At 36.9% G+C, this 64593-nt stretch overlaps 2 protein-coding genes across 5 annotated transcripts; one reads left to right on the forward strand and one right to left on the reverse strand.

Annotated features, from left to right (window-relative positions):
- Positions 1–10449: 10449 nt before the first annotated feature.
- LOC134533865 (uncharacterized) lies at positions 10450–29652 on the forward strand. Its single transcript, XM_063371569.1, has 7 exons — positions 10450–10795; positions 12434–12674; positions 14954–15212; positions 18615–18829; positions 21228–21497; positions 22527–22691; positions 23228–29652. The coding sequence occupies exons 1-7, from the start codon at positions 10791–10793 to the stop codon at positions 23498–23500; spliced, it is 1428 nt and encodes a 475-aa protein (XP_063227639.1). The 5' UTR covers positions 10450–10790; the 3' UTR covers positions 23501–29652.
- Positions 29653–30427: 775 nt separating this feature from the next.
- On the reverse strand, positions 30428–60204 carry LOC134533866 (tetraspanin-31). 4 transcript variants are annotated; one of them, XM_063371571.1, is made up of 7 exons: positions 60146–60204; positions 59982–60061; positions 59139–59306; positions 56537–56635; positions 44413–44532; positions 42406–42501; positions 30428–36792 (listed from the first exon to the last, which is right to left on the reverse strand). In XM_063371571.1, the coding sequence occupies exons 2-7, from the start codon at positions 60039–60041 to the stop codon at positions 36694–36696; spliced, it is 642 nt and encodes a 213-aa protein (XP_063227641.1). In that variant the 5' UTR covers positions 60042–60061; positions 60146–60204; the 3' UTR covers positions 30428–36693. The 4 variants fall into 4 exon arrangements, 3 of the variants coding, with proteins under 3 accessions (XP_063227641.1, XP_063227640.1, XP_063227642.1); XM_063371572.1 differs by adding an exon at positions 39223–39343 and having other exon boundaries at positions 36703–36792; positions 59982–60187; XR_010075401.1 differs by adding an exon at positions 39219–39343 and having other exon boundaries at positions 36704–36792; positions 59982–60187.
- Positions 60205–64593: the final 4389 nt, after the last annotated feature.

The raw sequence follows: 64593 nt of genomic DNA on the forward strand, positions 1-64593 counted from the left end.
TAATCAACTGCAAGTAATACTTCCTGGAAAGTGCGGCTCGGGCTATTCTTTGCACACAGCATGTTTTTGTGGAAAAAATGTCCGGGTTTCTGCACGAAAATCACAGCCTCAAGTTGTTCATTACCTCCTCTCAACAGGGCTAGCTGGGTGTCAAGTCGCGAAGCCTTTATCTTCATGGAACACATTTTCGTCAGCCGGGGCTTCGCCCCATGAGCCTGATCATCCTCTGTTCCCTTTCCCACCACCTTTCCTACCCGGCATTTGTATCGTGACGTATGTAGCAGTGTGAGATTTAAACTGCGCGCCACGAACTACAGCAAGAGGGCGCTTAGCTGCAGTGCGTCGCACCCCTATATGTATTAATAATTATTGTAACCTTTTTATTTTCACCCCAAAATAGTGTCACGACGGCTATGTATGTGAGTGCCTTTTGTTTCATTTAATTTGTGATGTGCAAGCACGGACACGGACGCTCCCTAGCGGGCAACGAAGGAACTAGCATATAACTTGATTTAAACTATTTTTTACCACATAAGTAATAATTACAGACGGTCTGGTCATGGATGTGATGTGCTAATTTTTATAAAGAGTTTATGTTATTTTCCATAATAAACCGGGGCATGCAATAGCTAAGATGTTAACGGTAATTGTGTTCGGCGCGATGGGCGCCATGTTGCCTGCCGCAAGCCCTTGTCTCAGCCCAGTCTCCTTCAGCCGGCCGAGAGCGGACGTCTCTTCAGACACCCCGAGGACATCACCGTTGTTTCACCGATAAGTAGTTCTGTTAAGTACCGTAAAACGGGGTGAATAGCAACAATTTTAAACTTTGTAATCTCAAAGTTCATTGGTATATAATGATGTTGCCAACATATATATTTTTTATAGTCTTATCTTGGGTGGTAGTTTCTAAATCTATAATGTATATGCGGCAATTAAAATTATTAGTATTATAAATTAATAAATTTTTTGCTGTTGCAATTCACCTCCCGAATGGGGTGAATTGCAACAACAGTGTTTTTGTTATGAATGTTGCTAGTAAGACATCTGGAAGGGTGAAATGCAACAGTACATTCATGAATAGATTTTTATTAAATTATTTTCAAGTCATTACCATCATTAAAACTTAAGAGAATTAAAAAAAAAAGCAAAACATTAGGGCCTAATTTACACAAGTTAACATATTATTTCAAAATAAATGCGCATTGCACTTGTTTACATTTATATATAGCTGCAAATTTTGTGATCTAAATTAACACAGATTTCAAGCCACATCTTATTGATTCCACTTTTCTGATGATGTTGAAAATTTCAACACTCCTCTTCTTAAGACAGAAGGAGGTTTCACTCTGCCTATAATTTGAGAAAAAGAAAATGCACAAATATCTAAGACTAGAGGGTACACAAAAAGACCACCACCAATGAGATCTTTAGAATGAACTTTTTTCTCTCTCAAAAAACTCCCCTGAAACATGCCATCTTTTTGTTCTGGTGATTTTTGCACCACACCAATATAAAACTGGCTAAGAAATTGTACTAGCAACCAGTCTCCTTCTTTCACACAATCAATCTGTACACTAGAAACATTTTTAAATGTCTTGCCATTTCGCATCACGTGAGGTTGTGCCAATGTCTCTAGGGATGTGGATGGTGACTCCGATATCAACTCTTCTATTCTATCAGTGATTGGTTCTGATATATCACGCACAACACACTCCTCGGGATCATCAGTTTCTTCCGAATCACCACAAAAATCCATTCCTTTGACACTTCGACCTGGCACGACTTGAACTTTTTTCCTTTGTTGACGTTGTTTTGGTAGGTCATTGTACCGCATTGACTGCAATATGTTTACTACAACGTCATCAACAACAGCACCATTGGTTTCTCTAGAATGTAGACTGTGGTTAGGCAAACGAGAAAGAACTGCCTCAGCATCTATCGGAATAATTCCACATTTCCTGAAGCCTGATACTACATTCTTCTTCTGGTTAGGTTCGATCTTGGACATCAGTGTTTTCAACAGATGTGGAAAAGTGGTTTTTGGAACTGATGATTCCTTCCTACCTGGACCTTTTTTCCATTCTGTTAGTATTGTACGCCAAGCCATCTTCAGTGGTCTAAAACATGCCACATCTAAAGGTTGTGTCAAGTGAGTTGAATTGGCTGGAAGAAAGACAAATGAAATATCATGTTCGGTACATTTCTGAATGGTGTCAAGAGAGAGATGTGATGACAAATTGTCCCCTATTAGGACTTTTTTCCCAGGTCCTAATTTGTTACAATATTTTATTGCAATTTCCGACACCCAATCCTCAAAGCAAGAGGCATCAAACCAGCCAGAGATGGTTCTGTTGTAACGTGCTCCTTTTGGTCCACCTACTGTCCAAGACTCATATAAATGTTGTGCCTTGTAAACAACATAGGGTGGTAGGCCATCACCATTACCTGCTGCTGCAAACATGACAGATGTTGCAGATTTGCTGTGATTGACAACACGTTCTGGATATTTAATTCCTCGTTTTGCGATGATTTTCTTTCTACCAGGGTCATCTTGTAGGTTAGATTCATCATAATTTATGATGTGGGATGGTGGAACATCACATAGTGATATATCAAGATGGGAAAAATACAGCTTCAATTCATCATAGGAAACGCCTGCCCTGCTGCGTTTGATGTTCTGACACATGCGCTCTGAAAGTCTACCCTTATGTCGTTTCAAAAATAACCTAGCAAATTCTTTCCCAGGCATGTTGTTTGCAAACTTGCTCACACGACGACCACTTTTGTCTAAATAATGTTTTACTATCATTCGTAAATCATAGCCATCCATTGGATAACCCCACTCGCTCACCTGTACTAACCTGTCGACAATAAGGGTCTCCACTTCAGGAGGTAAAACCTGTTGTCCTCCAATCTGTCGTATTGTCTCACCTTTTTTCTTCTTTTTTATGAATCGCGAAAGCACTGTATGGTCAAGGTTGTATTTCAAAGCAGCTTTCCTGACACTGCATACTAGGCCTTTTTCAATGTCACTCATTGCACATTGCAACACTTCCTGTGAATGTTTTCTATATTGTCTGCTGCATGAATCACGAATATAAACGCGCGGCATTTTAACAATAATTACACTAGAGAAACGAGTTACACTGATTTACTATTGTTATGATGTCAATACACATCAAATTACTAACATTGTATACCCTGTGACATAACCTCTAGCCAAACACACACAACAAACAGCTGTTGCAATTCACCCCACTTTTAGACAGCTTGATTAACTTTACAGAAAAAAATTCTCAACTATTTAAATAGCCTCCAACGTTGTTTCCCTAAGTTAAATATCATGACAAGATACCACTAAGAATAATTTTTTACCATTGAATATATAACTTAACACGAGGAATATATTTTTCTAGATAAAGTTATTTCCTCTTTGAAAAGTAATATATTTTTACTTATTTATTCTGTTAATGCCACGCCAAGGAATATTCGGGTGCCATATTGGAAATTATTTTTTTAGGTACCCTGTTTTATGTATATTATGAAAATGAATTCGAGAAACCACATAAGATATATGTTTTTTCGTCATGAAGGATATTATTACACTCCGATGTTTTGTTGCAATTCACACTCCTGTTGCAATTCACCCCGTTTTACGGTAATTTATTCAAATCGTTTTCATTCTATCCTCGGGGCCTCTCTCGGTCGGAGAGACTGTTTAATTAACAGTTCTTTACTCTCCAGAGTTTTTGGTCATCCGTGTAAGAAGTAACGACTTGAGGCGACCACGTGTGTGGTTCGCCTCCTCACCTAAATCGATTCGTGCCTCGGGCGTTTTCTATCAGTATCAAGGAAGGATTGTATAAGGGCGTGTAACGCGAGTAAATAAAACCAACTTAATTGAGTCACGTGTCTTTGTGTTCGGGGGGGCCACGTGGGTCCTTAACCAGTCAGCGGCGTGTGGGACACCCTAAGAGCCCACTGCGGTTAATTAGAAGCGTGCACGACTCTGAGAGCGGGCTAGGTCAGGAACAGGTGCTGGATTAAACATCAGGAGGGCTAATATCTCGCCGCACACGGGCCACGTAACGCCCTGAGCAAGAGTATCGAGCCAGGTCCACGTGGTGGCCCCCACTATTTCCACCAGTAATTCGAACCTTAACACTGGTACGCCCTCAACATAGCTACAATAAAGTAAGTTTCTCCAAATAATTTTCTTACAGTCAGCCACGTTGACTAATCTTATGCGCCCTCGCAAGGGACATTTTTCGCTCTTCATAATTCTAAGTTTTGCATGGATGTTAGTTGCATCACTGGTTTCACGTAAAAACTTATATCGCCCAGACATCTTCCACTTTGCCCGCTCCGGGCCACCATGTTAAGCTGCAATAGCAGGAACCCTCTTTGTGATTAGACAGTCCGAGGACTTTCGGGCAGGGGCGTAGCCAGGGGGGGGTTTTAGGGGTTCAAACCCCCCACCCCCCCCCACCCCTTAGCGCCAAAATTTAATTAATTTCTTATTCATTACTCAAACAAATTTCATATTAATATTAATAAAAATTTTACCATTACAATATTTAAATTTAAGTACAGAAAACTGCTAAAATAGCACTATTTTACACCTTATCCAAATTTTCCTGGGGGAGGACCCCCGGACCCACCACTTTATTACGAAAGGGGGGGGGCGGGGCATGCTTCTTAACACCCCCCATACACAAACCCTGGCTACGCCACTGCTTTCAGGACTATCATTTTTCGCCCACGTGGCATTAATACCAGTTTATGGTCATGAGCCATTATAAGGCCTTGTTTACTTCATAAACTTTGCCCTTGCTGGAGTGGCTTTCATTGAGTTCCAACCATTATTAATAAAGGTTTTGTTTGCATATGTGGTGTGCTGCTGTGAAGGTCGCTATCGTCTTTATTTGTGATTGTAGTGTAAATGTACTGGTAACCATAACCAGTTTTAGATACGTCCATATGTAACTCCACCTGAATGTTCATTTCCAATCAAGGTAGGTCGTCACTAACTCCCGCGAACATAGTATTTTATGTGAAGGCCAGAGGGCCTTTAAGGATTCCATAACCGCATCCATTAGTTGCTAGCAGTTACATGGACGTAACACCAAATATGTGTCGTGTTAAGCCCCGGCCCTAGGCATAGAGCAATCCATGTTTAGTTAAGTGTGCAATAAATACATTCATACCAGAAACTGCCTCATAGTGATTCCATAAATGCCAGGTCTTAAGCTAGAATCTCAGATGGCTGAAACAGCCGGGGGAGCCTCTATATATCGTTCCTATTCTCTGCCAGCCATGTGGCGATGTCAGGACAAGTCTCCACTAATTGGTGGCCTCAGTGACCATTCAATACACTAAAACCACAGCAGGGATCAGCATGACGACATAATAATGATGTGACGCCACTCCCGCTGCCTGTCTAAGTTTTTTAAGGAATTATTAGGTTGGAAAAGATCTCAGGGGTTTTAACGGGGGTTCGGCCTTGTGGCTGCAGGCAGGAGCGCGTCGCGGTTCGAAACCTACCCGGGCTGTTCAGGCCACCCAGGACGCCTTATAAATAACTGGCAAACGAATTGACACGACACTGCATTTTATTCAGAACCGATACACTTATTGGTCCAGGTACTGGCCGCGTCTGTTGTCTGACCGCGTCTGTTGTCTGACCGCTGCGACACGCGTATCTCTACGCATGAACGGTGCGCGCGACCAGGATAGGTTGCAAAGGGGTATATACGGACTGATACAGTGGCCGACTGTCAACGTGAAAGATGCGGCAAATAGTCGCGGAGCAGACAGACATTTACGTTAACATGGAGAATGACACATGTTCCAAAGTTATTTGCACTCTAACCTGTGGCGAAATATTAAAGTCCCGAAAAGTATGTACACCTGGTAAGCTGGAGGCATACACGTTACAGTCACTTTCTATTTGGAAATTACTCAGTTAGATTGCTCATTACAAGTTACACATTTATAGACGATGAAAATTAAGAGGCGAAAGTTAGCGAGGAAGAACTCGACACACGTTGCTAAAAGTCTTCAATGATAACAATTAGGTGGCTGTGAAGCCGAAACTGTGTATCTCAATTACGCTGTCCTTAATCTCTGGACACGAAATTACGTAGAAAATGCAAAGTTCCCTGTTGGGATAAAATTAATTAGTTACGAGTCGCACGAAATATCGTGCGACTGGGTGGGGTCGGCGCAGAGCTGGTAAAAGGATTTTAAACACTTACACTATTGCTGATATGTGGAGGTAGCGCGAAAGTTGATGGCTCTGCGTTCGCGGAGCGCCCGACCCCTGCGAGCTCCCGACGGTAACTGAACTCGAGGTCGAGAGTCGAGACCGCCCTGCGGCCTCGCGCCTAAACACGTGGAGCGCGGGAAAACAGACCCGGCCAGTTTTGGGCTTAAAAGACATGTTACACAATATATGATTATAAAACAATTAGACATAATTTCCCTTGAATTAAATATCTTATAAATTGTTATTAAATTGGTTGTTTTGATTTGAACAGAATAATTACATATTTAATTAGGCGCATTGCCACACCCGGCCGGGCGCTGTCGTCGCTTTGGTGTTCGTCGCGGCGCACTTTTACACACTCAGTGGACATCACGCTCGGGCGTGTTCGATACACTTAAGAGTAAGTGTTGTTGTGACACAACGGCCTGTGCGAACCAGAGGGAGCGCCGGCGGTCGGCGTCAGATGTACCTTCCACGAGGCCTGAAAACCGGCCCCCACCCCACCACCAGTAGTTATCCCTGCCTGCGGAATGTACCCACTGACCGATGGCCTCGACCGACTCAAATAAGCAACATGCTTCTAGAAGTCCCAAACTGAATCCTTATGTGAAATAAATAATTATAAATTTATAATTTTGAAGGACTCAGATCATAACATAAATATCAATCTTTATATTAAGGCATATATGTGCCTAGTCATACTAATCAGTTTTTATATTTTTCTGTTTTCTTTTTTTGGGGGGAGGGAGGGTTTATGGCTAGATGTGATGCTTCTTTTCTCGCACCACTTACTTCCGGCAGTTTTCATCCTGTAGCAGCCTGGGGCGAATTTGCTGTTTCGTGGGGAGCCTACAACTTTACTTCAACTGATCATATTAATTCTGCTAATTATAAATCAACATCCTTGAACCTAGTTCTTTGGCCCCCTTATACATCACCGGGACACTTTATGGAGCCGGGCCTATCCCACCCATCTTAAACTTAATTCCGCCACGTGACCACACTGCAGAGTCAAACTTTTATGGGGCTGGCCGACTGCAGAAGAGAGTTTCAATTAATCAGCTGTGCATATGCTTGCCGGCATTAGACACATAGCAACCTTTATTCTATCTTAGATTCACGGCTCTAGTAGCTACACTTCGAGTCACAGTTACTCGAACAATTTTTGAGATTGGCGATTTCCAATTACAGCCATTTTCCCCTTAGCAAGACTGTCAATAGTGTTAGTTATCATATATTTTAACAAATGTGAAGTACACAGTGTTTAAATGCGAGTGTAGTTTGCCGGCGCAGCCACTTCAATGTAACAAGTGTAATGTGTGAATTTGCCGTCACCCGACCTATGTGAAAGGCCCGGGGGGTACCTGACGGGCGCTACGGGCGTCGCGGTGCTCTTGTTGTCCGGAGGGGCGCCAGGCTAGCGGACTGCTAGGCCGTTGATGTTGGGTCGTGGGTACTCTGCCCCCGCGTGCCCCGCCAGGTACACGGCTTGAATCTACCCTGAATGGTTCTCTCTTGACTGTGAAGGCCGCTCGGCCGTGTGGAGGACGGGAGACTCCGGAAAATTAGTATACACGAGTTGGTGAGAATTACCTTTAATCTAGTCCCGCTACAAAACACTCTCACCAACACTTGGCGACGTCTAGCCGTTACACGATTAACACAGAAAAAACATAACGCTACGCGACATTAATGGTTACCGCGGCAGTCTCGCGGGACGCGGGTCGATGCTCGCTGGAGACGGCCAGCGCCGAACATTAAAGGGTGCAGGGGGTGCTCTATGAGCGGGCTCCTAAATTCGGCGAAACACTTATGTGTGTGCAGCCGGCAGGCATATGCACGGCGTCCTTAAGTAAAAACACTTTCGCTGGAGTCGGCCAGTACCGTACGTTTTGTGCTACGATACGTATCGCGGTATCACACTGAAGACGGTCGGGATAGGCCCGGCTCCACAAAATACGCGCCGAGTCGACGTGGGCAGCGGTGAATTAACAAAAGGTTTTAAATTTAAAGATTTAGTACAGAATAAAAAGTAATAAAATGAAAGAAACTTGGATGCTGCCCACGGACACACGTCTGTTCCCGGCGCGGAGTGGTTCGAGACTGCCGGACATGGCCGCCTCGCAAGGAAGAGAAACTTTCTCTTCTTTGTAAGTCGGCGTCAAAAAACTTATATTAATTTAATTTACTATATTACCAGTTAAAACATGTTCCAGGTGCCCAATTAAAATGTAGCACCTGGTAATTGGGTGCTTAAGGCTTAACAATAGTTTTAATGTATTTAATTATTTAAAATGTGACATCAAGTTGGCGACTGTAAATTTACTACCATGTTGTCCCACTGTAAATTGTTTTAGAGGGACTTCTCCTATTCCGACATTCACAGGCATTTTAATTAAGGCCAGTGGCCGCGGTGACTGTTAATTTGGTTTGTTGTCTATTGGGGTCACGCCCGAGGCGCTCGCCTGACTCAATCCGGCTGGGCAAGGGGCGCGCTCCGAAAACGGGATACGGTACTGGCGGTGCGGAGCACGGGCTTAAAGGCCATGGTCGGTACGACGTCAAATTGAACAACATATTTTGGCAGAAGGTATTTCATTCGGTAGTTACAGTCTGATTTAGCCAGGCATCAGCCCTCTATACTGTCTAGGGAGTGTGACATGTTTCAATACTTAGTTATTTAATTCAGTAACATCCAGCAGCCTAGAGCCTAGTGGATCACACTGGGGATGATGACCCACGCAACATCAGTTGGTTAGTTTGCAAGCTAGCCTGGCACTCTCCTGGACACTTAATATCCCTCAATCTAATCCAGCAACCACTAAGCTTACCGCAGGTAACAGCCACAAGACCCCAGGTGATGGCAATAAAAATAAGTACGGTAGTCATATTAAGACTAGATTCTTGTAGTTGAAAAAAAATTAGCATATTTAGAACATTAACAAGCATAACTACTACCGCATCCAAATACTGGGTTTTAATTTGTTGCATTGAGTCATGTAAACGGAAGAACTCAGCATTGCCGAGTTAATCGGTAGAGGTCCGTGTCCGCATTCGTGCCTTTAAAGATGATGTGTTCCGTGAGATTCGTCTCCCTTTATGTGATCCAGTTATGCTTTCATATCATTGTAGAATGGTCTTTTACAAACCTAGTATTATTATTAACTATAGTTTGCTCTAGGTTTAGCTCTTGCATTTAGACTATTTTATTACTATAACCATTATTTATTTTCTTCCGATCACAAGCTCTGAATGGTCTACTATGTCGTAATTTGAGAACTTTTATTAATACCTAAATAAGTACATGCGTGTGCTTACTAGATGGAACCGATTATTTTCTTTCGTTAATTATGTGCGCATGATGGACTTGAACTATAAAAACCACAGTCCAATTTCCGAAGAAGAAAAAAATTCAATATTTTCCTTTAATTTTGCCATTCCTGTGCTATTATGGATTTAATTTGGTTGATTCTATTTTTCTTATACTTTCACACTAAAACTATAGCTACATTAATTTATCAAAAGAAAAACACCAATATAAACAAATTAATGTCATTAAGTTTACATTGGTTGTAGCAAATATTGTGCATTTGGTTGTAGCTAGGCCGCTGTGCTAGTTTGGTGTTTTGAAAGTGTTGTCAATGTGTTGATACTATTTTTATTGTGGCTGGGCATGGCCTTTACGGAGCGAGGTAGCGCTGTTTTACAATTAGACTCATATTCCAAAGGACCCGGGTTTGAATTCCAGTCTATCCATCCATCCTTATTTCGTTTTCACGAAATAACTCCAGGCAAACGATTGTATAACTGCATTTCTACTAGCATGACCATGATTGATTCTTTCCACAATATGTGTGTAATGACAACGCTATATGACAGTGCTAATGACCTACCTTGCTGTAAACGAGACATTAAACGAAAGTTAAATAAAACGTCAAAATTCTTGCGAGAGAAATAAAGTTTCTCTTACTTTGTATAATCTACACTCGATAAGCTAGTGGCGATCTCGAACATTTCGTAATTGTTCGGGTAGTCGTCGATATGTGTTCGGACGATATGTAGGTAATCTTCCTATGTTGTTGGCACTGACGGAAGTTGGAAGTTTGGTAAATTATGAATTCATGTGTTGCCGAGTGCAATCTGGGGTAGTTTTAAAAATAGTTTTGTGCCGTTCACTTTTTTAAAGAACACTTTAACTATATATTAAACGTGAAATGTGTTGTTATACACATAACTGTATTAGTAATTTAAAAGTAGTGTTAAAATATACAGTAATTTTTTTTTGCCCGTAGAAAATAATTTTCTATAAATATTACTTTTTTGGTTTGGCAGGAGGGGGTTTGGTTTCGGAGAATTCATTACAGCAAAGTGAATTCTTCCAGTACGTAGTTTGGCTTGAAAAGAAATTGGTTGTTTTAAGTTAATGTATAGATATAGTTATTTTACTAGCCTGCCCGTCCAAAGGATTGAGTTGAAAGTAATACAAAATATGAAGATATACTAAGATCAGCGCTGAATATTAATGAGGTAGGATGGTTATTTTATTCATCGTCAGAAATCTTAGTTTGTGTTAAGTTGTAATAAAAAATATTGTTTGCAAGTTCATTTCAATTTTTCATTTTCATTTATTAGCGTCCGATATTTGACAGTACATATGTCCAGGTTTTGTCAATAACATTATAAATAAAATACAACATCATAATACACTAACAAAACAATAAAAAAAAAATACATTATAACACAATAATATATGATACAATAAAAAATGATAATAAAGAAACAATGCAGCAATTTATGTAGATGCACTGAGGAATTCATTAACAGAGTATGGAGCTATTCGTAGTAGGTAATCTTTGAGATGTTGTTTAAATATGGTATGTGATTGGGATGCTGTATTTAACAGGGATATCGGTAGAACATTTATTAGTTTAAGGCCCATGTAAAAAGGGTTCAATTCGTATTTTATTGTTGAATGAAAAGGAATATGATTCTTATAAATGGATCTGGTAAAGTGATTATGTATTTCATTATTCTTTACATACTTAATATTTTGAATTACATAAATGACAACCGAATATATATAAATGGCTGGAAATGTTAAGAGTTTGTTATTCAGGAAAATAGGCCTACAAGAATCTGTCTTACTAAGATTATAAATAATTCTAATAACCCGTTTTTGAAGCTTAAATATCTTTAGCCAATTTAAGGAATTTCCCCAAAAAATAACACCATATCTTATTATTGAATATATGTTTGCAAAATACATAGCCATTACTGCTTTATGTGAAGTTACAGTATTAATAGTTTTTATGGCAAAACAAAGAGAACTAAGTCTACGACACAGAAAAGATATATGATTAGTCCAATTTAGATTCTCATTCTGTTTATTGTATACATAACCAAATGCACTGTACACTCTTTAAACTTTTTTTTATGAGGGTTAAAGGAGACAATATCTAGATATATGAAGGTGTATTTATCACAAACTTAGGCTAGACGTAAAAGTGTTTTTGACACCCACCCAGTAGTTGGAGTAGACACTCAATACACTTTTTAATTTGTTTACTTAGCTTATGTACTTATAGGGTTTTTTGCTGGGAATTATTTAGGTGGATCATAAAGTGAGTTTGGTAGAGCAATATAACAGCATGCTGATTTATTTTGAAATTGTAAAAGCAATAATTGATGTATGTAATGCTTGAAGCATGTACATTTTTTTTGTCTCGTGATTATGTTAGCTGTTGTTACAATATACACAGTTCAGTGATACATGTTGATATTCTAGCTTTTTATTCAACACCCAGTAAACGCAGTGTACTGCTCACGCAGGGGCGCAACAACGGTGGGGGGGGGGGGGCAAAGAGTATTTTGCCCCCCCCTCTGAAACCTTGAAGTGGGGGCAAACGGGGGCAAAGAATGTGCTGTGTAATCAATTTTTGGATAGTAAAACTGCTTAAATAGCACCATTTTCCACCTGAAATACAAATTTTCCCAGGGGAGGACCCCCAGACCCCCCGCTTCAATAGGGGGGATCGATGATTTTTTTATAAAAAGGTATATTGCCCCCCCCCCCCCCCACCTTTTTGGAAATTAAGTTGTTGCGCCCCTGTGCTCACGGATGTGTGACGTAACCATGTGAAGGAGTTTGTAAGTGTCTGTTGGTAGCTGCTCCATCGAGATGGAGATGCCAGATGACGACGACGGCGAGTACAGCCGCTGGTCGCTGCTGCCGGACCTCGTCCTGGAGCAGATACTCTCGCACCTGACAATGAGGGAGAAGTACGCGGCATCACTGGTCTGTCGGTCGTGGAGCCGGGCATTCCGCCTGCCACGTGTGTGGCACACCTTCGTGTACGAGGACAGCACGCTCACCCGCCGCAAATACAACTACTACTACGGCTGGCAGGTCAGTTGATAGTTGAGTTGCTATAGTGCGCTCGTGCTGAACTGAACACTTTTGTACTCAGTTTTCGAGAGGCGTTACCATCCATTAGCTGAAGGACATTACCTGATTTGTTCCTGGTGAAGAAAAATATAAATTAGGGGACTTTTTTTTTCTTTTCTAATCTTGAGAGGGCCTGCGAAGTTAGTAAAATTTATTGTGTTGACCTTTACTGGTGGATCATATGCATATAGTCAACCTTATGACTGCAAGCTGTAATGTTCAAGAACTTCTTTTTCTTTAAAAACCATAAACAGCAATCTTACAGTGTGTGCTCAAACTTAAGGCTTTTCACCAGCATTTTGTGGCCATTGACTGTCAGATAACCATTCATATGTTGCTGCAGACTTACGAATTGTTGCATTGAAAATTTATCTTACAAATTTTTGTCAGCATACTGTTGTGGCCTTCACTTCAAATTTTTTTTTTTAAATCCAATAGCTGCTTAGTTTTAACGGTTTCATAGTTTTTAGGGTAAAAGTTTTGTATCTCATATCCAAGTTTATCCCTTGATCCTAATGGCATGATCCTGAATATATTAATCCTGTAGTACATGTTGCTTGCTGTTTTAATTTAGTACACCAAAAGATCCTGGATAAAAAAAATTGTGATGTAACAATGAATTATGATCGTCTTAGCAGATTAAATAAAAATCCAAAAATAATGCTTTTTTACTTCCTAACATTGTTTGTATGTTAATATTTCTGTTAGGTCCAAATTTTTCGACATACTAAATTAAAACATCAAGCATCATATACCACAGGATCAGTCATACAGATTCATTCCATCAGGATCAAGGGATACACTTGGATACGTGATACGGAACAATTACCGTTTTTAGTGAACAGTACACCAGTGTAAGAGGTCAAGTTCTGGCAGAGTTATGGACATGAAGTGGGAGGATACAATGTGATCTGGCATGTGTAGACAGGCCTTTCAAAGGTGTTCAGGTATCCACGAACAAACTATAGTGTGACATATCAGCTGACCTGCGGCTGCTTTGCGTCGAGGAAACTGCTCACAAAGAAGGTGCGTACTCATTAGGAATGGAAAATCATTTTGTTTTATTCTTTCAATTGGTTTTTAATTATAAATTAAGTTTATTGAAACTAAACACTAGGGATGTGCGAGTACCAGATATTTATGGGTACGGTTCGAATCCACAATTACCTGAACCCGGAATCGTTGTACCTACATGGATTCAAACATTATTACGAATATTCAAAAAAGTTATAAATTAATTTAATACGGCTCAAAAATACTAGCAGTGAAAAATACAATTAGGCTACTATTACGTAAGTATTTATAATATGATGTATCAAAGAAAGATATGTAAATTAAATACCTAATTAACACAGTGACATTAAAAGAATTTCGAGATTTCGAGGGCTTATACTATGATTACGAATTTCGTCGTATAGCAAACTATAAACTAAAAACAATTACATACCTGCAAGAAAAAAACGTCTGGGCTATTTATTGGAGAAAAAATTATTTCGTTTGCTGAAACGTTTATAAAACTGAGATTTCCCTGTGGCGTGCAGTTTATTACGATTCCGTTACGAACGTTGGAGAATCAAATATGTTATGGTTTTCATATTTTAAAGTGTTTATTATTAATTAAGTTTACATAATTATAAACATTTCAATCTCAGTGTAATAAATATTTGCCAGTAGTTACAGTTAGAAAAAAGAGAACACACATTATTTTTAAATTAATCAGTTATTTTTAATTATTCTGTGCTTAGTATTCGGAATCGGATTCATATCTCAAATATTGCCAGGGATTTGAATCGGATTCGAACCGAACTGAAAATCAAGGATTCGCACATCCCTACTAAACACCTGTTTCATTTCAGAAACGTGTGTATATATATATATATATATATATATATATATATATATATATATATACATACATATATATATATATACATATACACACACACATATACACACACATATATATATATATATAAATAAAACTAATATATATATATACATATATTAGTTTTTTCACCTTAGCTAAGTATATTTTTTATCATGTACTGGTACTTAATGGGAAAATATTGTCATACAGTAATAAGGCGTAAATATTATAAGCATTACATCCTTTTTTTTAATTATTCATATTCTTAATTGGTTCTCTACATGATACAATTAAAGTAACTTACTACATAAGACATAACCATGAATAATAAATCAGGAAATCCATCAGAAGGTTGGGCATGGATGGCTTGCAGTCGTTTCTAGACCACATGAGGACCCAGAACTGCCTGGCGTGCATCGGGAGGAACATCCACAACTTGATACTGAAGCCATCCGTCAGCTTCTTCAACCTGTACGAGTTCATGAACATGCTGTCGTACTTTGCTGAACGCGTCCCGCCAGATAACCTCGGCATCGGCCCCAACATTCACTCGCTCAGCTTTGTCTTCCCGTGCAACATGGCAGTGAGGGAGTCCCCCGACCAGGAGGGAACGCAGATCTTCGGGACGGGAGGTAGGGTTCATTAGGTTCACATTCATTGTTTAGCTTTATCCCACCTCAATTAGGTTAGTTTGTGCAAGCCTTTACCTCCATTGTAATTAGGTTAGTTTGTTCAAGCCTTTACCTAACTTTGGAATGCCACTATACAAAAACAAAGCAACATTGTCCAACAGATAACTTAGTTAGTTTAGTAGTTATAGCGGTGTGCACTATCATTTAGCAAGTTAATAATTGACTGTCCTGTTGTATGCTCTTTGCAAAATGTGCTTTATTAATCACAAATATATCAACTTTTCCACATTATTTCTCCTGTTTCTGTGGCCAACATCTTGATTAGATACAAGTTCTTGTGTAGAATGCATCACCTTGCTGTCTACTTCTGTTTCCTAGTTTCGGTATCCCCTTCCAAAATACATATATAGGCACGCCATTGACACTTGAATGGTTTTAATCTGTTTCAAGCTTCCCCAGTCTAGTAACATATTTTCCTTCATATTCCTCCATGCTCACTCTTGTTCCTCACCACAACTAAGGGTCAATGAGTATTCAAAAATAGTCAATATTTGTAAATAATTAGATATTTGATTCTACATTTCAAATAAAAATTTTTAAATATTTTTTTTACCAAGAGATAACCAACTGGGACTCATTCATAAAATATTTTAATGAAATGAATATGGCACGTATGAAGCTAAGAAGATTTGTTTTTAGTCAAATATGATATGCATCCTTTTTATGTTTTTAAAATCATTTATTAATTAACATTCTGTTGATTCCACATGTGCATAGCCTTGGGATATACAAGAAGTCAGTTACATGTAAAAAATAATTTGTGATTATGATTAAAATTATTGAAAATACTGTGCTCTTTTTTTATGTATTGTCGTGACTAGGGATGTAAGGGAACGAACAAATGAAATGTCGGAGTGGGCGCCACCACGTGATGTGGGCACGTGGACCCGGCGGAGACTCCCTTCAGGGCGTGACGTGACCCGTGTAGGGCTAGGCTCGGTTCCCTTAGCACGCGATATCGTTACAGTGGGCTCTTCAGGCGTCCTACACGCCTCTAGGTTCAGGAGCAGGGACACGTGGTCACTCGACTAAAAATCACACGTTCGACGTACTCCTTTTATTTCAGCAACGTTACAACACGTCTTCAATCGCGCTACACCTACATACACTATAAAACTGTTAATAACGCCAACGGCGGGAGAAAATCAGTTTACAGGCTGACCAGGTCACCTCGTGGCCTGGCCTTGTGAAGTTTGGACGCGGTTCGTGATTAAATGTCCGAATTGAACTTAAATATTTATTAAAACGAGTCGGCCACCCTGAGTAGGCCTCGCAGATACAAAAAAGGTTTAAGAATGATAAAAAGTCCGGCGGATGTTAAAAGATCAGTTGATTAAGAAAAAATATGAAGTTGTGCGGTGCTCACCAAGCATCCTACCCCGGGTGACGAACGGAAGCGACTCAAGAGGCCAGGGCAGCATGGCGGCCGGAAAGCACTGGATTTACCGTTAGTCTCTTCTGTTATTTATTAATACATATTTTAACTAAAACAAATACACTAAAAATTCCATAATAAAATTATAACAAAGTTTCCTTAATTATTTAAGTTGAGTATTGATTATTTTAATTATGATTATGGTTCACACTAGTTGCGGGTAGTTCCATTGCCTGCCGCGTGGGGCGCTACGCCGTCCTTACAACTAGCACTTAAAACATAAACACTTAGGGAATATTATTTAAAGAAAAGACAGTTAGGTAAACCTAAAAATTGAATAATAAAATAAAAGGGGTCGTGGCACAGACTTTACTCCCGCCTCTTGTTGGCGCCTCACACACACACACACACACACACCTGCACACGGGGCGGGGGGTTTGAAATAGAGGGTGGTGGTGGGAGGAGAGGGGTGGCGATGGCATGAGGCACATCGGGCTTAGGGAGGGCGTAGCCCCGGTCGACAGTATATAATAAGTTTGGACACCAAAACAATTTCCAAACTTAACATTTTACTGAGATTAAAGAAAATACATTGCCAGATTTTTTATTTTTCTACATTTTTTCTCGCTTTTCATTTTACTGTATTTTGCATAGATTTTTCTTTGACTCTTGAGAAGTATGAAAAAAATATATGTTTCACTGTATGTTTAATTTTATTTGAAAAATATTTCGTATTCATTCATTTGACATTTAATTCAAAATTTTATTTAAACTAAAAAAAATAAGTTTTGCAGATTTCTAGTCGTGACCAGTACCACTTTCTCATTTTAGTGCTGAATCACATTACATATTTTGTCGCTCCAAGTCTTTCCTTGTTCGTGTAACACTCATTTTCTCTCAACACCATCGCAATTCTGTATCTAATGTAACAGAAGGTAGGTAATTTTCATATCTGCAAGCGAGGCCATGGCAAGTAAGCAGGTGTCTGAAACTTCTCCTTGATATGTCTTCTTGACCTGCGCTTGATTTCAAGTTCACAGGTCCTTTAAGTATATCACCAGCAATGATAATTTGGAGCAGTGATTGGTAACTGAATAAGTATATATGCTGATTATTAATATGAAAATTGGTAATCAAATTTGTTCCCAATTTTTTAAGGTCATAAGTGCATCAACATAAAGAACCAAAATTGTGCTAGGGTGGGCTCGAACCCCTTCCTTTGCTAACTCTTTATCGGGCGGCTCAAAGGTCGGGCAACCACCCAGGGCCCTGCCCCGGCCCTTTTCATTTTTATTCTTTTTTTGTCTAATTTTCATTACAAAAAGATTGACATTAATGGGGAAAAGAAGAATTTTATAGTTGTAATATAAAGTGCTGGTCAACACACTTGCTATTCCAATTGTTTTTTTGTTTTTTTCCTTCTAAGATTTTATTATCTCTTATAATAATGCCATTTCACCAGAATTTGAATTGTTTAAAATTTATTAAGAAAGAATATTCAAATTTCTTCAGATAAATTAGCATATAACCATCATTGAATTTTTTAGTTCCAGGTTGGCTTTAAAACATTGTAATTCAAAGAGTTAATTTTTTGTAATTTTCTGTAGAAAGGCCTTGAACCACTTTACTCTTGTGTGTTATTCAATATCCTCCAGGCCCCACGTTAGGCCCCCGCAAAGTCTTGGGTCACCAATACTCCTCGCAGTTTTTTTCTTTTCTTTTCTGGTCTTTTGTTTGTCAGTAGTGAAGCATGGGATTTTCATAAGCTTAATTTTCGGATAGTAGTAATGTTATTTTCTTGTGAACTGCAACGTAAGAAGACATTTCTTAGCATTCAGAAAGGTACAACCATGTTTGCGGTGCTTGGTGCTTCTGATCGGCTGTCGCACCGAGTGTCCAAGAAGGTGGCTTGCAGGGTTGCGACGCGAGTGAGTGAGAGCGGGTCGGTGGTGTGCTGTGCGGTGCAGGCAGGCTGCTGGAGACCCTCAAGAGGCTGATGGGCAACCTGGCGTCGCTGCGGCGGCTGGAGCTGACGGACCTGATGCTGGAGCCGTGGGAGGCCAGGCACCTGCTGGACGAGGTGTGCGGCTCGTGCTCGCTGCGCATGACCCGGCTGGTGCTCGTCAACGCGACCCGGGTGCCCTGCCCCGTGCTGCACGTCGGGGTCTTCCTCCGTCTCCAGGTGACGGGAGCAAACCACGTCAGCATTCAAACATCAACACCACAAATCTCTAACTCTCTTTTCTCCTCTTAGAATAACTTTCTTTAACCCTTTAACTGCTGTATACTTGGATGGTTTTGCAAACCCCTCGGTGCTGGAGTATTTAAAGCAAAAATGTGAAAATAACAAAAATTTTAAAAAAATTTAAATTACACTAGTTTTTTTTTGCTATATTTCTGTTCTGTTTTTTTTTGTAAATATTCTTTTCTTAAAACAAGATTGCACTTTATTTACACTATCCTAAAATTTTATTATTTGTTTTTTTACAAATTTTTATTTGTTTTACTAGCTGCATACATACGGTTGGCAAGAAATGTGGATTTTAAATTATATTTTAAAAAATTGCTAACCAAATAATTGTGGAATCGAGAAGTATATGTTTAGCTTTTAGCTTTACGTTAACCACTCCTAAGATAAAAGAAACGAAATCATGTTACATGATAATCTACAACTGATGCAGCATCACAATGATCGCGTCCGAGTTATCTCAATCGTCGCATTGGTGTGAATGTTAGAGCACTTCGAGTTAACTCGATCATAGCAGTTAAAGGGTCAATTGTTATGGGAGAAAATGATTCCCTAGTGTTTCAAATATCTTAAAAATAATTGAACCCTGTTCGACAACAGATAGTATAACGTAGGCCAATAATTTAACAGTTTATCCATTACACATTTCTGTAGTTCTCACCTCTTGCCACTGAGTAATTTTTCTCTCTCTACCCTGCGTTGTTAGCATAGAGCTATCCAATATTGGTCTCTAGTGTATTTTTGTATCAAGTGCTAGGCTGGGGTGAATGGAGCTTTGCTAGACAAAGAACGTAGCAGCCGGCTTGACTATCGATAAATATTCTAAGACCCACGTGTATCAAGGTACCTATTAAAAACACAGATTTTAAAGGAGTGTAACGAAAAGATGTGATTTATCAAAATCGAAAACTGTTTACTTAGTTTGGTTTTAGTAAAATCAGTTGCAGTCTACAATCCTAGAACAAAACCAATTTTTTTATGGAATCTTGTCTCTCTTTGTGTCTTTTTCTCTGCTTCTCTCTATCTTTGTGTCTGTCTCATTATGGTTGGAGGCCTGTTTTGAAATGTTCCACAGCCCGGTACCAAGTAGAAGTCTGGGAGTTCTGGAACACTGTTCTAGACTAAATAAGAACACGGATTTACATCCAGAGTGAGATGGCAAGAAGTTTAAATATGTGATCTTCCATTCTGTTCCTCCTGGTTTCCCGAAATTACTCCCTGCAAATGCCCTGATGGTTCCTCACTAGATGCCATTACCGATTCCTTCCCCAAATTCTCCTAATGGCCTCACTACAAGTTGGAAAGCTGAAATAAATACCTAGAATCAAAAATAAAATGGATTTAATTAATGTAATTAGGTACAGTACAGTAAAACCTCAGTTGTATTTTCGACAGAGTTTTATAAATGTTAAGGGCGATCAGCTTGAAAGCTGGTTTGGATCCCCAGACAGTTGCCAAAGGTAGAGGGCCATGGTGTGACTCAGGCAGACTAGGCATGATGGTTCCGTAGTGGTACATCATTGTCTTTCGCAGAATGGAGGAGCAAGGACAATGTAGACCTCAGTCTTAAACTCTGGGGAAAAAAACTTTCCCACGAGTGAATAATTTCCAACCCAGGAGGGAATTGAAGCTGGGTCCTGTGGCCCACCAGCCAATAGGCAACAGACATACACTGCTCTGTGACCTATTTGTCGAAACAGTCTTTTCTGTGGTCGATAAATTGAACATGGTAATAACTTTCCATAACAGTTGTTTCTGTCTTAATTGAGCACATTGCAAATTTAAGTGGTAACCATGCATTAACTACGAGAAACAAAAAAATAAAATAAAATATAGTGACAATAAGGGTATCTTATACAGTGACCACACAGCACTTGTGAGCTTAAAGTCTCATTGCTGCTTGCTGCAAGACTACATGCCGAGCAGGGGCCGTGGTGTTTGAGCTGTCAGATCACTTACCTCTGACCGAGGCGATCCGGATTTGGTTTCCAGCAGCGACAAAACAGATTTTTTTTTTACAAATGGGAGAAATGTGGCGGGTGTTGCCATCGTCAAGTGGGTTTTTTCGTGTACCCATCCATGTTGGGGAATGGGTGTCGGTGCAGGGGCGTAGCCAAGGGGGGGGGGGGGGGGTGGTTAGGGGTTCAAACCCCCACCTTAGCACCAAATCTTTAATTAATTTCTTATTCATCACTCAAACAAATTTCATATTAAAATTAATAAATTTTTTACCATTACAATATTTAAATTTAAGTACCGAAAACTGCTAAAATAACACTATTTTATCTTAAAATCCAAATTTCTCCAAGAGGTGTGCCGTGCGTGTGGCCAGGTGCTGGTCATCAGCCCCCAGAGCCTGGGCGAGGACGTGCTGGAGCTGCTGGGCCAAGCGCGGCTCAGGCACCTGCACATCCTGCAGAACTGCTACAGCCCCAGCAACGAGGCCCTGGAGCCGGTGGCCCCGCGGGCGTGGCAGAACTGCAGGCGCGCCAACCCCCGCATGGCGGTCCACCTGCAAGGGGTCGGCCTCAAGGGCTCCGAGCTGCTGTGGCAGAGCAGGGCCCCCGTGCACTCCGTCCTCTACGACTCTCCCCACAGCAAGGTTCCGATTAGCCGTGGTCGCGGACAACATTTCATGCTTTCATTCTCATTTTCAAAACAGGAGATTTCAGTCTTATAGTTTTTCATTTTTTTTTTTATTCGTAATGATAGCATATTATTCAACAGTTTCATTTTGACTGATTCATGATCCACTTTTACAATATAACTATTTGTAATAAGCATTTCTAACTACTCAGAACAATAAAAATAAATTTTCAAGTATTTGTATCTCTAAAAAATATACGTCCTGTAATGTAAAATTAAGTAGGTAACTGATAATAGTTGCAAGATCAATCAAAGTGAAACATTTTCCAATCTAGTTAGTAATACATTATGATAAAAACCTCATTACAGTTACATTAACTGAACTGAATATATTAAAATATAACTTATGTAATTTTAATTAAGTTTTGATTAAAAATTAAGAATAATTTCGCAATTATTTTTGTTTTACTTTGGTGCTTAATGGTGTATTAAAATTTGTTTTGGTGTTAAATGGTTTATTGACATACTTTTCGGTGTTATTTCGGGTTTTATCACAATTCATCATATAATATTGTCCCTAGTGATGGTTTAAGAGTGAGTAGTTCGCCGAACTAACATTCAAACGTTATTAGCATACATTAAGATTATATCAAGTTTTTTGGTCTTTAATTTTTCTGTTTAAAGTTCATGCATGTCTTCTACATCAAAGATCGATCCCATTGTAGTAAAATCATTAGCACAAAAATTTTTATAGCAGAAACTATGTCAATGTGAAAGGAACTCCACAAACAATACATCTTAAATCAACTGATTCTGGTTTGGACTCCATACTTGATAGTACTGGTAGTGTAGTTGATAGAAGATGCACGTTGAGAGTTAATAGCGTAAATCCATTTTATCTCGAGGATGATGTACCTGGGTTTTTTTTTTGTGTGTGATTCTTCATGTGAGATGAGAAACAGTTGCCTGGCAACTGTTTGGTTGCTTGCTAGAAGAGAGTGCGGCAGCAAACATGGCTCACGAAGGCTGTGGGTTGTTTTGGCAGATGGTTCCGGAGTCGGTCCTGATGGTAGTGGACCTTTACGCCAAGGATCTGCACGTCTACGGACACTGTGGGCTGCCCAAGTTCTGGATGCCTCGCTCGTTCCACGACCGTGTCGACTCCCTGTTACTGCTGCTCTGCCGGCAGTGTCCAAACCTTCACACGCTTGTGAGTTGGCAGGCCTGGTGATAGTTCAACTTCATGACCGACCAAGGGTTTAATCATTCATTAGCACACGGGAATGTATCTAATGCCGATAACGAACAAAAATCACCCTACAATTTTTCAATAAGCTGATATATTCCATTTATGAAAGTGGTTTTGAAAAGGTTTCATCTATTGCATTATGTGGGAAAGCAATCAGCATTTTTAAACAGTATATTCCTGGCTATCCACACAAACAAAAAAAGTGATGCCACGAATAACTGAAAATGTTGGTTAGTTCACTAATTTTATGTACATGTGGAAGGTAAATGGATAACAATAAAGCATTTAAATTCTCACTATGTATTACGATATAAATTTCATTATTTTCATGACTTGTTCTAAAAATTAAAGCCACTTTTTTTTATATTAATGAAACATGAATTCCTCTAAATAGTGGGCGTATTTCACACAATTTTATATTCATAAAGCGCACGTGCAACCTGAACGCAGACGGAGAAGGAGAACAAGGCGGAGAGGAAGCCGGTGGCTGGTTGCAGGTGGTGCGGGACAGGATATCCACGTCCACGGTGCTGCTGCTGGCCCACACGGCCAGGAACCTGCGCGCCCTGCACGTGAGGCGCAACGCGGTGGTCCTCCGCCGCGACTGGCCGCGCAACCCCGAGTGGGGCGCCGACTTTGCCCTGTGGCTGCACACGGCCTCGCGCTCCTACCCGGCCACCGAGCAGGAGGTGTCGCGGATGATGGGGCGCCCCTGGACCATGCTGTCCGACAAGCAGTTCAAGATGACGCGCGTCAACCTCCACGCGTAGACTGGCTGCCCGGTGAAGGCATTTATGTGCCCGGACGTTGAAAAGCTGATTCGCAGTGAAAGGTTCTTCAACCCGGCGAGTTTTCAGGACCACGGCCAAGCAGGATATAGTTTCAACAGGAATACCAAAAAGTAAAATGTAAACTGCTAGAGAACAGGAAACACTCTACTGAAATGAAAACAGACAGTAGCAATAAATTAAATTTAAATTAAAAAAAACTGGCAGCGGCAGTGGTGCCACTTGGCCGCCAGGGTCGACAGCTGGAAAAACTTGAAAAAAATCCTGAATGCGAGCGGCATGATTGGTGCCGGATTATCAGAAGTTGCCGAACCACAGAATGCCGTATTCAAGATCTTTCACTGCTCCAATAGAAATGTCAGAAACGTGTGCCATGACAGATGTATCTCGCATGATGTTGAATTTATGAAACCTAACAGCAATTTGCATTTTAAAACTTCTATGCAGTAATAGTTGTTTTTTTTGCTGTTGTAATTAATGTTCAGAATAAAATCAATACTTTACATTTTTAACCATTTTAACGAAAACTTGTGTGTGGAAGTACCATTTCCACATGGCATTGTTTACATTAACTGAATTTGACATTTTATTTAGCGAAACGTAAGCCAATTATGATCCCTGCGCAGATCACAATCAGTCTATATTCATCGTTGGTATAAAAGTCTTCATACTGCCCCCTGTTGAAATGTGCATACTGCCCCCTGTTGAAATGTGTTTCAGCAATGCTTCACTGCCTACTGTGCCTTGCAACAATCTACAAAGGAAAGCTTCTAAATAACTTATTTTTGTGCATTGTACGTTGTGTTAAAAGTTGGTAACTCATATCTATATAAGTTGTGAAGTTGTGAAGCTTTGGAAGACTAATTTTATGCCACTCAGGAAAAATTCCAATATGTACTTCAAAGATTGCTTTACAGACCCGAATACATTAGAAGCTCAATATAACGCAATATTTTGGGGCCATTGTTAACACCTGTTATCAGCTAACAATCAAGTGCTTAAAAATAGGTTAGAACTGTCTGCAAACCGATTAGGCAAAATGTACGGATCTTTAAAACTGCACAATGTGGGTCTGAATGTTGTCAGATTTCAGGCCTCAATCCAGATTTTTTGGAAATGAAAGGTTTTACATGATTAATTAAACAGTTGAGAGAGTAGAAACCCAGTATTCAAACTTATTTGTAAGCATTGCCCTGCAAATGATGTGTTTTGTTCAAAACGTATTGGAAATTTGTATAGATCCAGTGGAAACTATTGGTTCAAACATAAGACATTCCGAATCACAATCTGAAAGTGCTCTGACATTGTTTTTTCTGGTAGATAATGCAGGCACCGACAGGATGCACACTGTCCCACCTCTTTCATGGTAACTGCTGCGGGTAATTTTCATCTGACAGCTCTAGAAATATCTTTTCTCACTTGCCAAAAGGGCAAAAAACGTTAGCCCCTTCTACGCAAGTGTGCATGCATTATCTTGTAGAGAAAACAAATACGGACACCCCAATCTATCATCTGATTTCCTATGATAAAAAATAAACCCCATGAATGTAAATACTATACGTTTTTTTTTATCACCAACAGAATAAGCTATGTATTTCTGCGACATGCAAGAGGAACAGTTAAGAAGTGAATTGCAACCGGGTGCTAATCCTGAAAATAGTTCATTTCTCCCAACCCAATACTCCCTCTTTTGAGGGGGAATAGTGTGCTGTTATGAAAGGAGAATCCTGGCACGACAAATGGTTTGTTAAAACCAAGCTTCAAGAGTAAGAATATACCAAGTACACCCGCCCCTCGAAGTGTAGCATTTCAGTTTTAGTATTGTTAAAAATTTATGTTTTTATCCTACGGAGTACAGAAATTTTATGTTAAGTACAGACTTTATTTTAAGTTTCGTTAATTACTGTTATAAGTGTTTCCGGAGAATTTTTATGCCTTGCCACGTTTTGTAAAAAAAAAAAGTAAGTTGGCAGTATGGTTCTAGAAACTTTGAGAACAGTTGCCCAGACTTGAATCAACATATGGTATTTTAGTGTTTGTTTGTAAGTTATATTTTAAGTTTATTTATTTACTACCTATTTATTATTTAATGTATTTTAATAGCCTTTTTAGTTTAGGTTAATGTACTCTTTGTAGTGAGTTTGAGGAACGAACTCTGTTTTGAGGACGCCACCACCCGAGCGCACTACGGTGGGTTGCTGAGCCGAGCAGCGACAGTTGACGTCATGCACGTGGGTTCAAAGAGACGGGCTATGGCTGTGATCAAAAGTGTTCAAGTACGGTGTTGTAAACTTTACGCTTCGGTGATGAGTACGAAACGTGAGGGAAGCTGCAAAAAATGTGTAGCACTTTGGAGCACATGAAAAGAGATTATGTGTGCGTCTGTCGTTTGAAGCACAATGTGCGTGGCAGCGAGTCTTACTGTTACACTTGCACAGCTCGTAACTAAGGCTTGTGGAGGTGTGATATCGTTGGAGTCTCAAGTTTTAACGACCTAGTCATCTTATTTTTGAAGTTCCCACAGCGTATTATCATCATCATCCCCACCTCCCCTATCCCTACCTCTCATGAAAGTGCAATGAGCACTTGTTGCCTTCTTCATTCTTTGTGGCATTTTCGTATGATATAGTTTGGGTAGTGGGCAACGAGAACGAACGACGATACATGGCTCTGAAAGTATTGATAATTTTGAGAGACCTTCCTAAATGTAATATTTTTCCCTTATTGTAAATATTTTCAAAATTCATTTTCAGCTGCCACCGTTTAAATTTAGTTTTTGGCATCTAGTGTGTTTACTTGTACGAACGTTACTGTTTGTGATGTTTCCCATTTCTCTGGTAGCTATATGGAGTTGTTACATTTTACGTGTACCAGCTCTTGCTTTATAAATAAAACATTACTGGGACAGCGAGAATTTGCTTTGCCTGATTGCTCAGGTTATGTGCCTTAATGATTTTGTATGTGGATTCACGTCTGAATTATTTGATTGTAACTTGTAGGAATATTTTAAGATACGAACGTGCCTGTTCCCTTTCGACCCTGCGTTTGGATTGGCATGGAGGTACGCTTACCTTGGGTTGAATTAGTGTTTATCTCTTGAATTGTTAATTAATGTTATTTGCCCCTAGGTCTCACACATACGAGGACCATATATCCTGTTTGATCTATAGAAGGTTATTTTTTATAAAGTGTGTGTTATGTAAGTTGTTTTGTTTCTTGTGTGAACCCAATTATGCACCTTGAGTTATGCTGTATTTAGTGTTGATGTCTGTTGACCTATGAATGTTATGTTTGTTTACATATATTTTTGGAACAGGCATAATTGCCTTGTTGCATGTTTGGTGCTTGTTGTTATAAGTACCATATTGATATTAATGATTAATTTCTTGTTGAAAGGAAATGTCTTGCGAGCGTAAGCTTTGGCATAATGTAGATGTTGAACTCTTACATATTATTACTGGAAAATTACCCCAGTGTATTGGCAATTTTAATGTTTGTCAAATGGTTTGTAAAGCCCAGTTTGCTTAATAATGAATACGCATTGCATACATCATCCCGCTGCTTACTTAAGTTTTAATTGTTCACGTTAGCCCGAGATGTTAATGTAATGTAAATATAGGGTTTTCTTAATTGTATGTATTTCTTTTTTTCACTGCCAATTGTTTGTACTTTATTGCTATAAGGTATCTTTAATAATTTTGCCCATAATAATTATGTAATTTCACATTGGACATAAAAGTTTGTCTAATACTCGTTTGTCAGTTGAAAGTTTAAGCCAGTTTTTTTCATTGGTGTTATTTAATAAATGTTCCAACGTCTGCCCTTGATTGTTATAATTTTCTTTTAATACTTATTTATTTCACTTACGTAACCCAAACACCCCTGCTTGTTCTATGCCTGTACTAGAACAGAGGATGTTGTGTTGAATACAATTGTAATCTTGTGACACAATTTGAAAGCTCTTTGCATCAACCCAGATACAGGGACCTCCACAAACGGACCAGTCCCTGTATGCCCAAGTCCCCAGCAGAATTGGTGTTGATGTTGCCGAAGGAATGGGAACACAGCTGATGACTGCAACGGAGTTTACAATATTAGAGCGCCCGCTCCTGAGAACTGTAACTTTAGTTAAATTTTAATGCCTGGGCTAATCATGTTTTGTAATGAATTTAGGTAACTAATTTACTAATCAATTTGTGCTATGAATGTTAAGCTATTTATTTTTCTTGGCACATGTGTAAAGTAAATAAGATGGATCTCCGCAAAATTTGTAGTATTTTTTTGTATTTCATTATGTATATTTAAATATTTTAATAGATTTGGCATTTATAGCTATTAAATTTACAGACTGTGTAAATATAAGTTTGTTGTACTCGTGAGCCGTTATAAATAAATATCTAGGTTGGAAAATATTCTCAGTTTTTGAGCAAATAAATTGCACTGTATGAAATTTAAGGTTGGTTTTATGTGCATCCAGCTCCGGAATAATAGTCAAGTTAGCGAAAGTGCACAAACATAATTTACCTTTTAAATTATATTCATGTGTTGCACGTTAGACCAGGCTCCTGGAAGGATGCAGCAGTTGTAACCCGGTCCAAGCGGAAAGCAGACAGCTAATAAATTCCCCCCCCCCCCCCCCCCCCCATAAGAGTTCATGTTAATCAAAATAATTTTTACCATCACGTAAGTGCACCTGCTGACTGCAATTTTAATAAAGACATATATATATATTTATATATATATAAATACACTTAAGTACATTTAAATAAATGTTGTATAACATTGAGATTAAGCAAACTAAAATTAAATTTCAAAAATTCATGTACCAAAATGTTTACATAATAGGGCTTGGGCATAGAATATTTAAGTTACAATAGGAAATTAAAAAGCGTAATCTTAACGTTTTCTATTATTAGAAAGTTTTTAACCTGTTAATGTAATTCCTGATACTTGTTTACTAAAGAGAGTGTGTGTGTGTGGGGGGGGGGGGGGGGAGGCCCCGCGCACACGCAATGATTTGCCACTAGTGCATCCTAATAGGCGTAAGGTAAACTACCCCTGAAAGCCTCTCCAGAGCTGCTGCCGACATGCGAGATGGTGTAAAATAAACACTGGCTGACCACACGGGCCGTCACCTTAGATAAATACGCAATGAAGAAAGCGAATAACTATTAAGGAAGAACAAAATAATGTTTGTTGTTAATTCATTAAATGGTATTTAATGATACACAAGTGCCATTGCCATTGTGCGCGCATGGAAATGAACTTACGAAAACAATGCTACTTCAAATCTTTGTGATTATTTGCATCATTACTTTAAATTCGAGCCAATCAAACAATGTTACTTCAAGGGGCAATTGTACACACAACTGTTATAAAGTTTTTTAGTTTTTTCCCTTAATTTAACTAAGAATAGCAGGGGCACAGCACAATTCTTCTTACAAAATTTTGAGACTTTTATGTTTAGAACAATTTTAACAGAGAAATGTCAGAAGTTACAAATAAACTGTTGAAGCTTTTTGATGATTAGTTATAGGCAATGAGGGGTTCCGGAATAGTGTGGTGTATAAGTAAAAAATTTTACATTCATGATGTTATTTAAGGAAAACTAAAATCTGCAAAAATTTTGACTTTGCCACTATGTTCTGGAGTCCATCTTATTTAATTTAATCTTGCAATCTCTAAAGTAATTGTATTAACAATTTTTGTTCTTTATTTACAATGCTATTTCTCCACACAGTTACATATTTAATATTTAGTGTATGGTATACATGTTTTGGTAAAGAAACACCTACTCAGTCACTCAAAGTTGTATCTGTACAATTTTCTTAATGTAGCAAAACATTGAGGTCTTCGACTTCATCTTTGACAAAGACTTTAGTCTTTGCACACCCCTAATATTTTGTTTGTATTTTCCTGTAAAATAATTATGAATTTAACACACATATTAGCAATGTTGGAATGCTTGTGAGCTAAGGCATAGATACTTAAAAGATACCAGTGTATTGAGTGGCACCATTGTATTAATGCTCAATTTTATTGATGCAGCATGTTTACGTAATTAATATGTCAATTCTAAACGTGATATTTATCAACATAATTTTAATAAAATGAAACACTTTTTTACAAGACAATAAGTATTTTATTTAGTTTTCCTAGTGGGTGTGGGGTGTGTGACTCTCTCTCTCTCTCTCTCTCTCTCTCTCTCTCTCTCTCTCTCTCTCTCTCTCTCTAATATATAGTACGTACCAACAAACTTTGAGAAGGTATTTAATAAGTTTAGCCTCACACACTTCATCCCAGTCTTCTCAATCGCCCCACACCCTCATTCCTTTAGCCAGCCCTGTGCTACTGTTATGGAAGGGGTATCTATCAACTTTGGTCAGCGGTAGCGATAGTGATAAGATATGTGATAATATTATTTCTTTAGCAAGTGCACACTACAATTTTTATATGAATCTATATCATTGGATAAGTGTGAATTGTTTCTTTTTGCAAGATAAATTACAAAAAAAAAAAAGTGTCTATTACAGATTTATACGCATGATAGTATGTATAATGTATTATAAATTACGAGTTTTCAGAATGTTTTTTTGTGCACTCAGGATTCCAAAAAGGCACAGCTACTGAAAGTGTTAGAGATTTGGCAGCAGAGTGAGCCATAAGCAGTGTACTGCAATCTAAGCATGAGACTGTTTATAGGGTACATTACTTTAACCAGAGAGGCATTTGCAATAATTATAACAATTTATTTTGCTAACAAACTATTTTTCATAAATTAACTTTGTATCTGAAAATGTTCCTACAGGTTTCCTTGCCAAGCGGGTGGCAGCACTGCCAAGTTTTAAAAAATGTGTGTGTAATACAGGTGGCCTTCACTTTAAACAAGGTGAACAAATAAAGTTTCCATTAACATCGTAATAATTTATTTAGCATTCTACCGAACATGGGCACACTAAAGACTAGAATTGCAGAACTCTATTACAATCTAATACAAGAGAATTTTAGAATAATACAGAGCTTATAATAAAAAAAAGTGAGCGAGTATTTCAGTACTCGCCAGAGATGTGTAACATCGAACCTCGGAAACAAGCAAAATCATGTTTTCTCATGTTGCAAACACACTTAAAAAATGAAACTTGAATATGATTTTTGAAAGAATTCTTTAAAATAATGCAGAGTGTGATAAATATATCCATATTGTGTTTTCAACTACAATTCTGGATGCAAATCACAAGTAGTTTCCATACATGCTGAATTTACTGCAGTAGCAGCTACGTCAATTATCAAATAATTTTATTTGCAGAGCAAAATGTTAAACTATAAAATAAAACAGCTCTGATAAAAGCAAACAAGAATTTAAAAATACTAAACCCCTGCTTTGGATCTGATTTTCGACAAAGAATTTAATCAAAATACTGCTCATCTTGTTAAAATTCACTAAACAGTTCATACTATAAAGTTTGCCCTTGTCTTTATGAACTGTGGTTCACGCCATCCATCACAGATGGCAGCACCCTGGTTGTTACACAGTTCTGTTCCTCGACTTCCTTCGCATTCACAAAATGCAGTAGACCGAGAGCTAAGATGTTACACATCAATAAATTACAAAGTCACAATCATATACAATCCAAGTGTGGCTTAGTACAATTTTAGCATAATACAGTAGTATTTGTCAATAACTGCCAGCATAGGGTGACCAGATGATCTGCTTTTCGCATGATATTCTAGTTTATTTCTCAGCATTGTCTGTTAATTAAAAAAAAAAACTGACACTTTCATGAAATATTATTTAGCCTTCCAAGTGCTGATTTTATCACAAACCACCATCCAATGATAAATACAGTTTAAGAAATGTAGTTCCTCAAAACATAAAGAGCATGTAGGCTCCAGTTCTCTCATGATTATTTTTTCCCATACCTGCCTTCCTTTTCATGATGAAATATGAGTTATTCATTCAAATGAAAATTATATTTCAGAGAAAATTAGTTGTTAAAATGTGCCACTATTTTTTGTTGAGTGTGCTGCTTCGTGTACTTAAAAATCTGGTCACCCTATGTTAGCAAAATGTAATACCAGTCAGTTAGCATTAAATTAAATTATGGAATGAAACAAAACCTGCTTGCCAATAAATTTCTTAAATGTTAAATTATGACAAGAACAATCTGGAATTATGCAAGTAAAGTTTCTGTTTATAAAATTATTAATATTTCACATTTCGCTAGCAGTGTGAGTTCTCACATAGCAGTTAAACTTTCATGTAGTTATAAAAAAAATAGAATCAACACGCTATGTTTTAATATATTTATTGTACCTACTATAATAGATTATTCATAATTTAAATTTAAAAATAAAACAATTGAAACTATTTTTAAGACTTTACAAACTGATTTTAGGTTATTAAGGTGTGTTTACACAATACAAACATGAATTTTGCTTTTACTTTTGTGGTTCTAACCCCACCAGGGTATCAAATCTTGTCCGACAATTTATTTTGATAATGCCACATAAGCAAATCGCTTGCTAGGCTGTGAATGGTTCTTGACAGTCTGACCATGAATTAAACTTTACTTTTAAATTTTTGAAATCATAAAGACAAGAGTTATTAACTTTAACTTTACGATGTTGATAGCAAAATTCTCCTTAAGAAACAACATGGTGGTAACCATCGTAATGTCACACCGCAAAGTCACATGTCCAAAGTTTTTAATTGTGTGTAGGTCTTTCGTACTAGCTAGAAAATTGCTACCAACTTTTTCCACGGTTGCCACTCAATACTGGCTTTAGTTTTTACCAAACAAAAATATTTTGATGCCTAACCCGAGGTCCACATGTTAGTCTTGCCTAACACAGCTGGTGATGAGAAAGCCTGCCTCTGTAATTGAGCTACCAGCTTGAACGAAAGTGGATGAAGCGAGACATTGAGATATATCAAAAGGCAGACGACGTAGAGGAGAGTGACTAAGAACACCCAGGTAAAACAATCATGATCATCATCCCTATCACATACACATTATGATCAAGGACTATCTGTGTCATGAACCACAATTGTGAGGGAACAAACACATACTGACATGTCTGGAATAGATATTGAAAACTATATGATGTGCCCTCAAGAAATAAAACCTACAATTTTCACATTTTATTCATGCAAGCTTGCAGCATAACCCAATATCTGAAAATTTGTTTATTGAGCAGGTGAACGTGAAAAATTATTGTATTCACCCCTTATCATAACTTAAATGGAAAAACTTGCAAGCATTTAAAAACAGCATGACACAGACAAAGTATTCATGAATGTAACATAAACACAATATCGCTGTCAAAATAAACAGATGACATACACTTTGGAGATGTACTTGTACAAAACATGCAGAGTGTTTCCAAACACTTGGTAAATAATTTGATTCCTTACATTAAAAAAAAATATTTACATATTTTCCCCCCTTAAGTAATTACTAAGGATTAATCCTTCCATACAAATTTTTAGAACATATTTCTAAAGAAATCTCCTATTTCTCAGGCAATTCAAATTTATTTCCCAACACTTATTTATGTATGAATTTTGCGAAAATAGATTACCTGAAAGTATTTCAAAATGACCAGCTGTTTTTGTTAATTTCAATGTACTTGTTAATAGTAAAAATATATTGCAGCTTATTGTTATAAAACTAATTGCGGGAAAAAAATGTAGCAACTCCCATTTTAATTTCTGAAGGGCAAAGATACTGTCAACCTTGTTTTCCCATGTGTACAGTACATGTTATAAGAAACATTACTAGCTGATTTGCTGTTTGGCTGAAAGTAGTTTCTGAGACTTCTTTAACAGGTGTTCTAAAATTGTATTTTTAATGCCCGTGGCAATTTCTTTAGAAAAAAATTACAATCAGTTTTCATCTTCATACCTTGCAAGGAACCTGTGTTCAGAAACAGCTCACATTATCACAAAAAAAAAACTATAAAAACTGTTGATGCAGTACACCCATTTATGGAGCTACATCCAAAGTACAATTCTCATCATTGTGTAAGCAATCTTCACACAAGAACCTACACAGAAATTTAATAATAAATACATAAAACAAAGCTAGCTTACTTCATAAATTAGAACATCAATATTCAATACTCTATAAAATGCACAGAAAAATAAAATTCTCTACTGCATCTCAGCAAATAATGGGGAGAAATATGTTCAAAATGGTTTCACTTCACGCAGTTTAATGTTATTTTTATCCTTTATTACCTTCTTGGATGGGGGTGAGGAAGTGGACTTACAGGCATACAATTACACTACAGTAAAACTTTATGATATAAGTCGTGACATCTTTTAATTAATCAGCTATGATCATGATTTTAAGAAAATACAATAGACCATTTTGAATAGTGAACCAAAAAAATACAGAAAGAAACACACCACATGCAGAGAGTTTCGAAAGAAACACATTTAAACAAATACTGTACTTGGAAACTTCCATAATACTCACATGGCAATACCTACTTTTTCCAAGCCTTTGCATCCTATCTCACAAACCAAACAAACAAAATAAAAACATTATGAAAATGACTAGGAAAGAGAGATCTTCAGAACAGAATGAGTTTACTGACAGTGTGTACCAATACCCTAGAAACAAGAGTAAGACATATTGTCCAGTGCATTTGACAAGAATCTATGCAAATTTCAAGGGTTGATGTAATTAGCTACTTTAATAATGATGTATGTCAGTCTTCGATGGCAGTCCAAAAAGGCTGGCAAGACAACATGCTGATGAACATTTAGAACTGAGAACATCTAAAAGTGCACTTTGCACTTACTGCTGTTACACATCACAATCATATACAGCGACTATAATGTTTTTAAATCACATGACCAAATGCAGCTGTTTTATTATCATTTGTATTATTTAAAATACCAATAATCAATATAGTTCACAGTAAAACCTCAAAACTAAAGTAGCAGTGGTTTGTATTTCATTATTTGTAATATTTTGACAAGTGTTATTTATTTTTAAAAAAATTAAAAACAATTTATCAATTCCAAACATAGTTATTATTATAAATTAATATATATTTTTATATCATTCTAAATATAAAATATGTGATGGTTTGACCCATAAAAATTAACAGCTGAAAATGCATTTTGAAATTGAAAGTTAAATATTTTATGAGTTTATTTTCTGTAAAATAAAAGAAAAATATTCGTCAAAAAATAAACTAAACATAATTTAGGTAAAATTAATTCAATAAATGGTTTCGAGACAAGTATTTAAATTTAGGAAATCACATATTGCCAGTTTTCGAAAACAAACTTGGGCATTTGAAACAGTGGAAAAATACACTATCATTTTGACCGAACGTTAGCTCTATCTGTGGGCTGTCCTACTTCTAGCCCTAGCTAAAAGTGATAAAATTGCCTCTATGTTGCTACATAATAATCTTAAGATTTACTCTTTTCTTTCTCTATTAAGAAGCTATTGCAACTTAGCTTTGGGTTGATTATATTTTTTTTAATTAAAAAATTCTAAGTCCTTTTTTTTATTATTGTCAATGTCCAAGAAATGTACCTTAACAGTGACATGAAAATTTTTACTAATCAGTTTGATGTATACTAACAAAAACTGACTCTTCAGAGTTGCATATTCAGCTATGCTTTTCCTAAATATGAAATATTCTGCCATTAGCACTAGGTACAATAAAAACCACACCCAAAATTATTTATTTTATTATTTTTTTTCCCCATCCATTTTTGTAAGTGTGATGCGGGGATTGACATATTACGTGAAGAAAACCAATAAAAGTAATGAATGAGTGGTTCTCGTAAACAGAATGAAGTTTTGCACATACATTAGCTATTCGACTAAGCAAACCCTTTAATGGTTTCTCACAGTATTATCTCTTACAACGCCATGCAACTCCACTTCCAACAATACACACCACAATGCTTGGTAATTTACAAAAAAAAAATATATATATAACTTTCTAGTCTTTCTACTATGTAGACCTAACTAACCTCTCCATACTGACTTCAGCAAGGGCAAGACAAAAGCAAAAGCAATTGTTACTACGCAATAAAACAATTTCTCTGATGTACAACCAAGTGTATACAATTTTTGTCATAGCAAGTGGCTTAATGTGTTGAAAAAAAAAATACAGTTTCCAAAAAACATGTTCCCTCTGCTGTAAATGCTCTTTATTAATACATGTTTCGCACATCGGGTATCTACTATTTGCTATACATGACAGCCAAACTAAAATTAAGACTCTCCCCATTTATACAACTCCCCTACACTACAGTTTGATTATTATTTGTTTCTTGCGGCATTTCTTCACATAGGTAATAAATTAGGTTTTTCAGCATCACGATTCACCCAATATGTACCATACATGTATTTATATAAACAAGACAAGTCACAAGAACAACTAACTAAGCGTTATGACCATGTACATAACTTAGTTGCAAGTGTTAACGCAACAGCCGAGTCGTGACTTCACATAATAGCCCGTCACTGAATTTCAAATCTACAAAACAACCTATACGCAGTCTAATATTGTTTGCAATGGGGACAGCCTACTTCCCAAAGCCAAATTCAGTCCCACATAATTGATTCCTAGTTCCGTTCAAAATCCCCTCACAGCACTATACATTAGTGGCTACAAACTTTACATAGAAACATTAATCAGACTTAATGGATCAAATTACAAAAAAGCCCCTGAGTAAATTACGTTAAACATTTTGTAAGGAAAAGTAGTGTTCAGCGTTGACTACACATTATCAGTGTCACTGTACTAGTGCATGACAAGCAAGGCATTTAATATTCTGACATACTTGGAAAAGAATGCAAACACTATGTGTTACTACACACTTGTTCTATATGCTGACATCTTTTGAGAAAAACTTGAGTTTTCAATAGTTGAAGTTTAAAAGTAATATATATGCATGCACACATGATTCCCAAATCACTACCGTACCACACCAAAGTTTCAAATATCTGCATGATATTTTGATTTGGAAGATTCTTTGTTCATAAGTTGTTACTAAACAAAAATATATTATTTAACAAGTAACAATAAAAATCATAACAATAATAATAATAGTAAAATCAAATAGGACTGTAAAACTGCTTACATCAACTGTTGCGGCAACACCACAAATTCATAACACATAAAAGTTGACAAAAATGCTAGTACATATAAGTGGGCTTTGGAATAATGGCACTTGCTGTTTTATCATGTCTGGGGAACTGGTTTCGATATCTATAAGCAACGACCGCCGCTATCACCTGCAACAAAACACAACAATTAATGATGTATATTAAAACAGTACATTAAAACTGCTGAAGTTTATGTCAGGCAGCATTTTACATGAATTTACCACAAGTGCTCGCCAAGAATAACATGTAACTATGATTAACTTATTCTGAAATTAGTTAGTTACATGCATAGCTATTCAAAGTCATGCATTACCCACCTGAGTTAAACTATCACGTTATCCAAATTTATTACTGTTACTAAGTTGTTAAAAAAGCAAATTAATTGTTTTGCTTCAACGCTAGCCAATATCTTAACCACACATTAATCCAATCTAACACACAAAAATTTCTAGTATTTACAGAGCTCTTGGCATGCTGACTTTGACGACTCTCAGACATGACATGATCACTCATCTGACAAATTTTCAAAGATTGTGTATCATTTTAATTTATAAAACAGTAATTAAACAATACCACAAGAAAAAAGTAAACCCAGTACATATTTCACTGATATATGTATCATGCATGCTGTGCATCATGATTATATTTTAAATTTAAAACTCTTGTGGATGAATGTTTAGTGGAATATTTACTTGTTAGGTAACCTAACAATAACTTAAACTTCAAAAGCAATGTTGGGTTTAACGACACACACTTACGCATAGAGGCTTATACACAGTGGGTTCCAACCTGCTTGATTCGGCAAACTTTGCCACATGAGCGTGATGTGTTAGCAAACACAGCCATTTATGACAATAGATTTGTACTAAATGCTGAGACTGTTTATACGAGGCACATCCACAAAGTAAGTTTCCCACTCGTCCCACAGCTAGCAAGCCTTATGCTGTGCAAAGCGATCGCGCATACGTTGATAGAGCAATGACGTAGAATGGGGCAACTGTACTTCCCACATTCTCACAGTAGCATCATCACACTTGCTTTTTGCATGCAGAGTATAGCGCCGATCAAAATTATCATCGGCTGTGCCGGGTCTATGGGCCTAACGTCATGAGCAAGCAGATGGTGTGTTGCTGGTGCAGACAATTTCCAACAGGTCAAAGAAGTGTGCAGGATTATAAGTGCAGTGGGACACCTACAGCCTGGACCTTGCTCTCAGTGATTCCTATCTTTCCCTGCATCTCAAGAAATTACTGTCCAGTCAGTGTCAGCGTTTTGAGAACAACACAGACATTGTATGGTTGTCATACAGTAGTTCCAACCCCAGGCGGCAGACTTCTGTGGCACAGGTATGCAAAAGTTGGTCACACAGCACGACAAATGCCTCAAATCCGGTGGCAAAAATGTTGAAAAATGGCTGAACATGTGTTGTATCTGTCGCGATAACATTTCCAGCAAATTGTGTTTCTGTAAACTTACTTTGTGAATGCACCTCCAAGTATAAAATTACTTATTTATAAAAGAAATCTGAGGTAGGAATCTACAAATAACAACTATTTAAGTTAAAAACAGAAATACACAGTCTGGTAGTGTGCTTGTAAAAATGGTACGAATGTGGAAAGAAAATACTTTTTTTTTTTTCCCATGAAAACTAAGTTTCATTGGCTAGCCCAGCTTCCTTGGGCAACAACACAATTACCAGGGAAATGTGAATGATACCCTACAGGTCATGATGACTGGTACATAAACCTAAAGGTCAGGAAATTTTAGGAAGCAGATGAAGATGTTAAAACATGAAAGAAAAAATCTTATAAAAGGAAATGGAACTTATAGGGGTGCAAAGCCCATTTTTTCTATTTGAATTAAAGTCAAAGATGAACATCACTTAAATATTTTGCTATGTTAAGAAAATGCTTTAGAAGCAACTTTGGATGCCAGATACATACTGCATATCACACACTAAATAAAAACAATCTGAGGAACATTTAGCAAGTCAACCAACACCACCGCTTGTAAATAAAAAAGCAAAAATTGTAAATACAAAAAGATTTATGTACAAGCAAGATTAACTTAAAAATAAAAAAAAATACAAAATGAAAACTAGTGTGAATTTCTCTAATTAAATTTGGTTACACTTTATAATCAGAATCCTAATTACTGAGACCTATAAAAATAGTGTTTTTTTTATTCTTATGCATTGTGGAAAAAATTTTTGGCTACAATAAAATTTTGTAATTTTTCCTCAGAATTTTATCAAAACGTTTATATATTTTGAAAGCAGAAGTAGAAAATTAAAATCAAGAATAAATATACATACTACTTACTGTAATTATTTTGTAAAATAAATATACTTTTGAAAAATTTTTCATGAACACAATTTTTTTGAAATGATCACAACTATCAATTACGAGTTAGCACAATCACAAAAGTAATATCATAAACCTCTTAAAAGGCTAACAAGGTAGCCAGTGGGTCCTAGGCACACATGCAGTACTGCCAACTACCAAGTGTTAGCACAGTCTGAAGGAGAAGAGAGAAGGAACACTGCAGGCATTTACCTACACAGCAGAAACCAGACACCACAGACCCCGGACTGTGCATTAAGAGATTAGAGGAAAGCACTGGGGTTAGCCCTAGGATCTTTCTGGTTCCGGTAGCGCACCGTCAACCAAACGCCCACAAACTGCAAACAAAAGTTACCAATTAGATTTCATTCATTCTGTTTTATGCGCTTGAAATATGTACACTACTCGTTTGAAAGCAAACTACAGCACCAAGAAATTTTAATACTGTTATGTACAGCCACTAATGTCTCAAAACACCATCCTCAGTCTTACTGAAAATTGGTGACTTCAAACAAAATCAATTTGAAAAAAAAAATTATTACCACACTTACCACTTACCCTGACTTTAAAACAACCAAAACAAAGTCATTTTACACGTCTGTAACTTATCACATCCATTTATCTTGATTAACATTTAACACATCCTATTATCCAAATATCTTATAATTTATACAAATGAAAGAAGCAGAAAACTAAGTATGTAGCAACATGTGATTATCCCGTACCCATCATTCATCACAGGTGAGAGCTACAAGCTGGTACAAAGTCAAGATTATTTTAACACCAGCCAGTCAGTCTCCTTTTGCACTTGAAGTTTGAAAAAGATTTCAAGTACATGCAAGAACTGTAGGCACAACACTGTTCATTCCTGTTAAAAGATTACTATATCATAATGTCTACAAATACCTGGTGAACTAATTTCAGGACTTTTTCATGAACTTTCAATAAAATTTTCCCATGCATTTTTTTTATTGAAGGGTGATTTTAAAACATATATACACAAAAATAAATATGTATGAGCAAATATAATACAAAATATTCTAAAATGCACAGGAACAAATCAAAACTATTTTTAAGTTGGAAAGCTGTAACAGTTTCAGAGATCATTCCCACATAATTTAGGTGGACAGCCTCCAACTACTAGTTTGCAACTAAAAACTAAGTGAGTTAACAATGGAAATTATTAAAGTTTCTTGACTTCTAGCACCACTGCTGTTTATGTAATGACTTCTCATGACTTTCATGACCAGTTCCTTGATTTTCATTACTTTTTTTGTGACTTTTGAGACTTTCCTGACCTGCAGATATCATGTACATAACTAGTTCATCAAGTTTATTATGCAGTGCTGCCTACTACCTAGCACACCCATCAGTAAACACATTTATGCATACACTAGCTGCAGTACCCAGCGTTGCCCGGGCTGAACACAGGGTGAAGGGGAACTGTTTAGAGATCAGATGTAGTTAGTAATTGTCTTCTTAATTTGAATGTCAAGTGTGCAAAATGATTTATATCACTTTCAGATCCCAACAGACGTTGTTCTGCCAGTTTATAGTTATATTTACCTGGTCTGTATGTAATCTAGACTCTATAAAGCAATATAGGAAAAATAAAAATTAAAAATAAGGGATTACTAATATTGAAAAGATTCCATTATGCATTGCAATGCCTCATTCAGTTTTGTTTTGTAATATGTTTGAAGTAGTTACACATATAAAAATAATCTATCCATGTCTCTAAATATAAATTTATCTCTATCTACATCTATAGTCCTAAATATCTATGTATCTCTCTATCTGTATTTATCTCTTTATATCTACATATATACCTCACACTATCTCTATGTATTCTATATGGTACTGATTGCTTCGTTGTTAATATCACACGGGTGTTTTTTACTTGTATGGGAAAATTAAGAATGATAAGGCATCTAGTGCGTGGCAACAATGTTAATAGGCAATAGGAAATAAACTTCTAGCACCTGCAGCATTGTCAACACACATTTTGTACGTGTACTGCATGTTGTATCTAACCCCCTCCAATGCATTTGATTCTAAATTGGACTTTTAGTAAGGATCCCTAATGTTATTGATAATATAATATTCCTCGATAAATGTACTATCCAACACTGAAAGAATTTTTCAAATCGGACCAGTGGATCCTGAGATTAGCGCGTTCAAACAAACAACCAAACAAACAAACTCTTCAGCTTTTAGTATAGATTAGCACATGTACAGCAAAAACATTCAAGTTTATGCTAAATACTACACTCCACAAAAAATTAACACTTTATACAGAACTTAACTAATCAATCAAAAAAAACTATTTAAAAATTATAAAAATATATAAACAAATTTAAAATTAAAAAATAATATCAGGATTTACATATATAGTAAGAACATTATTAAATTATCATTTAAGCATTACATGCTTTGACTGTACAGTCTCTCCTATATTTTACCGAAATTATTGTGCCATAGGAACAGCCATATGTGCTGGCTATATAAGCCAGATTGATTGTACAAAACACTGATGCTATTTCTGGTGGGACGTTAAGTTTTATATAAACTATATATATAATTTTAGTGTTTTCATTTCAGATATATAAACTAATGCTTCCTGTACATGAGGCTGATTTCTTTCCAGATCCAGAGGTACCAGCTCTACCTAACCTACACAAACAGCAAAGCATTTAATTATTTTAATTGTTTGGTATAATTATTTACCCATTATTTTTCAGCCTGAGTCTGCGTACCTCGTTACAATAATACTTCATTATACAAACATTTCTTTAGAGATCTGAAATTAATTTTATTTTTGTGCAGATGAAGGCTGAGAGAGAGAAAGAAAACAAACAATAATACAGGAAATGATAAAGAAGGTAGAGAAAGAGAAAGAGAAATATATATGGGGACGAGAGAATATAAAGAATGAAGGATAAAAATGGAGAGAGAGCAAAAGAAAAAAGAACGAAAGAGATAAGTGTGTATGCATAAGTGGCACTGCCAACCAAACTAGCAGAGTTAATAAAAAAAAGTGTTTTCTATTGTTTTAAACAAAAAATCAAACCATGTTACTGTTGCATTTAGCTGGGGTGCAATTGCAAGTTCATAATTTTTTTAATAATCTCAAAAAAAAACAATGGATTAACATCTGTACTACAGGCTTTGGAAATATTACAACTCCATCACAATGCAAACAATGTGTGTTTGCTCTACCAAATTCCCACATACCAATTAGCCAGCAATTTCTCAAGAGAAGGAAGCAGTCCTGAGATACAAGGTCAAAACTATTCCTCCACAATCCACATTGTTTAGTTACAAATCCATAAACCCACTAAATAAATAAATTAGTACTGCATGCATTTATAAAGGATGGTTTCAATGCAGGCAACCTTACCTCAGTGAAGCTGAAGAACATACCGATCCCTCCACACAGCTTGAAAGCGTAGTTGATGGTATCCTGCAGTTTCTCCGTGCATGATGGCAAAGAGCCCTGGAACAAGTAAAATCACAATCTGTCACACACATTACATTTTCAAATTTGCTCTTAAAGTCTTGTGGACAGCGAGGTCATCAGAGACTGATAAACTCAACAACACAGTTCCGGGAAACCAGGATATGGTGTCTATGAAACCTGGTGAACCAATTCCAGAACTTTTTCAGAATCATTAAATAAATATTTTCTTACAATTTTTTTCATACCAAGATATTTACAAATAAAAGCAAAATCAAACACAAGCAATTTGCAATATGAACTCAATCTAATATTCGCACGAATATGCCAATTTTTAAGTTAGCAGTAGGGGTGGGTCAGTCAAATCCTCAAATACCTAAAAATTCTTAGTATTCAAAGGATTCAATATTTGAGGAAAAAGATTCAAAGAAAAATATTAGAGGAAATAAAATAAATTGAAAAAAAAAATTAACACTGATAACCTCTGAAATTTACTAGTTCAACTTTTTTTCTCCGTACCTAACCTGTTACTATTCCCCAATATATTGTACTTTTCAGGACTTTTTCCATTCCTCCAGTTTCCTTACTTGTTCATGACAGTCGTAACTTTCATGACCTGCAGACACCCTGATGATGGTCTGTAGTCATGAACCACCCCAACATTCGCCTAGAGTTATTTCAGGAAACCTTGTCAAAGAGGAATCAGGATGGCCGAACCGGGAGTTCGATCATTCGAACCCGGGTCCTCTAACACACGAGTCCAATGACTTACTACTACGTCACCTGGCTCGATAACACACAAGTAACTACTCATGCCTTTCCCAAACTACATAATACAAATAATAAAAGTTTTTTTTTCTTAATTTTCAAGAAAATTTCTTGTTAAAAACGAATTGTCTCAAACATGAATAGGGTTTGTTAAAAAACACCTCTATAATAGGAAAAGTAATTTTGCCTTTTTTTTTAAATAAATAAACAAATAAAAACATTATTAAACCATTAAAAATAAAATAAAGAGCATTTTAAACATTTAAAATATCAATATTTCTCAAGAAAATTAATTAATTGTAACCCTAGACAGAAAATATTTTTCATTAAACTTAAATTTGTAAAAAAAATTCTTTAATATTTATGCCTGATTAAAGAAATAACTCACATAAAGTCCGTAAAAATTCCGGACAAGTCTGCTTGCGCAGTATCAATCCAAAATCACTGTCCATGGACAGGCAGTTCGGTTGGTTATTCTCGAAGTTCCCGCAGATATTTCGTTCGGCGCCCGAAACACAATGGTGCAACAGAAGATGTGGTGGAACCACGATCATGCAAGTTTATGAAAAAAATATCACGCTTGAACTCTAATGGTGCAACGGGATAAGTGGCATGTATTTCATCCTACCTCCTGTACGTTCCAATCACATTCTTATGACTTTAAAGAACCACACATGCATTTAAAAACTTAATTAATAAATTTTTACTTAGCTTAGTGAGTATGAATCAAGGCATAATGCAATGAAACCTCTTTATTAAACTTCTCAAGAGACCAAGAAACAAATGGGGTAGATAAGTAATAAAAGATGTAAATTCAGACTTCATTGGCATTAGATGAAAAAAAACAAAAAAAAAAAAAACAGTAAATTGGTGTATTGTGAAATGCAAGACAATGTTAACTCTTAGGATGTAAACAAACAAAAAAGATTCAACTGTATTCAAATTTAATATCTACAAGCTGTGCTATCAGAACCTAATTTTTAGTATTCGTCAGAGTAAAAAGAGATAACCCAACTAGTTAGGCTTTCTTGAGTCCCTGAAATTGGCTAGGAGTGAACGATCTGAGGCTAGGATTGGACAATCTGAGCCTCCGGAGTGCCAATGTCCACCCAAACTCAAACTCAAGATAGGAGTGAGTAGAATACAGTACTGTTCATTTTGCAAGCAACCTCTGGTACTCACATTACATGCAGGGTTCAGCGGTGATATTGTTGTGTTGCCCACTTTTATACTTTCCACAAGACAGCAGTTGAATGCTTTCTCCACTTTGCTTTTGGTTGCTAATGTCATAGTTTTCAAGCCCTGCAAGTCAACATGTAGTTACAATACTGTGACACTGAATCATGAAAATTCTCAAACAACCAGTGCAAGCCAATAAAAATAAAACAAAAAAAACACACACACACTAAAGGCATTTATAATTATATAAAATTTTAATTTGTGACATTAAGAGGATTTATCACAGCTGCTAAAATTGTGTGCTGCAGGGTCTCGCGGTTCCAAGTCTCAATGGCGTAATTTTAAGACTGAAAAGAAATAAAAAATTTTGAAAAATATAGAAAGGTATAAGGAAGGTTTCTATTGAATAATTTTTTTAAATTTTTGTGATTAAATAAGTTTTATCCCGCATTGAAAGTACTGTTTCTGAGCTGTTTTCAGTGTGATTTTCAGAAGTTTTAATTGAATATTTCATAAATATTTTTCATTGGAAACATAGTGTTGACCTTATAAAATAAATTTCTTTCTGTGTTTTCACTGTCGTAATTAAGATATTTGATGAAAATTATGTATTTCTAAAGTAATGCACACATTGCTGGGCCAAAAAGATGATCGTCGCGCGGGAAACTGGGTGGGAGGCAGAGAAGGGAAGAAGAGGTGTAGACAGCGAGAGCCCTCCCCCCTGTGGAGCTGCTAAGCTGACCCCTGCTGGGCGCAGGACTCTGCCCGAGCCTGACAACAACAATAGGGAAGAGTGCAGGGGGTGGGGGTTACTACCTGCTGTGGAGCTGTCCCAAAACTGAGGTTCGCAACTCGCCAGAAGAAGGAAGTGTAGCTATCAGTGGCTCGGAAATCTAGCAAAGCCAGATTGTTTTTATCAGCATACAGGAAAAAGAGGCGCAGGCCAGAGGTACTAATAAGTCTGTATTTGTGTCTGTATTTGATAAACTATGTATGGTAAGTTTGAAATTGGCTGGCACATTCTGTGAGGTAACTCCTCTTGCAAATTTAATAATGTTTGGCCAATGATAAACATGATAAGATGTCGGAGTCATTGATAATCGAGATTTCAAGCGACTTCATAACAAATCAGGAACATTATGGTAATAATCAAGAATTTACTAAAATACTTTAAGTTATCAAATCAACTAGAAACATTTTAATAAATGTTCTTGTCTTCTGGGTTCTAGCCGCGTCACAATGGAAGTTCTTTCCGACGTTTCGGAGTGCGTTGCAGCCTCCATCTTCAGGGCAGCAGCAGAAGTCGCTTCTTACCTACTGTTACTCTCAGTAACCTACTACCTACTGTTCGTCAGTAACCTACTACTTACTGTTACTGACAGTAGGTAAGAAACGACTGCTGCTGCTTCCCTAAAGATAGAGGCTGCAATGCACTCCGCAACGTCGAAATAACTTCCAATGTGACGCGGCTAGAACCCAAAGGCAAAGCAAAAATCGTGAAAGCGCGCGATATTTATTTTAAAGTGTTGTTTGATAATGTTAATATCTTTAACAATTAAAATTGCCATTCTGTAATGGTTTTATAATTTACTGTTTCATGTTTTTCTCTCAACAAATAAAATAAAGGGTAATAATACAAGTTTACAAAATAAGTATAATTGATTTATTTTTACATGCTTTATATTAGCTTCACCTTTATGTTTGTATGTTTGTAACCGACTCCTTTGGGTGCGATTTTGACCCACTTTAAACGGCCAGATTTCATTCAAACTTTGTAGATTTATCGAAGAACGATGACAATACACTAATTTGATAAGATTATTCCATTATTCAATTTGCAAAATAAGATTTTTGTCAATTTATAAAATTTCACAATATTTAGTAGGCTTTGTTTATATCGCGCCAAAGACAAACTGAAAGAAAAGAGTTCGCATTTCGCTCATGTGCGAACTATTTTCTTTCAGTTTGTCTTTGGTGCGATATAAACAAAGCCTACTAAATATTGTGACATTTAATTAAATGAAAAGTGAGAGTGGGTTATGATTATTGTGAACAATATACTTTCTTGAAGAGAATATTATCTATATTTGTAAAAATATGAAAACAAAATTCCCTGAAATAAGGGCTTTAAATGTTGTTTCTTTCGTTCAATAGAGAAACACAATTATGTATTTGTTTCATTTTACCAATTAACCAAGAGTGAAACATTATTATAAAACAACATTTTCTGCAAATATTTCACGAAACATGGAAAAATTGAGGTTTAATTTTGCTGTGAAACCAACAGCAGATGGGAAATCAAACACCATATGCATAACCTCAATAGCTTCACCTGATGGCAAATTTTTGAAATTACACTCGAACACCAACCTGCAAATCTACACCAAAAAGTTAAAAATATTCCAAACTATGCCAAAGTCAGTAAATCATTAAATAAAAGACATCAAACACGGAAAGTATGGATAAGTTTGACAGATGATATATCAAAAATATATTTGGATAAAGAGCAAAACATACAGTTTAAGGATTTTTACCTCGACGAAATTGAGGAAAAAACAAAAAGTGTTGAATCTATACCTAGTGGATCAAATAAAAAATTGGAAAAACTGTTAGAAAAATTTCTTGAAGAAAAAAAAAACTATATCTGAAACTCAAAATTTAGGGAAAATTTGCATACGATTTCATGATTGAGAAATTCACGGGCAGAAACTCAAATGCTTACCAGTGGATTAAAGATTTCAAAAAAGAATGTAAATGTTTGCTAATCTAAGAAGACAAAAAGAAAATAGAAATTTTAAAACATTTCTTAGAATACTCCAGTGTAGTTTGGTACAACTGCATGCAAATGAAACTTACAGTGGAATCGGACCGGAACAAATGGGAGAAAATGTTTTGTGAGACATTTGAAAACAAAGGATGTCACCCATCAGATATGCTGACTTAGAATAAACATCAATGACTTCCCGAATATATTGATTTTCATAGCAGTATATTGAAATTATTTAGTACTGTAGTTCTTCAACACGATATATCGGATATATATTTTAGAAGCAGCCAATATCTACTCATCACTTTAATAGTAAAGTCATGTAATAAATAAAAAATTGAGCCACATCTAGAGACACTCCTAAGATAAAACAATATTTATCGATTTTATTTTAACTGCAGCCAATATCTATTCAAAAACTACTTTAATAGTAATTGATGTAATAACTATCAAGTTTTTTTACATTGTTATAAAATTTCTTTCATACGTCGATAAAGAAGTATCACTTTAAATTATAAATAAACCAAACTAAAAAGTAGAAAATAAATAATAGTTTAAAAAAACTAAAAAACGCGCTTTTATAGAAAATTGAACTAAAAAAATAGAAAAGAAATTTTAATAAAATTGAATTAAAAATATTGTAAAAAAAGTATTTTATTTAAAAAAAAAAGCGTGGGGTGCTTTTTAATATATTATCAAAATGATAATCCTTCTACTCATATCTGTCAATAAAATAATTATAACTATTGACACCATGCACCCCACGCTTTATTTTTTTTAAAATAAAATACATTTTTTACACTATTTTAAATTCAGTTTTATTAAAATTTATTTTCTATTTTTTAGTTCAATTTTCTATAAAAGCGTGTTTTCTAGTTTTTTTAAACTATTATTTATTATTTGGTTTAATGCAAAAGTGTCTGGTACTTTAATAAACGTTAATGATATACTAGCTGCAATACCCGGCCTTGCCCGGGCTGAACACAGGGCGTAGTTAGTAATTGTCTTCTTGATTTGAATGTCAAATGTGAAAATTAATTTAAATCACTTTCAGATCCCGACAGACGTTATTCTGCCAGTTTATACTTATTTACCTGGTCTGTATGTAATTTAGACTTTATAAAGCAATATATAAAAAAAGCTAAAAATAAGAGATTACTAATATTGAAATGATTCCATTATCTAGCTAATGCTCGGCCTGCATTGCAAGGCCTCATTCAGTTTTGTTTTGTAATATGTTTGAAGTAGTTCCACATATACAAATCATCTATCCATCTCTCTATATATATTTATCTCTATCTACATCTATATACATCTATGTATCTATCTCTATTTATCTCTTTATAGCTACATATATACTTTCCACTATCTCTATATCTTATATATAAGTCTCTATATAGCTCTATACATCTATAGGTATATCTCTTTATCTAACCCATTTCATTATCTATACCTCGCTCTATCTCAACTTATCTCTCCGTCTCTATCTCACTATATATATATATATATATATATATATATATATATATATATATATATATATATATATATCAATCACTCTATCTCTGTCTCTCTTTTATATTTAAATAAATTGTGTCATGCATGCGCACTTATACAGCAAAAACAGACAAAGTGTCGCTATATAAAAAGAAATAAACACATATTTTGACACGATTCGTGCTCCAACTATTGAAAAATAGTTATACCGTCTCAGTAACCTTCATGGGCATGCGCATAACTAATCACCAAAATTTCATCGCAATCGGATGAATGGCATAGGAACGCATACGGCACAAACAAACGAAAATTAAAGACATGACAAACGCATCAAACGATGGTGCGTTTAAAATTCAAGGCAACTCTATCTATTGACGAAGTTAAGAACAAAACTGTTATTAGCGCCTTTATTTTGCTAGCCGCTGCGAACTCCACTAAGCGGACTGGTCTCACCAAGGAGAAAAATATTAATTTGCCAGACCGTACTATGTGTATGAACGTGTGTCAGACATAGAGAAATGACACTCACTCACTATTTGTATGTCTATGACCTATGATTTTTTCTGTTATAAAATGAAATTATCACTTTTTCACTTCCTTAGGGATGGAATTTCATATTAATATGGGGTCTATGTGTTAATCCAGGTTATAAGCTATCTGTAGGCCAAATTTCATTCAAATCCATTCAGTAGTTTTTACGTGAAAGAGTAACAAACATCCATCCATACTTACAAACTTTCGCGTTTATAATATTAGGATTTTTTTACAAACATTCTTTAACACAGATAATTTGCACAACTATAGATTGTGTTATTGTTATGTAAAGTGTATGGTTTGAATATTGTACACAAAGTTTTTTTCACTAGTTATGGAATTTATTAAAAACGTATAGTCAACAAAATTGTATATCTATTTATATGCATTTTTTACTTTCACAACTGCGTAGGCGATTTTTAAGTATATCAGTAAGAGAAGTGTTGTACCCGTTTCTATTATAAAAGATCCGCAAATGTATTAAATCTAAATAATATGTTATGAAACAATGTTTTGACATATTTTTTTTATTTTGAATATAATTTTTAAATTTTATGTGATTATTTTTCATTTATCACATCATGCATTACAGATACCTTATGGAAAGCTTTGAATGATTCACAGATTTATTTATTGTGCGGCGGTAACTAAAGATGATACAGAAAACTACAATCTGGTGCAGGGAATAGAAACATTGGGACCTTCCCCCCCCCCCCCCCCCCCTCTTTTCTTCTTCACGGTCATCCTCAACCACTTTACCTAAGCCATTGTAAGACCTTTTCAAACCCCCCTGCATCCCAGACCACCCGCTGATTTTACAGCTCATCCTCGCCTGCCTTGCTCCCCACTGACTTTCTCAACCTTCCGCCCACCACGTCACGTACGAAGACTACCGAAAAGGCAGAGCAGAATTATTTTCCCTATGATGAATCCTCTTAAGGTCTAAGTGATAAATTATGCAACAAGGTAGTAATATCAAACAAGACTGCTAGTGCTATAACTGAATTTAATTAAAATCATTGACTAAGTACTAGAACATATATAATAGAATTGTGTATCTAAAAGAAAGAAAGAACTTGACAAACAGAAGGGGGATACATGATAGTAAGTGTGAAAATAAAAAAAGACACTGGGAGAATGTATGCATGATTGTAAGCATAAAAATACACTGAGCATCCCACAACATAATAACTTTTGCAGAGTGCACATTTACTTCATTGGTTATCTCCCTCCAAACCAAGATAGATATATTGTCGCGGTTTGAAATTTTGCAGGGTTGTTGAAATCAAATTTAGGAACTTTACTGCAAGGGACTCTGGGCTGGCTGCTCTGTTCACTCGTCAGCGCAAGTGGCGTGACCATGTAATTGGGGCACGGGGCCGGCGCGGCGAGCTACGGGCTTGCAGAATTTTGTTTGTTTGTTTGTTCTGCCGCGCGCTGGCGCACCCACGGGCCGCAGTTACTGGGGCGCGCTGTCGTAACAAGCCGCGCGGTGTGGCCTGCACGTCGGGGTAGAGGGGGGTAGTCTTCCCAGATGTTCTAGTTAGTTGTTTAGTAAATTTGGCTTCAATAACGAACGGTTGTTATGCTAGGCGCGGCAGGGCGCGCGAATTTAAGCGCAAGTGATTGGTAGCTCGGGGCTCACTCTGGCGGAAGCTATGGCGGTCGCCAGAGGTTACGAGTTGCTAGGTCGTAAGGTAATTTAAGTTAGGTCATAATGTAGTCGTCTTCAAGCTTTCGGGCGGAGGCTATGGCCCTCGTCACTAGTCGTTTAGTTCTAATTTTTAAAATGTAATGTTCGTTCGGGTTTTCAAGGGCAGGAGAGGCCCCTACGTTAGTTTTAAGTAATCGATCAAGAAAGGCTTTTCGGAAAATGAGAGTATGGACTTATCTTTGTTTTAATTTTAAGTATTAAGTATGATTTTATGTATTCGGAAGCATTAGGGAAGAGTTTAGTGAAGTTCTCTCTTTCTCTCTTGTAAAGGTCGTTCAATAGTTAAGGAAGTAATGAAGAGATTATTGTTTTAAATTGTAATCCCGCTATTTAAATGTTCTTTAAAAATGATGTTGATATTTTGACGTTAAGAATAAAATCATTTTAATTTAGTATTATGTTATTTTGCAAAATCTCCTTAGTTCAGCTCTCACCAGACATCCTGTACGGGATGACGAACCTATGATCCTAGGTACAGTAAAGTATTTTATGAAGTTAAGAGTAGTTGAGGCCAAGCGAGTGACTAAAGAGCTACGATTCTCTCCCCCCTCTGAAAGTGAGACGTGACAGAAATGGTGGAGGCGCCGGGTAGTAGGTATAAAGAATGTTGGGATACTGAAAAATAAGATAAGAGTGTTATGTGTGGTCTAACATTTTGATTTATTTTAGTGAAGAAGAAGAGCATGCAGTGCAGCTGGTGTATTAAGATAGATGTGTTTATAGGAATAATTGTTTAATGAATTTATTTGAGGTTATTTCAGGAAACCAGTGGGAGACCAGGGATGGCTGTATTTGTCTAACAATAATTATTTTAAGGTGAAATGTGAAATGTATGCTTAAGTTAAGTTAAGGACTAATGAAAATAATTTAAGGTGGAGTCTATTAGGAGCATGAATTTTATGTTAACAAGGGATGGCTAGTAAATACACAATTGAAATATTGGATGACAAAGTAAAAAACCCTGAGGACAGTGAAAGTAGTTCTACGTCAGATGATGAATCATTGAAAGTGTTAAAAGATAAATTAAGCGACATAAAACCAGAATTGAAAGATCAGAATTTAAACATGGAGACAGGCAGGTGTTTTGTGGACCCGGGATATTTTTTTGGAAAGAGATGTGAGGAGGTTGAGGAATTTTTAAAACAGTTTCGCAGAGCAGCCAAGGTAAATGGGTGGGTCATGTGAAGTGACCTTCAACCCAGTTACTTTGTGGGAACTATTTGCTGTATAGAGAAGATCAAGACTGAAGAGTTAGGGAAAATCATTGGAGGTCATGTTTCCCTTCCTTAAGTTTTCCTATGAAATTATTTTCCTGATTAGATTATGCTAAGGGTGGGATACTTTATGTTAGCAGTTGAATTAATTAATTTTTTTTTGTGTGTTTGCATCCTTGCCCATCGATTGCAGTTTAGATGTTAGTTTTGTATTTGTCAGGCGTGATGGTAATGCATGTTGATGATGTTTCAGAATTGTAATCTGTTCGTGATGAGGATGGCACAACTCCGAAGCAGATGTGGGGAGAAGATGTGAGCTGCCCTGGAAGCCAGTCCAGTAGCTGTTGGAGTTTATTGGTGTCTGTTGATGGCCAGCCCAGGGAGCTACTCTTCTCGACAACACTGACTTCGAGGAGTTGCACCAACCTTCACGAGATAAGAGTTTAATTAATTGAAACACTGATAATTTTGTAAGAACACTTAATTTTTTTTGAAGAAAGAAGGAAGTATTGTGATAAACGGAAACTGGAAAAAAAAAATAATAATTATCAAGAATTTGCACATTGTTTAACGAATACTGAGAAACTAAGTAAATTAATTTAATTTGTAAAGAGAGCTTCACTAACAAACAATTTTTTTTTAGTATTGAGAACTCGAGCCTCTGAAGGTTCCTGTGAGAACAAACCAGATAAAAGTTTTACATTTTTATTTTTATGAATACTTGATGTTTTAAATAAATCTTGTGCAGAATCTAAATGTATGTTCAGACAGTAAGGAACTAAGACAAATTATTATTTTTGTGAAATGAGTAATTTATAGTTATGGTTTAATGGAAAAAGACAATTTGTAATGTTGAGGTAGCTCGATGGGGCTCGAGCTCTGTGAGGGGAGGGTTAAGTCGCGGTTTGAAATTTTGCAGGGTTGTTGAAATCAAATTTAGGAACTTTACTGACGGGACTCTGGGCTGGCTGCTCTGTTCACTCGTCAGCGCAAGTGGCGTGACCATGTAATTGGGGCACGGGGCCGGCGCGGCGCGCTGCGGGCTTGCAGAATTTTGTTTGTTTGTTTGTTCTGCCGCGCGCTGGCGCACCCACGGGCCGCAGTTACTGGGGCGCGCTGTCGTAACTAGCCGCGCGGTGTGGCCTGCACGTCGGGGTAGAGGGGGGTAGTCTTCCCAGATGTTCTAGTTAGTTGTTTAGTAAATTTGGCTTCAATAACGAACGGTTGTTATGCTAGGCGCGGCAGGGCGCGCGAATTTAAGCGCAAGTGATTGGTAGCTCGGGGCTCACTCTGGCGGAAGCTATGGCGGTCGCCAGAGGTTACGAGTTGCTAGGTCGTAAGGTAATTTAAGTTAGGTCATAATGTAGTCGTCTTCAAGCTTTCGGGCGGAGGCTATGGCCCTCGTCACTAGTCGTTTAGTTCTAATTTTTAAAATGTAATGTTCGTTCGGGTTTTCAAGGGCAGGAGAGGCCCCTACGTTAGTTTTAAGTAATCGATCAAGAAAGGCTTTTCGGAAAATGAGAGTATGGACTTATCTTTGTTTTAATTTTAAGTATTAAGTATGATTTGATGTATTCGGAAGCATTAGGGAAGAGTTTAGTGAAGTTCTCTCTTTCTCTCTTGTAAAGGTCGTTCAATAGTTAAGGAAGTAATGAAGAGATTATTGTTTTAAATTGTAATCCCGCTATTTAAATGTTCTTTAAAAATGATGTTGATATTTTGACGTTAAGAATAAAATCATTTTAATTTAGTATTATGTTATTTTGCAAAATCTCCTTAGTTCAGCTCTCACCAGACATCCTGTACGGGATGACGAACCTATGATCCTAGGTACAGTAAAGTATTTTATGAAGTTAAGAGTAGTTGAGGCCAAGCGAGTGACTAAAGAGCTACGATTCTCTCCCCCTCCCCCCTCTGAAAGTGAGACGTGACAAAAAAAAAATATATATATATATATATATATATATATATATATATATATATATATATATATATTAATAGTATAAATTATCAGAAGCATACACAGAATTCCATTCTGGGGTGTGGGAGATGGAACCTGTTTGCCTTCAAATTCTTTCATTTTGTCGATGGTAATGATAGATTTCTTAGGACTTCAGATGAGGAGGAGGTGGGGACATCCTCTGTAAATAATAAAAAGCTCATAACATAACTGTGTCCCAATGGCTGCTAATAAAATGGAATGTCAATTGTGAGGAATATTCTTCCATAAGTCATGTGTCTATAGGATAGTATTTGCTCATTTATGTTTTAATATATATATGTAATCAGAATTATTCCTTGTAATTTTGAATGTCATCTCTAGGAATTTGTTTGAGTAATTTTTATTTAACTTCTTAGCTTTGTTTTGTCCCTTTGATTTTCAAGTTTTTATTGACAGCCAATAGTAAGTAATCATTGGTTGTTCTATATTTTAACATTGTAAATTAATTAAGTAATATCAAGGTTCAATATTTCTCACAAATGCTTATTTTAATGCAAAGTACATTGTAGCAGGGTTTCCCACATGAAAAATTACCTATACATTATGTTTTGATATGTTTGTAGAAATATTGTAAATTTGTAACACAAACTCTGATTGGCTAGTCGATTATTTAGGTGGAATGTTTGGAAAGTTCAGTTGATGTCCAGCTACTGCGAAAGTCAGTTGTTTTATTAGAGTCATAATTTTTGTAACATTTAAGTTGACTACATGTAATGGAAGAGTACTAAAAAGATATTTGAAGAAATATCATTCAATTTCAAACTAGTTCAAGCAAAAATTATACTAAAAATTTCTAAGTTTGGAAGAAATTCTAACTATTCAAGGTAGAATTGAATAACTATGATAAAATGTTTAAATTATGATGTACAAATTTCATTAAAAGTGTTGTAATTGTAAGAACTATATTCAAGAACCCTTCAATTTTATTAATTTTCTGGACTTTCATAATTCTTCAAAGTTTATTTGTGCATCATCTACCAGAGTGATATTTCAGCAAATCTACTACATAGACTATATCCAGCAAGAGTGAATTCAAATCACTAGTCAGAAAGAAAAAATGATCAAACTATTGGAGTCCTGTCTAGTAGAAAGTCACATCTCTGTGTTGGTACATTGGATTCGTTGCGGCGCAAAAACTGCTGCAGTATCGTGAGCTTGATATAAGGAAATAAAGGACTTAACCATTTGTACAGGCCCATCTCGTATGTAGGATACCACTAAACGGTATGTACAAAGGCTCTGTTATAGTGTCAGTTGAATATTGTATGTAGTCTGCAATTGATTAAGCTTGGCTATAATTTTAGCTTTAATCTTTCATTGTTTCTGCAATATTTTAATTTTGAGTTCATTTTAATACACCCAGTGGTATATCTTAGAAGTTGATTCTCTATTAATTGCTTGCACTGAACTAGTACAATTTATTTTAAGTAAGTTAGTTTTAACTTTGATTTAAAGTAATTTTCATTCTTGAATTCTTGATTAAATTGACATATTATTTTATTCTTTAAATTTAAATTATATTTGCTTTAAACATACAATTCTTTTGTGAACTGATTATAGTAATTCTGCTAATTTTATATTGCATTGTGACATATTTGTTCCAAAGCTCTAACCAATTGACACTACTTGGAGAAGGATATTTTCTGTACATAAGTGAGCTGTGTGTTAAAAGTTTTATTCAATTGTAAAATTGTACGTATTTTGTGTTTCGTGATAATTGGCGAGCAAAGGTAGTTGAATGGTTTGATAAAATATTCTGATTGCGTAAACTTTAATAGTATGTATTTTCAGTCATATTAATTGGTTAGTTGTGCTATTGGTCAAATTGAATATTTAGTTTGAATAACTAAATTGGCACCAATTAAGAGCGTAATCAATTCCAGAGTTACTTCCTTCAAATGTAAGAAATTACAAAACTTTTCTAGATCTCTAGACATTACAATTAAATAAAAGAAATCACATCTTTATTAATATTATTCGTTCTCAATAAACTTTCATGTCAAATTACCTAATTGTAAAATATATACAAATCTAGGCTCACAAATTTAGTAAAAAAAATTATTAAGATTTCACGTCTCACATTCTTGACACATAGACGGCCGAATAAAAATAACAGATAAAGCTGTACACAATGAACATTAAAAACTAATTCCAATCAGATATTTTGACATGAAATTTAGTATTTTATATTCATTAAATGATAAGTTTTAAATGAATACACATAGTTATGTTTGATTAAAATTACATATGCGAAAGATAAACGGCAGCAGCTGGTTTAAAGTTTCTTGACTGCCGTGCAGAAAGAATCAGCAGGCGGGAGGGGAGGAAGAGAGGGAGGAAGAGAGGGAGACAGAGAGAGAGAAAGAGAGAGAGAGAGTATGAACTCGTGGACGACTCACGTCCTCGGCCAACAGCTTCTGCTGCTCGCGATTGACAGCGAGGCAAGCGCACGCCACACTGAACTGCACCAGGAACAACAGGAATAGTATCAGCATGTACTGCGCGCTTCGTCAAGGAAAACAACAGTTGCACAGCTCACGCCGCTGCTCCCTTCTTCGTTCGACCAGTTGGAGCTGTGGTCAAGACACCTCGCCAGTGGTAAGTACACTGGATATGTACACAGGCGAAAGTGTGAGAAATTACTAAGCAGCAAGGTGCCTCACTAAAATAAGGTTTTGTAAAGAAATAGTTAAGTTATGCATTTTGTTAACCGGTCACAAACATTTTTCACTTCTTTAAGGAAATTCAAAGCATTCAAAGTTTGTTTTCACCACCAATTTTTATAGCAATAAAAGAAAGGTTTACACAAAAGTAAAAGTTTTTTACATCATAAATGTTATAAAGAAATTTAACGTTGATGTGGAAACCTCTTCTGCCATTTACTGGACTTGTGTGATGATGCTAGGTTTTTATCTTTGGATCTTTCTGATGTTATTCTCAAGAAAAATTTGCTAGTAGGCCCAATATTCTAACTAGGCCAATTTATCCTATGGGTCAAGACTAGGGATCCAGCTAAACCTACATCTCCGTACTGCACGAAGACAACTAGACATAAACCATTAAAACCGTAGAATCAACACACTTTGTCTGCCACGGGCAATCCCAATAGCAATGACCTGTGATAATTCAGCAGACCCCAATAATATCAACACTATCATTATATACAATTCCATCTATTCTACACCCTTCGAGCATCAATCATGTGACATAGTTAGAAAAATAGGTTTGTTACAGTTGAAGTTTTTATGAGTTAGATTTGCAGACTGCTCATATCACTTTTACACCACTTTCAAGTAAAATTTACCCAAAATTGATACATCTAGATATTTTTCTTGAATGCTGCACATGAAAAAATACCCACTCAATATTCAGTGGTGCCAACCACCTGCATGAACAATTTTTATTCTAAAGGACTTATCACTTGGTAGAGCAATGGTTTTGTTAACCATGTGATTTTAAGGAGCCGCCTAGTGAGAGGTGTCTAAGTTAGTGATGCAGAATGATAAGTACTACCATGCTCTCTGGTAATTCTAGTGCAGTATCGCCTCTGTACTGCAAGTCCCTTAAGAGGCCACTCCAGTGTTTCAGGGGCACTACGCAACCCATGTTAACCTCATAAGATTCAATGCTATTTTCATTTTGCTTATAACTTATTAACTAATATAGATTTCGAAATGATGCTTGCTTTGTATGAAATACAAAGATGCTCTTATCAAAGCCCCTTTCTTCAAAACCGTGCATAAATTATGGTTCAAACCTAGACAATACACTTATGCATATTAGTAAAGATTAGTATAAAACCATAATTTATGCACGTTTTTGAAGAAAGGGGCTTTGATAAGAGTATCGTTGTCTTACATATCAAGCAAGCATCATTTCAAAATCTATATTAGTTAATTAGTTATAAGCAAAATGAAAATAACATTGAATCTTATGAGGTTAACGCTGGTTGCGTAGTGCCCCTGAAACACTGGAGTGGCCTCTTAAGTGCTTTCAAATCTACCATGAGTTCCATAGCTAAAAAAACTATTCTGAAAACACCCATTTTTAGCCAGTTTTATGCTCACAAATATTGCAGTTTAAAATAGAAATCTGGAAAAATCACAACCATTCAACATTAACAATTTTTTTAAAACCTTTACATAAAATGACACTATCTAGATATCTCCAACAGTTTTTAAATCACATGGGTTCTTTGGAAACTCTACACACCATGTATGCACCCAGGTAGGCAGAGCTCTTTAGAATGCAATCATTAAATTATCAAAGACAGTTAGTTAGAAACTAGAAATAAATTCATTATATGCTCTCAAATCAGCAATTTATTAAGTAGCATATTTTGTTACTAATCATCCCCACATGCACATTAAGTTAGGCCTATTTAATTAAATGTTAAATAATGAATTGTACTATTAACAATAAAGTTTGTTCATAACATACTGTGTACGCAATGAGATTAAATTAAGTATTACTTCATTTTGTAAGAACTAGTGCACAACACATATATCTATTTATGCATAAAATAAGCTGCCTGGAATAAATCCAACCAAGTAAAATCAATGGAAATTTAATTATTGATTACTGGTACAAGTACCCAGCATTTCTCTGGCTTTTCGCAAAGCGAGGAGGCTTCATTTAAGGGGATTGCTGTTTATTTGTTTTTGTTTCAAAATTTAAGGTAGATAAGTGATTTTATTCTTATTTTGGTCAAAGATCAATTATGCCAAATTTTACAAATCTTATAAAACTGTTAACTTATTTAGATAGAAAACACACGACTTAACAAACATTCTATTTTATATATTTACAACCTTTTATTACAAAGCTTGAGTCAAATTTATAGTTTTGCCATATTCCTATTTGGATTGTCATGTATGCGAAAGTTCATCATTGAGTAAAACTGTACAGATTCATAAAAACAAAATACAAGAAAAAAGGCCGTAGGTATATATTTATGCTGACAAAATATTCTAATGCAATCACAACCAATATAAAGGATACGAAGAAAAGAATGACTTGATGGTGCTTGATGGCGCCGATAAGACCAAGAATTGACACGAGAATGAGGAACACCCCACACGCAAGGATCCCGCCGATGATAGGCAGGTCAGTCATGGCCGACGACGTACGGCCATACACAGCCACCCCAATCAGGATGAACGCTACCAGCTGCAATAAAATAATTACAATAGTACACATATAACTATAAATGTGCCAGAGATATGACATAGCGTGTATAGATCTTCAATACAGCATTCTATTGTTCGACACTTTGCGTAATCCTGCACTAACTGAGCTAATTGCGTTCAGATTTTTTTAAGAGTGAATTCTGGCTGTTGACCCCACTAAGGGTCCTTAGATGGCTGTCTCCTTGAAAAATTCATTGCTATATATGGTGTCTAAATGTCACTGATACAATTAGCCATGCACCCCCAAATACGCCCTTTCAGGCAAGTACACGTGCGAAATCCCTTTTTCGGTCCCTAGATCGCTTGTCGACGAAAAAGAGTGATCACACCCAAAAATCTTGAAAATAAGTTAAGGGTTCAAGGTGAAATGGAAACGGGCACATGCAACGAATGGAATACAGCTAATGACAGACATAGAGTGCGGGCAATTGAACAGGAACGGAGAGCATTTATGGGGAAAACAAGACTCCCCCCCCCCCTTTCCGTTAATCTTCAAGGCCAATAACTACGTATTCTTTACCCAATCGGAAACCAATGCGTGATCGTAACTGTGACGAAACAAGTGATTCAACACTGTACATTAAAGCTCTTTAATCTAAGAGAAAGAAATTGCAAAAACAATATTCTAATAAGACAAACATAAAACTATACGTACGATATATAGAATGTTTAACGCCGTTAAGGCGTTTTTCGAGCAAGTAAAACCTCCGCACATTTTATTATTTTATATTCGTCCTGTAAAATTAAAACAGAGTCAAGTTCAGCATTACAACCACATAGACACAAAGGAAATATAAATTAAATGCATTAATAAATTACTCTAAAACCCAAATGTCAAGTTCATTTGTTCGGAAGCAAAGATACTGCTGTTATTATTATGACAGCAAAATCATAGGATAAAACCTTAGGTTAAAAAATATTTTTTTTGCCAAAAACAATTCATAAATTTAACAATTATAAAAAATATTAAATGCATATAATATGAATATTGTGTTAACTTTTACTAATCAAATATATTTCAATCAATTTTATTATAGATGAATGCTATGAACTTTTATATCATGTTGCAAAGTCAGTCTATGGAGACAATGATCACATTGACAACCCATCAATCAACCCTTAAATCTTTAGATCAAAACTCATTTGTAGTGATGTTTCGGTATAAAAGTTAGAATTTCTTTTGTTTCGAGATTTTTGACAGTTAATGGTGAAATTGTGTATTTTGATGTAGCTGTGTTTTTAAAGGCTTATCAAATATAGTAAGTACCTACATACCATTGAAACAGTGGTTTCAAATACAGATATATGCTTCCTTGCCTTAATTATAGTTGCCTTCAAAAGTAAAAAAAAGGGCAGTAAGATGAAACGACGGTGGTCAAAGGAGTCGTATAAATTAAGAAACATCTTCACTCATGAACATTTACTCATCGTTCTGTGTAAAACTGAACCAGAAGTCAACATAAACTATCTTAGAATAAACCAAGAAAGTTTGGATTCTTTATTGTAGTTAGTGTGGTTCGTAACAGAAAAAAAACACTAATATGTGACGCCAACCGTTAGTGCTCCTCGAATCCGCACAGACCGCTATGGCACGTCGCCGCCTCGCCCCGAGCGTGTGCGACGTGAATGCAACTGGGTGTAGGGTGGTGCAACGCCTCAAACATAAGCTGCCCCCCCCCTAATCAACTGTCACCCGCGCGATAGTCGACCACGGGGGTACTGTGAGGTGACCTGATTATCTGTACTTTGTAATTAACTTTCAGCGCTCTTAAAAAAATCTTAATTGAGTAATGGCTTTTGTTAAATGTTATTTGTAATTCTGGACTTTAGCGCGATCAGGCGGCGTGCATGGCCCGGGATTACTTTTGCACACGAAACATTTTCGCGGAAGCGAGGCTGGGGAGTCGTGCGGACGCCACAGCCATCGCCAGTTGATCACCGCCCTCCAAGGAGACTAGTCGCGAGTCGCCCGCGGAGCCTCTCGACCTCCGCCCTTGCCATCTCTACCGGAATTGCGTGAGTTTTAAACCCGTCAGCTCCGAGTCTCACGGACAGTCCGGCTAGTCGACCTGAGTTCACCCCTTACTTAATTCGTGCTCATCACCGGAACTCCCAGTGTTACTTAAATACTGTTTAAGGTTGGTGGAGTTTGAAGTGCGCACGGAACATTAGGGTAGCTCGGCACAAGCCCATCAGAAATGTGGCCTGTAGAGCGCGGCTCCCAGTAAGCGGACCATGCACGACTCAGCGCATGTATAGCGTGCCTTATAATAAAACACTTTAGATTGAGCCTCCGCGTATCTGTTACAACGTCCGTAGCATAGCGTCCCTGGTGGCTAAAACAGCCGGGGGTAAATCTGATGGAACTACCCTTACTGCCTGCCGGCCACGTGGCGATGTCACACCAGGGGTGTAGAGGATGAAGGTCTGGTTTTCGATAACACATGTCTTTTCAGGTTAATCTGCATTTCTCTTGTCATTACATTCGTGTCCACCTCATTTACATTATTCTTAGAGTATTCTTCGCACATATATATTTTATAGTACCGTTTATTTCCAAATATTTAACTGGATTGTGGATATACAATTAATAACTTTAGTTGCTTTTGGGTTCCTTGGCATACATCTTATTTTCAACTAAATAATAATAGTTGTATAAAAATTAAATGAACTAAATATACAGTGAGATATTACTTTGCAAGGCATTTATTGGGGGATAGGTTTTGCAGATTTTGCAGTTCCAACACTATAAGCACAGCACAAAATACGAATAATTACACAAAACTGTAAAGCTGATTTGTAAACTGACGTCGTACCGACCGAAGGCCATTAGCCTGGCCTCAGCCCGCAGTACTAGCTCCTGCTGGCGGAACGCACCCCTCGCCAAGTCTCCACCCAGAGGAGACAAGTGGCGTAACCTTGGCGCATGGAGGGAGTGTCCCCCCTCCGCACACCAACCCCTGAGGCAGTTCTGATCAGCTCGCGGCCCGGAGCAGACGTGCACGTACTGTGGGGAGCCTTCAAGTTTTGTCTCTCTGATTCTTCACTACTGGTAACTATAGTCATCACCAAATACCTTTTTCAACGCAACTCCCCACGCGACTTCGGGTGGTTTTTTTCTACGTTGCAAGGATTAACTCGGCCGTCACTACTTTCCAAGTCAAGCCACCGAGTCTAGGGGACACTCTGGGGCCGATCGACCCACTCACGGTTAGACGACAGAGCTAGCCTGGCGCCCTCCCGGAAAACACCCCAATTTTCACATACAGCTCCTTAGACTCGCCGCGGGAATCACACCCGAAACCCCGGCTGATGGCAAATGGCACCCCTGCGTGTGGCAAATAGTGCATTACTAGTGCAACCTAAGTGCAGTGTCTACGAACAGGGACGCACCCGTGTGCACCCTGGAACGTCCAAAGGCGATCTTGTGTCTTGTAAATAACTTCTAATATCCTATACTTATTGTCACTATGTTCCGTTGTAAATATTCACGAGTGTCTACATTTTTGTTAATAATTTATAATGTCTTTTTCTTTTTAATACTTTGCATTTAGAGAATTCTGTATATATTTTTTAATGCTTATGCTGTGTCATTATCATGTAGATCGGCAAGCCTGGCCCGCCGCGCGAGTCGCGTCTTCCCCGCCGGCCCACTTCCCCTTCCCCTCCTTTGCAGCCCGCGCGTAGCGGCGCGCGGACGTCGGAGAGTCAGTCACCTGCTGGGAGTCGCATGGGGCGGACCTGCTTCGCTCCGCTTCGCGAGAAGTAGCACGGGGTCCGGGTCGCAGCGTGGATGAAACGTTCGTCTACCGACGTGGTCATCCAAGCTGTGACAGGATTCCTCGCGATAAACCTCGTTAACAAGATCGCGTCTTCGTAACTTCGCTATTCACTCCGCTCGAGACGCACACTCTACCATTCCTTCCACATACGCAAAGTTCCCTCCTGGTCCCTTATTTTCCGGTCCTGGCCACGTTGGCCTGAACTCCACTCCCTCTCCGACGAGAGCTACGCGGGCAAATCAGGACAGTTCACCACAGGGAATTAGGGACCATAGGCCGAGGGATGTCAACGTTTCGATGTACGTGAAAATATACTGCGAGACGTGACTTTTACAGATGAGTGCCGTGACGTGGCTGGATTGTGTTCACGTAACACAAATTAAATATAATAATGTTAAATAAACTATGAACCTAGACAAGCCTAATTTGATAATAAACACTAAAACATGAAAGTTACTGTAGATCGCTTTGACACGGCTGGATTGCGAATACAAAAGTCCTAACTTATTATGCTCTTATGTCATGTCGCCTACATGCTGGTTTTGGCGCGATGATGTCTGTGCGAAGGGTGCGGAGCGACCGTCCCTGGTGAGCGCCGGAAGGCAACTGGCACTAGAGCGCCGCGCGACCTCGCGCCAAGACGCGTGTAGTGCGGGAAAACAGCCCCAACCAGTTTTGGACATAGTTGTTAAATTTGATATTACATGATTATTTTACAACTGCACATAATTCTCATATTATTTCAGTATCTTATAATTGTTATTATTTTGGTTTTGAAAAGAGGAATGACTTATTTAATTACACACTAGCGTATTGCCACACCCGGCCGGGCGCTGTAGTAGACTTGCTGTTCGTCGCGGCGCACATCATGCATGGGCATGTTCGTTGCACACGCAATTCGAGTACCTAAATGTTGTTGGGACGTAACGGCCTGTGCAACTCAGAGGGAGCACCGGCGGCTGCTGTCAGTTATTTATACTACAAAAATTGTGGTAAATTTACATATTAAGCTTAAAATTAAAAATAATTAAATAAATAAATACTGACATGGTCTTCCTCAATTTCGGGTCGATTCTTGAATAATTGTAACATAAATAAAATGATCATGTGGAATGTTTGCGGAATCCTGAGCTTTAATGTAAACTCGGAGGATAAAAGTAAAAAAAAAATTACAACATGAATTATTATTATTTTATAGGGTACCAAGGAATGGACTCTACTGCGCCCACTTGCAGTTATTTGTTGTAATATGTAATACACTATGTAAAATCACATCACACCACATTGTTGGTGGAAGTTGCGAAGTGCCATTATTTTTTAAGGGGGTGAAGGGTGGTGGCACATTGGGTCTGTGAGGGCTTAAATCTGGATTAACTTTTGTAACTAATGTATACTTTTTTAGTGTTTATGATCGCAACAGGTAGTATCGAGGCACGGATCGTGAGCACGTGTTTTCGCAATAAATCTTGAATTAAATTTTCGAGT

The sequence above is a fragment of the Bacillus rossius genome, chromosome 7 (genome assembly GCF_032445375.1).
Source record: "Bacillus rossius redtenbacheri isolate Brsri chromosome 7, Brsri_v3, whole genome shotgun sequence".
Lineage (NCBI taxonomy): Eukaryota > Metazoa > Arthropoda > Insecta > Phasmatodea > Bacillidae > Bacillus > Bacillus rossius.

Excerpts from the sequence above, each read along its gene's own strand:
- LOC134533866 (XM_063371571.1), bottom strand. The coding sequence starts at position 60,041 with ATGTGCGGAGGTTTTACTTGCTCGAAAAACGCCTTAACGGCGTTAAAC. Across the intron at positions 42,502-44,412 it reads CGCTGAACCCTGCATGTAAT|GGCTCTTTGCCATCATGCAC; the intron begins GTGAGTACCAGA and ends TACTTGTTCCAG. Across the intron at positions 36,793-42,405 it reads TGTTCTTCAGCTTCACTGAG|GTGATAGCGGCGGTCGTTGC; the intron begins GTAAGGTTGCCT and ends GTTTTGTTGCAG.
- LOC134533865 (XM_063371569.1), top strand. Across the intron at positions 15,213-18,614 it reads GCAGATCTTCGGGACGGGAG|GCAGGCTGCTGGAGACCCTC; the intron begins GTAGGGTTCATT and ends TGTGCGGTGCAG. Across the intron at positions 22,692-23,227 it reads GTCCAAACCTTCACACGCTT|GTGGTGCGGGACAGGATATC; the intron begins GTGAGTTGGCAG and ends GGCTGGTTGCAG.